The sequence below is a fragment of the Pelodiscus sinensis genome, chromosome 3 (assembly GCF_052426305.1).
Source record: "Pelodiscus sinensis isolate ZL-2025 chromosome 3, ASM5242630v1, whole genome shotgun sequence".
In the NCBI taxonomy this organism is placed as follows: domain Eukaryota; kingdom Metazoa; phylum Chordata; order Testudines; family Trionychidae; genus Pelodiscus; species Pelodiscus sinensis.
In genome coordinates, this window is record NC_143054.1 from 15,103,827 (window position 1) to 15,175,206 (window position 71,380).

The window sequence follows — 71,380 nt, forward strand, 5'->3', positions numbered from 1 at the left end:
ATCTTTTCTACCATTCAAAAAAAGATAATGGACTATTGTTTTTCTACATTTTGTTCCTATGGTTTCCCGAGCAACATCGGGTAACTCCAGCTAGGGTGGTATATTTTACCCTGGAGGACCACTAATCTAAGCTCTTTGCACTCTTCAGAAGAGGGCTGGGTGGCACAGGACATACGTTGCTGGGGGAAAACCCGGGACTGGGGGTGTGCTGGGGTTTCCCTGCGTTTAACACAGTCTGGGGAGGCTCAGAGTACAGGTGGCATAGAGTTACTGGCCCAGGGCTGGGCTATGCAGACAAGCAGACTGTGACCTGCACAGTGGAGTCTGCTTGTGAGCAGCTCAGGGGAGAGTCAGAGTAGGGGGGACAAAGCCCCCCATGAGCCATCACTGCACCCCAGTATGTGATAAGGGGAAGTCTTTACACACCTATTATTTAAAATGTGCTCAAGAGTCCACACCTGGGTTCACCTCCACCAGCTGCACTGGGAAGCTGGTGAGCACTGTGTGAAGTGTGGGAGTGAGGGAGAGAGTCTGTGCTATACGTGGAGGAGACTGAGGGGAGCCCATCACTCAGTTCTGGGGTGGGTTAGTTATTGTGATGGGCATGCCTTCACCTGCTGGCTGAGGCTACTCCTGCTCTCAGGCACCTCTCTCCTCCCCTCCAAAACCCACAGTCCCCCTGACTGCCTATTACTTCCCTTGGCCCCCAAACTCTGTTCCTCCACCCCGAAGCTTTCTGCGCCCCTAGCCCCACACCAGATCCAAAGCCTCTAACTGCTCCCTCAGTCCCCATCCTCTGCCGCCCCAACCAACCTCCCTCCATGCCCCCTTGCTCTAGCTTGCCCAGCCGTGCCCTGTAGCCTCAGCTAGCCCCTCAGCTGGGCCACCATCACCCCCTGTCCAGATGCTTCCTCAGTGCTGCTGGTGCCTGGGCCTCGCTGTCCCTGGCCCAGGCTCTGAAAGGGAATTGGGTCTCTAATCCAGGAGACACTCTGGGGAATGAAGAGACTTTGCCCGCAGCTGGGCTAATGATCATTCCAATGCCAAAGAGAAAATCTAACTTGTTTGTGGTTCAGGTTACCAGATGCCTGGTTTTCAACCGGAATGCTTGGTTGAAAAGGACCCTAGTGGCATTAAAAGTCCGGCTGGCTGCACAGTAGGTTTCCAAGAGCAAAGGCAGGCTCCCTTCTGCCCTGGCTCCATGCAGTTCCCAGAGCAACTGCTAGTTCCCTTCCACCTCTGTGGCAGCCAGGGAGGCTCTGCACGTTGGCTTCACACTGCAGTAACTATTGGCCAGGAATCATGACCAATGGGAGCTGCAAGAGCAGCAATGGTAGCATGCGGAGCCATGTTAGTCTGGAACTAAAAAAAATTAAAAAAACAACAATGGTCCTGCAGCACCGTAGAGACACACATTTGGCATCTGAAGAAGTGGGTTGTGTCCATGGAAGTGCATGATCCTATTTATTTTTGTTAGTCTCTATAAGGTGCCACGGGACTATCAAAGAAATGCATTATCCACCGCTGCCATCTACTGGCCGTTGACAGAAGTGGTAGGAAATGGAGCACTGAAATCTGGCAGCCCATTTGACAGGGCCGCTACAGCAGCTCTTAAAACCTGGGCTCACTGTATGCTATCCTGGAGTTCTGCTAAACCCACAAAAAGGCTGAAAAATGAGACACGCTGGTGGAGGCTTGCCCCATAGGAAGGCTCTGCCCTCTCCCCAGATTACTGGGGGATACTTAGTTAAGCAACTGTATTTTCTGTGTGTTCTTTAAGAGCAATAAGTGGAAGGTCTCTTGCACAGGCTGTACTCTTGCTAGTGAGACTGCAGATAACCATATGCTGCGTTATAACTCAGAAATGTTATGTGCATGTTTCACCTCTGTACAGCTGCTTACGTTGGCCCAAGAGAACATCACGCCGTAATATTAAACAATTGCTCTGGGTGTTTTAAACTTTTCTCTTTCAGACCAAACCCAGGAAAGAGCCAGGCCCCACTTCACACCCAGCCTTGCTTATCAGTTACCTCCCTGAATAATCTCTGTGCTTGGGACCCCCAGTCCTACGACAGGACTCCATGGTGCTGGGTGCTGTACACACATAGAACAAAGACAGCCCTTGCCTCAAAGAGCATCCAGGCTACGACACGAGCATCCCAACTCCTTGAAGACTGACCTAAAGAACTGGTTACTGATGATGAGTAAGACATGTTGGTGATTTGTGTTCTGTGGTGTAACTGCTTGGCCTCAATCCAGGCTGTGTGAGTCACTTAAGACAGTATTGCATTTAATACCTGCCTTGTACTTCTAAATCTCCCCTTGCTCTATAACAGTGTAGATTAGAGACTGCTGTGGCCATGGCGAATTAATAATCTTGTTAGCTGGCTAAGAACTGCGTGTCCTGATTTGGATAGTGCCATTCAAAGTATACACAGAACTGGAAAGAGACCAACATTCAGGTTAGCTGCTAGTGCTCCCCAGACTCAAAATAAAGGTGTTACCCTATTAAATTGCCCTCCAACAGAGGCTGTGCCACTGACCCAATGGACACAGCTAGTTTGTGAACTGGCATCTTGGCAAACTCAAAACATTGACCCGCCCCAACCCTGATGTTCATGGTTATATCAAAAAGAAGCTCCTGGATTAATATATTGATTCCAAACCAGAAGGGACCAGGGTGACTAGCTAGACAGATGTGTCAAAAACAAATAGCCTAGATTTTAACATTGTCAGTGATGGCGAATCCACCATGGCCCTGGATCAGTTATTCCAGGGGTTAGTTACCGGCCCTTACTGCCCATCTGTATTTGTCTTGCTTCAAATTGCACCCATCAGGTAGTAGTGACTGGGCAAAAGGCTCCACCTGTTCATACAGGAGCTCAGACTAGCTCATTAATAGCCCCTCTGAATTTAAACTCTCTACACTCCAGCTCACAAGCATTGTGTAAGAGTCTGCAGCTCGGCTGGAGTCGACAGGTTCCCTTCTGAGGTCACCATCAAACCTGCTCCTGGCAGTGGACAGTAACAGCTTTTATCATAAAAATATTGATTGGGCACTGATCAAGGCCGTCCCGAGCCATTCGTGCGCCCAGGACCCTGGGAGTATGGCACCACCCCCGGGAGTGCGATGCATGCGTGGCCCCGCCCCCAGGCACCCGGTGCATGCGTGGCACTGCCCCGGGCGCACGGAGCATGTGCAGTGCCACCCCTGCCCGGCCCGGCAGCCCCTTACGGTGCCCCCTACAATGGGGCACCCCAAGTGATAGCCCGTCTGGCCCGTACCTTGGGCCGGCTCTGGCACTGATTAGAGCTACAACTCACTTCCTCAGGTGCTGAGGAGAAAAGAAAACAGAAAAGGCAGGGATACAGAGATGGGAGTGTGACATCAGCACTCATTAAATCAGACTGGATGTGGCTCATGTCCAATAGTGGTGAGAAGGTGAGAGTACCTGAACGGGAAATTACCTAGTGTAATGTGAGCACCACTCCATGTGCCTATTTAAACTTTGTTTCAGGATGTCACATTTGCATATGAATTCCAGCTCTGTGCTGCTGAGCACCGTCAGCACCTGCCCTTAATTTTCTAGTTATTGGGAGGTGGCGGGAAGGGGTGTCTTTCCTTTCTGGCTGTGTTTTACAGCCTATGAAATAAAGTTCTATTCTATAACAACACACTTGTCAGTAGCAGCTGGCAGCTTTGAGCAGTGTGGGGCCACTGGCCGCCTTGAGCACTGTGCTGTGCCACCGGCCAGGAGCCACCTATGGTCACTGCCTCCCGGCTAGGGCCTGAGCTTGTACCTCACATCCCTTTCCACATTCCAACCCTCTGCCCCGGGTCAGAACCCCCTCCTTCATCCAAACTCTCTCCTAGACCCTGCACTACCTCCTGCCTCCGTGCCCCAGGCAAGAACCCTCTCCCGCACATAAACTACCCCCATCGAGCTAATAGAAAAGTGTGGCCCAGGAGCACTTACCAACACTCTTGGGGTGGTTCCCTTGCAAAAATTATTGCCCACCCCTGCTCCAAGGCAGTGGAAATACTGGGTAACTGAGACATATGGACCATTCGGACTTGTCCATAACCACCCTCAGGAACACTTGCCCATGACAGGGCCACGCTCAAGCCTCCATCCCCAGCACTGTGTGGGCCAACCCTACCCCCTCCTCCATTTCTAGCATGGCTCTGGCCAGCCTCAACTCCACCCTCCATCCTTGGCACGGCTTGAGCCAGCCCCAACCCCTCCTCCATCCCCGGAATGGCCCAGTCCAACCCCACCCCTAGCCTCCATCCCCAGAACAGCCTGGACCAAAGCCTGGATCCGGATGCTAGGAATGCAGTCCCCCATCCTTACGTGGATCAGGGATTCAGCTCTCCCTAGGGTCTGAGCTCCAAGTGCCTGGCCCAACAGCTATCCCCTAGGAGCCTCTGCTCCCCATTCGCCCAGCTCTGGACTCACTCCCTGTCCCACCCAACCATGGTGGCTGGCCAGGGCTTTGTTCAGGGAACAGACCAGAAGGCTGTGTCCAAGGCCATGGGAGTTGGAACATCCTACTCCACTCAGCCCTATTGCTGCAAGTGAGTACCAGGTGCAAAACTTCTACTTGGTGACTGCCAGGTTGAGCTTGGCGATGGGCTAGGACTGCCAGGGCAGTGGCACCATGGCCTGGATGACGGCGGTGAACTCCCTGGCTGGGCTTTGCCCTGCAACTCATGGCCCAGCCCACACTGGCCTGGGTTCCTGGCTGAGCTGAGGGACAGGGTCCCATGTCAGCCAGGCCCACTGCTTACATTTCACAAGGCATAAGGGAGAGGTCGACAAAGGTGTTCCCTGTCGACTGATCCATTCTTGACTGCCGTGCTGTGCTGACGACCAGCTGAGCCGGCCCAGTGTAGTGGCCATTTTTATTTTAATAAAGCCGGGGATATTTAAATCCCAGCTTCATTGACTCTGTTGGGTAGTCTAATTTACATGCCTCTGCTGACAGAGGCATGTAGTCTAGACATACCCTTGGATGTGTATGGATAAGTCCCACCCTGTTATTTGAGTTATAGTGTGGGGTCATTCTTTAACAGAGATGCTCTTTCTCCCAAGTGTTGGCTGGGCAATGGAGTTAAATTGGTGATTAAACAATCAATCAAACAACAAACAAACAAGACTGAACCAAACTAACTAAAAATGTCTCCACTCCTAGTCACTCAGGTTTCAATCTCCTGTGGTGCCCATGGAGCTCCAGCTAGACACTGGAAAAAAAGGGAAAAAACAACTTTAAAACCCTATTCTGGTCTTCTTCCTATGTCAGAGGAAAGGAGGGGAAATCCACAAAATCTGCCAACCATGGGTAGGGGGTGAAAGCCCAGCTAAAGCAGATAAATCCAAGCCCCGCTCCATCTAGCTGAAGCCACACCTCTTTCCCCAAGATAATACCCTTTCAGCAACCTCCCGCCCAGCCAAGCCGTGACCAACCGTAGCTCCCAACTCCAATCCTTCTTGGCCAGCTGGTGGGCTGGAGCTGCCACACTGCATGCCCAGTCACCTGAGGTGGCTGGGCAGTGTAGGTAGTTTTGGGAATGCAATGCCTTCCTTCGTCCACATTACCCACCACCCATGCTGCCAACAAATCTAAACACACCAAATCACAAGCCCCCACCCCAGCCGAGATCTGACCCTGAAAGGGAGTGTGCCAGAGACTCAGTGATGTGCAGCAGGGGTGTGTCTGGTGCTAGAGATGTATGAAGAAGGTGCCCAGGTACTCGGGTGATGGGCTGCATGAGGAACCCCCTGAGATAGACACAGCACACAAAGGGGCCACCCCTCTTTTTGCGCCCTTTGAAGGGGATATTCAGAAACATGGAAGCACCTTCTACACCCCATCTTTGCCCCTTTAGCTAAAAGGGCAATGCCATTACCTGGAGCAGCCACTGGAGGGGGATGTGGCACCGCTGTACAAGTCTAACCCCAATCCCTGGGCTGATGCAGCTATGGTGGGAGATCAGGGTCCCTGCACAGTGCATCAATGCGCTGAAGGCAGATCTGAGATTCCACTGAACCCTGCTCTCTAAGGATCCCTGTGGGAACAAGCCCCTCCTTAAACCTCAGCCTGCTACTAACCGACCAGTCCCACTACACACAGGGCTGGCCAGCGGCTGCACGGCAGGAAGGGAAATAAAAGGGAGCAGCAAGAAAGGAATTGTAAGGAAAGGAGGCAAGCCAGTATGAAGGCCACTGGGATTGGGACTGGGATGGCCGGGAGCAGCGGGTCAGGACTGAGGGGTGCTGGGAGAGGAGACGAGATTTGGGATAGCTGGGATTCTGGGTCCGGACTGAGGCACTGACAGAGTTGGGAGTGGAGCCCATGGCTGGGATAATGGAGAAGAGGGGGACTGTGAGTCAGGACTGAGGGAGGCATCAGCAAAGCTGTGGGGGAGCCAAGCTGTCTGCATAGTAAAACACCACACGCTGCTCACTCAGCAGCATCAAGAAGTGCAGAATCCATCACTGGCTTTGGTAGTGTGTTCCAATGGGGACTCATCCTCACGGTGAAATATTTGTGTCCTATTTCTAAGCTGAATTTGTCTGGTGTCACCTTCCAGCCGCTGGTCTTGTTCTGCCTTTCGCTGTGCCATTAACCAGCCCTTTAAGACCCAACATGTTCTCTTCAGGAAGGCACTGAGACACGTCAATGAGACACTCAGCTAAACACACGCAGCTCCTTCCCACAGTTCACAAAGCTTTTTTCTGGAGACCTCAAAACATTTGGCTCTTTGCTGCCCCACCTCCAATTTTTCAACATCTTTTTAAAATGTGGCCCCTCAAGCAGGTGCAGTCTCCAGTCACAGTCTCATAGATTCTGTGTCACCTCCCTGCCCTATTTGCCCCTCTGCTTTTGTGCCTAATGATGGCAATAGCCATATTCACCACAGCATCACCCTGCAACCTCCTGGTGAGCAGCATGACCCCAAAATCCTTTGCAGAGTCACTGCTTGCCTGGGTACAGCTCCCCGTTTTGAGGGCTGCAGAAAAACACCTTCTTGTGAGCTCTTGAGCTCGTCGGCTGTGTCTAGACTGGCAAGTTTTTCCGCAAAAGCAAGTGCTTTTGCGGAAAAACTTGCCAGCTGACTACACTGGCCGCTTGAATTTCCGCAAGAACACTGACTTCCTACTGTCTGAAATCAGTGCTTCTTGTGGAAATACTATGCTGCTCCCGTTCGGGCAAAAGTCCAGTGTAGACAGCTCAGATTGGTTTTGCATAAAAAAGCCCCAATTGCGAAAATGGCGATGGGGGCTTTTTTTGTGCAAAACTGCGTCTAGATTGGCATGGATGCTTTTCCGCAAAAAGTGCTTTTGAGGAAAAGTATCCGTGCCAATCTAGTTGCTCTTTTCCGCAAATGCTTTTAACGAAAAACTTTTCCGTTAAAAGCATTTGTGGAAAATCATGCCAGTCTAGACGTAGCCAATGTGTTGAGCTTCTACAAAGGAAGGCTGAGAGGTGACGTTGCTGAAGTTTCTAAGTACCTTCCCAGAGAGGGTATTTAAAGGCCTGTTTAAAGGCACAGGGAAAGGCAAAACAAGACCCAGTGGCTGTCAGGTGAAACCAGACACAGCTGAGAAACAAGGCACACATATTTCACAGTGAGGATGATTCACCAAACTTTCAAAGCATGTGACAGATTTTTCATTTCTTGACATCTTCTAGTGAAGACGAGATGTCTTTCTGGTGTGAGCTTGGATGAAAACTTAGCTATTTTGATATACAGCAGGGCTGGGACATACGGGGTCAAGTTCGATGCTCTAATGGTCCCGTTCAGCCTTAATATCTACTAATTAATGACAAACTCTGGGGATTTATTATCCATGGGCCCCAGACTCAGCTGTCATTAAGTGGGACAATCCAGGGCAACCAACTCAAAGATCCAAAGTGGCAGACTGGGGTCAGGACACTGGCCATGCAGGGGAGCAGTGGGTGTGGCAGTGACATCACAAAGGCCTGTTGCAGGACCTCAGCCTATTGGGGGGAAAGTGGTGTGTCAGTTGTGACCTCACAGAGAGGCCCTGACAACAGCCAGGCAGGACAGAGGCACAGGGCAAGGAAAACCTCAGAGATTCCTGTGGCTCTGCAGTAGCAAGGCTCCTGCTCAAGCTCTCTCCCTGGGGATGGATAAACAATTGGGATTACTCTAGGCAAGCGTGAGTAGGAACCTTGTCGGAGTTTTCTTCTTCCCTACCACCCATTCTGTGTTACCTGCTTAGGAGCCTGTTTGGCGTCTGTTCTGTCTGACCCACCTGGTACCAGCTGAGTCCTAGGCATAGAAATCACTAAGTTAAGGTGATTTGATTTCCTCCCAGGGACTTTATTCCTTAGAATCGCTGCAGACATTGGGGGTTTGTCCTTTTGACTCCTTCCTACCAGCAGCACAGAAGGAAGGGAGGCATGGTCTGTTACTGCCACCCTTCCTTCCGCACCGCTGATAGAGGCAGCCCTACTTTCCACACTGAGGGGCCGGAGAGCAGTGGGTAGTGGCAGGACACCCAGCTCAGAGGTCAATGCCACTGCCAGCAGCGGTGCAGCAGGAAGGGTGGCATGGTATGTGATTGCCACCTTTCCTTCTGTGATGCTGCTGGTGACGATGCTGCCTTCTGAGCTAGGAGGCTGTAGAGCAATGGACTCTGGGGAAGTGCCCAGGTCAGATGGCAGCACAGAAGGAAGGGAGGCATTGTATGGTATTGCCCCCTTCCATCTGCACTGCTGCTGGTGGTGGCACTGCCTTTTGGTCTGGGTAGGAGCAGAGCAGTGGCCTCTGATGAGGCACCCAGCTCAGACGGCAGCACAGCTGCCAGCAGCGGCACAGAAGGCAGGGTGGCATGTTATGGTATTACTGTCCTTCCTTCTGTGCCACGGCTGGTGGCAGTTCTATCTTCTAACGTGGGCTGCTGGAAAGGCAGTGCCGCCACCGCAGCGGAGGAGAAGGATGGGTGGCATGGCATCATATTGTCTCCTTTCCTTCCCTGCCACTGCTTTCTAAGGAGGTGGCTGGGGTGGGGGAAACTGGTCAGACACCCAGCCTGAATGGCAACCCAGCTGCCAGCAGCAAGGCAGGATGAAGGGGGGCATGGTCTGGTATTGCCACTCTTCCTATTGTGCTGCTGGAGGTGGCTCTAACTTTTAATCTGGGCAGCAAGAGAGTACGGGCACCAAGAAAAGAAAGTCTGCACCCACAGCAGCACGGAAGGAGGGTAGAAAAGTCTGCTACTGCCACCCTTCTGTGCTACTGCTGGCAGCAGCCCTGCTTCCCACGCTGAACAACTACAGAGTGGTGGGACAGAGTGGTGAGTACTGGTGGGTACCGGCAGGACACCCAGCTCTGAAGTCAAGGTATCCACAAGCAGCAGCGCAGAAGGGAGGGTGGCATGGTCTGGTATTGCCACCTTTCTTTCTTTGCTGCTGCCAGTGGCGGAGCTGCCTCTCATCTAGGAGGCCACAGAGCAATAGCCTCTGGTGAGGTACCAGAGGCAGTGAGTGAAGCCGAGGAAAACCCTGAATCCAAGTCTAACCCACAGTGGGTACATCTAAACTACATGGCTCCATCGATGGAGCCATGTAGATTAGGCTGATCGGCAAAGGGAAATGAAGCCGCGATTTAAATAATCGCGGCTTCATTTAAATTTAAATGGCTGCCGCGCTGAGCCAACACACAGCTAGCTGATCAGCTGTTTGTTGGCTCAGCGTGCTAGTCTGGATGTTCCCCTGCCGACATGAAAGCCGTTTATCGACCTCCCCGGTAAACTTCATCCTACGAGGCATAACAGGGAGGTCGATAAAGGGCTTTCAGGTCGACACGGGAGCATCCAGACTAGCGCGCTGAGCCGACAAACAGCTAATCAGCTGTTTGTCGGCTCAGCGCGGCAGCCATTTAAATTTAAATGAAGCCGTGATTATTTAAATCGCGGCTTCATTTCCCTTTGCCAATCAGCCTAATCTACATGGCTTCATCGATGGAGCCATGTAGTTTAGACACACCCTGGGAGTGTTACGCTGTCCTTGCTGTTCCTGATGCAGAAGACACAAGTCTGAAACAGCTTCTTAGTAGGGATTTACCATCCTTGTGGTCAAGCTCTAGAGAACAATGCTTTTAGCTCTAGGATACCTGGACTCGGTGCCAGGGATGACAAGCCCTAGAGAGGGTCTCTGGGAAGGCCTGGTCTACATGTTAGCAGGCTCCTATCTTTGCATGGCCTTGGGGGAATCAGACAGTGACAGGATCTGAGCCCTTATGTTCCCCTGTAAGCTGAGGTATTGTGTGGCCACCCAGCTGATTAGCAGAGTACCCACAGGCCTCCATGCATGTGTAACCACCACCAGGTGGATTTGAACCTGGGACATCTGAAGCTGAGTATAGCAGAGGGCTTATTTCAAATTTGGTAAACCTCATTTCACGAGGAATAATGCCAAATTTGAAATAGCTATTTCGAAATAAGTGCTGTGTAGACACTTATATCAAAATAGGGGGCCTCACTGATTAACAATTCACTAACGGGTGGTATGTGATACACACAAACACACACACACACACACTGATTATCAATTCACTAAAGGATGGCATGTGAGATCTCTCCTAAGAGCCAGTGGCCCAATGGTTGTCATAGTCCTTGGGAAAGGTAGGTGCAGATAATATTTAAGAACTTATCTATGTAAAAGTTATGTTCTTAGTGACTTGGGATTAATGCAGGTCACCAGGAGCGTTCCTGTCCAGCAGGAGGTAACAGATCCTTATTTCTCTGCCTTCTGATGGGCAGGGGATGTCTCTCGAAGGATGCTTGCCTGCATGATGCTGATCAAGTAATTGCACAATTTCAAGAGGAAATTTATAAGAAACAACAAGCAGCAGGAAAGAAGCCTGTTTACAAATATAGACAATAGTTTGTTGGGATATATGCCTGACCTGTTGCATGTATATCACTATCACATGCTAGCCTGGCTGTAAAAGGATAGAAGGACTTCAGGGTCACCATTGCCCTAAAAGACATAAAAATGTCTAGTTACATACATCTAGGTTCTAAATGTGTGTTAGGGTTGTGTTTAATATGTAGCCATCTGCTGCCAGTACTTCTCCCGGCTATCACTTGCATCTCTGTGCTTTGTTAAAGAACCTATACCAGCTTGCACTGTACAACATAGCTAAATCCTATGAGTTAAACAGAGCAGTGATCCAAAATGCAATGGGTAAGCTGTGATTTTCTGCTGCTTTGAGAGATGCAAATCAGTGAATCCTGCAAGTGTCCAGGGGACTAAGGGCTGGACCAGGGGTGGGCAATAATTTTTGGTGGGGGGGGGCCACTCCAAGATTTTGGTTAGTGGTCAAGCGCCGCACTTTTCTGTGTAGAGGGTGCGGGGTCAAGATTGGGTGCAGAAGGGTGCATGGAGTAAGAACCATGGTGCAGGAGAGGGTGTGGGGTCTGAGAGGGTGTTTGGGTGGAGGAGGGGGTTGTGACCTGGGTCAGGGGATTGGAATGTAGGGTCAGGGTGGGAGTGTGGGTGCAGGAGAGGATTCTGGCTTGGGGGAAGGGTTTTAGAAGGAGTACAGGTCTGGGAGGGAGTTGTGACCTGGGGCCGGGGGGGTGCAGAGGGTTTGGATGGTGACCTGGGGGAGGGAGTTGGGATGTAGGAGGGGTTGGGGTGCCAGAGGCAGGCACAGGCTGGGAAGAGTTTCCCTAGGTGTCTCCTGGCCAGCAGGCTGCAGTACCCCCGAGCCAGGCTGGGCTCCCTGTCTGCTGCAGCCCCAGCCCAATGGAAAATGCAGCTTCCTCCCTCCATGGGGCTCTCAACTCAACATGGGGGAAGAGGCTTGCATTGCCCCTGTTACTCAGGCCAATCTCTCCGCTCCCATTGGATGGCTGTTTCCAGCCAATAGGAGCTGAGGATTGGGCTGGGGGCGGGAAGCCTCTCCCTCCCTGCACAGCAGAGAGAGATACAAACCTGAGGGTCCTGGCAGGGGGAGCCACGGGCCGGATCCGGCTTGGCCGGCCAGATCTGGCCCACGGGTCATATATCGCCCAGGTCTGGGCTGGACACTCCAGGGAGCTGTATGGCGGGTTGCTGTGTGTCTGTTGTTAAACTGTAGAGAAGAGCAGAGACTGTGTTGCCCTGGAGAGTAAATTGTGTTGTCTGTGGCCAGTAAATTGTGTTGTCTGTGTGAAATTGGGAAGCTGACCCCCTGGGAAGCACCGGGCCAAAGGCAGGTAGCGGTGAAGTTCCTCACAACCCTGGGAACCCCCTAGAAGGAAACTAATAAGGGACATTGACGAACATCTCCCCTGAGCATGTGCCCCTGAAGACAAACAGTGCAAAGGACTATGGAATCCATGCATTGTTCCCTCCCCCTGCCCGCCAACAAGAATCAGGGGAGAGGGTAACACCATCTTTCAAACAAACTCACATACACTTGCACTTGGGTCGGGAGGGAATATTTCGGCCTGAGCCCATTGGGCTCTTCTGACTCTCACTGGTGGAACCACTCAGTGGGCCACCTGCAAGAAGAGTTTTGGAGGAATCCGGTTGTAGTTGTCTAAGCTGCCCTTGCCAACTCTTCCACTCAGAAATAGCAACTGGCCAAGAGATGCCCACAATGGGGCTATGTCTGGACTGCAGGCTTCTTTCGAAAGAGGCTCTTTCGAAAGCATCTTTCGAAAGAGCCTCTTTCGAAAGATCGCGTCTAGACTGCAGGCGGATCTTTCGAAAGAGCAATCCGCTTTTTCGAAAGAGAGCACCCAGCGAGTCTGGATGCTCTCTTTCGAGGAAGCCCTATTTACATTGAAGAACGCCTTCTTTCGAAAGAGGAACTTTTGAAAGAAGGCGTTCTTCCTCGTGAAACGAGGTTTACCGCCATCGAAAGAAAAGCCGCGTTCTTTCGAAATTATTTCGAAAGAACGCGGCTTGAGTCTGGACGCAGGGGAAGTTTTTTCGGGAAAAGGCTACTTTTCCTGAAAAAAACCCTGAGTCTGGACACAGCCTGGGTGTGCAGCTGGCTCAGGAGAGGGGTGTGTGTGTGTGTGTGTGTGTGTGTGTGTGTGTGTGTGTGTCTGTGTGTGTGTGTGTGTGTGTGTGTGTGTGTGTGTGTGTGTGTCGGGGACCGGGGGAGAAGACAACTCAGCTGGTGAGGTTTTTAAGTTGGCCAACCCTGGCTAGACATCTCCCCCACCCCCGAGAGGAGACGTCGTAGCACCCTCTCCTCCTGGTGTTCATTTCCCCCATTTTTGCTGTAGGAGACCAAGGTATATTAAGTGTCAGGGGCTGGGATGACTTCATCATAGTCACAGGCAGCGGTGCTATTTACCTACTTTATAGCTATTCCTTGCCTGGGCTGGGTTCATTGTAGAACTTTGGAGCAGCACAGAAAACAAAGCAGCATTTCTTATTTCGATACAGGGGTGGAGCCAGGCAGCAGGGGAAGAGCATTCTTCAGTGAGCAGTGAGCAGCTACCGGCAGGCAACACACCTCTGCACTAAGCTGACTGCAGTGCAGCACAGGTTTCGACAACAGCCAATGCTGTTGCTGCTGCCGCCACCCCCTCACTCTCAGATCTGACTTTTCTCATCCTTCCTCCCTTTACTGCAATGCCTTAGTAAACAAAGCAGCTGCAAATGTGAGGGGAAGGGAAGAACGAGTGGGAAAGCATCCCGGGATGGGGGAAGAATAAATGCCCTCTTCCTGTGTGTCCTCTGTGTTGGGTTGGCATGATTCTAGGGCAGACGGTCAGCACCCTAGTGCACTGTAGAACCCAACATTATGGGCACCGCTGCAACCCAGGGCCCAGGGAGGTTGGCAGAGCTCATGCCAAAGGTTCCTGCCCAAGTGGATGGAGGCCCAGTTGCATTGCTGGCTGGCAGAGGATACTTCTTCCCCCTGCCAGACCTACCTTGCCTGAACCTGGCTGTCCAGGCTTGGTAGGGGAACAGGAATTGCCCTGCTGTATGTGAGGCAGCCCAACCATGTGAAGGCAAAGGGTAGGCTGCAAAAGCTTGTTCTAGGGAGAATTCATTCACCCTGGTGCTGCCACTGCTGCTATTGGGCCAAAAATTCTAAGACAATGAGATTTCTCACCTGGCTGAAGTTACAGCAGGTGCAGCTCCACAGGGGGCCAGTGACTGTCTCAGACCCTCACCAGGTTTTCCTCTCAGGTTGTCTCCCCATCACACCTAAATCCTGCCCTCATCCTTTACCCCCATTGTCCTGCACCTTGTGTAGAAGTTTACACGAGGGGAAGTTATTTAACAGCCACAGTGCGTAGGGCAATAGATAAATTGGCCACAGACTCTCAGCTGAAACCATGGCAGCAACTCGGCCCACCCCTAGTCTCCACAGTAGTTATTCATTAGGACTTCTTGACAGCAGAAAGGAGAACTAGATAAATTCATGGCGGTTAGGTCTATCAATACTTATCTGCCAGGATGGGTAGGAATGGTGTCTCTAGCCTCTGTTTGTCAGAGTGACAAGAGAGGGATTACTTGATGCTTATCTGTTCTGTTCACTCCCTCTGGGGCATCTGGCATTGGCCACTGTTGGGCTAGCTGGACCTTTTGTCTGACCCAGTGTGGCTGTTCTTATGTTTGACCTTGGAACCTCCTACTTCAAAAACCACAGCCCCCGCTGCTGTTCAGCCTGACATGGCAGAACGAGCTTATCTTTGGTAAAGGCTACAATGGTGGTTCTCTGGAGATTTCAGCCTCCGGGGGGAGACAAGCCCCTTCCCAGGTGGGCTCTGACCCAGGACCTGGAGTATTGGGTTCATATCCAGGTCTTTTAATCCACTTCCACTGCCAGATTTGAAAGAGTTAAGATTTAAGGGCCAGAACTGGCTCATCTCTGACTATGTCGTCCCAACACACACATCGCCAGTTGTCTGGGAGCAGGATGGGCACTTGTTCCAGGACTGAAGTGGCCCTCTTTGTGATAACTCCCTCAACGTTCATACAAAGAGTACAGCACATGAGTGATATGATCGCACCATTAAGTCACAGCTTGAAGTCTGCCTGGTAGATTTTCATCTACTGAGCTGCACATGAAGGTTTTTCAGGGAAGCCAGTTTGAAAAAGAGTTCAAGTCTGCTTGGATCTGAGAGTTACAATGGACTGGTTAGAGCTGCTCCTTATTGAATCTGGAGCAAAGGAAATATTTGCATTTTGACTACTTTGATGCTAGGCTTCTTTGATGGGAGCCAATGACAATCATTTTAAGGCAATAAAGAACTAGCCAAGCCTATTTTTTCTTCAAAGGTCAGCCTTGTAAATGGCATTAAAGGAATTTTCTGGAGATAATGTTTCTGTTAGATGTTTCAAAAGATTGTAATACAGCTCTTTATAAAAGAAGGGAAACATATTTGTTACTCTGATATGCTGAAAATGAATCAAGGATGTTAGCAACAGAAGTTAAATTAGATTATGAAAAAAATAAAAAATAAATGTCCTTGCGTTCAGTAGGAAACCTCTGAGATCAAGGGAGAACACCAGAGCAGAGTTATACCCCATGGAAAATTAGAGATTAGTACTTTCTTCCCTTTGATAAGATTTTTTTTTTGCAGAAACTAAAAATAGGGAAAGAATTTGTGTAGGATTTAAAAAAGCCAAAGCACTAACTAAAGTAAAATTGACATGGAAAAATGGTAAAACAGTGTTTGCTACTAAGCACATTATTGTTGTCTGGCCAGTCTTACTAAGGTATTGGGAAAGTGTCATTAATGTTTTCAAAATATGAATTTAAATTTGTTACTGTGATTCTATTGTATCATATTACTTGTTGCAACAGTAGCTGTGTGACGTGGGTATGGACAACCGCCATATTGTTAGGATCTTTCATTTTGGGTATGCTAAACATTTCCAGAGTTCAAAAACTTTATCCAGATGAATTGGGTCTCTTGAATCCAGAATGTTTGGACAGAAATCTCTATGGAAATATTTTTTGAGAGATTGATGGTGATTTTTATTTTTAGTTAGGCTATAATCCCTGCCAAAACACCTTTTCTTGGCATATGTGAGTCTAGCCAGAAACAAATGCAGGAAGACTTAGATACTGCAGTGCTATAAATACTGTTATGTGACTTCATGGTCTCATAGCTCGTTTAGTACTGCCATGCCCTGCTATTCCACTGTCTTCGGAATAACAACAATGGCAGAAACTCCAGTTTCATGGTTTTATTATTGAAGTAGAGTACAGAGGGAGCGCCTGTCCTCCTGCTGGTACAATCAACTTACTTCTGTCCTAGAGGCAGGAAATAGACACTCTGCAACTTCTCTGGTTATTCATGAAACTTGGAACCATCCCATCTAAAAGGAACCACACTTTTGTAACACAACGCCACACAGCCAGTAACTCTCTCACAATTCCATAGGGAGATAGGTAAATCAGACCCTAATTCACTTAAGCACAAGAGTATCTTACTGATATTTGGCTGAGATTTCAGAAATAACCTAGGGTTAGTCTACACTACAGAGTTTTGTTGGAAAAACAGCCATTTTTCCGACAAAAGTTGAGGAATGTCCAAACAGCAATTGTGTTCTTCTGCAAGAAAACTGAAAGAACAGAGGGGTTTTCCTGGCATTGGTAATCCTCATTCTATGAGGAAGAAGCCTTTTTGCGAAAGAGCTCTTTTGCAAAAAGGTGTGTGTGGACAAGGAAAAGGGAATTCTTTCAGAAGAAGAGGAAAGAGCCCAGGTGCCCTGGTGGCCATTTCATCCATAGCAATCACAGCTTACATGCAAGAAAGTGCCCATTCAGTCTGGACGCTCTCTTTCGAAAAAGCAGATCGCTTTTTCGATGCACTTTTGCATTATGGACGGTCTTTTTCGGAAGAAGTTTTTTCGGAAGATCTCTTGTGATTTCAGGTGCTCAGCTAGACAGACACACCTGAAAGGGATTTGATTTTCAGAAAGTGCTGTGCTTTCATTCTGTAGAAATCAGGTCCCTTAACATATCTCACGTTGCAATGAAAATCATTGGCCATTTTTTTTAACACAAGATGGTGTACTTGGACCTTGTATTCCACAAACCAAACCAAAAGTTTTCCATTGACCTAAATGGAAAGTGCAGGCAGAATGAGGCTCTGACTGGGTGTTGATTTTTTTGGGTGAATGCAGAAGGGAGGATCCTTCCTCTCCTCCCTTGGCTTCATCCAGAGCTGCTCTTTGATAGAAGCGATGAGCCCTGTCCATTTGGCACAAGTGGCCTCTGCCTACTTTCAGTCCTTTTAGCAGCAAGGTGACTAAGTCTTGCTGGGTCTGCCAGCAGCTCACCTGGGAGGCCTTCTCAGCAACCCGTGGAGGTGCAAACTCATGGAATCATAGAACTGGAAGGAACCTCGAGAGGTCATCGAGTCCAGTCCTCTGCCCTAACAGCCGGCCCAAGCACCATCTAGATCATCCCTGACAGGTGTCTGTCTAACCTGCTCTTAAATATCTCCAGTGATGGAGATACCACAACCTCCCTAGGTAATTTATTCCAGTGTTTAACCACCCTGACAGTTAGGAAGTTTTTCCTAATGTCCATCCTAAACTTCAATACTCTTTGCTTCTTAAAGGACCACTCTCTCCATAAGGTAGGCTGTGCCCAGACAACAGGGTCTCTAGCAAGGGCAGAGAATGCATGGGACACTCCATCAAATACCTGTAACCTGCATGAACTTTAAATGACCGAAGCCCAAGTCCTGACGTATAATAGCCCTTTGGGATCTCACAAGAACTGACGATGCTTTAATGCCTCAGTTGAATTTTAGAGGGAACTGTCATGAGCCACCTTGAGCCCATTTAGGTGGATTGAGGCTCTAGAGGTCGATCTTCTAGCATTCAATTTAGCGGGTCTGGTATAGACCCATACATTCAAAGCTGAGGGCAGCCTCTGCCAGCGTCCAGTACTCCTCCTTTTGTGAGGAGTAAGGGAAGCCGATGGTCTCCCTCTGTGTGGACACCGCCAAGGCTTGGCTAAAGATACCTTAAACTGTGTACCGTAAGCTGAGCTTTCTGATCTAATACAGACCAGGCCTTAGAGGGATAAGAGGATGTAACGTGCCCTTTTATTCCAGACACAAGCTACCCATATTGCTGATCTCAGCACAGGGGAGGGAAAAGAAGTTCTGGGGCTGCTAATTTCCATCCTACAGAGGTGGGTGGGGAAAGAGGAGAAGAAGAGAACTCCTCGACCGTGCCAGAAAGCACAGCTGAGCCAGCATACAGGTGAAACAGGTGATAATGAGTACCTGCTTGTCGTTAGTTACTTTTGCATGTGTGAAGCAGGGAATGAATAGAGACTTGGACTCAGCTTGGCCCGGGTATTTCTCCTAGGGCAGCATAACTTTGTGCTGCTCTTTACTCTGGGCTAGTGCTAATGTTGCCCGTTAGCCATTAGTGACTAAGGGAATTTCTGATCCCCTCCCAGCCCATCACCATGGCGACAGGAATTAATTTCACCCCCAGGAGCCTACCAGAGAGCTGTGTCAGGCTTTCTGAAATCTAAACTGCAGTGCTCACATTTCCATTTCTCCGTGTTAGTGACAGCAGCTCCCCCAACATCAATTTGCTTCAGACAGTTTTCAGGCTGCAGGAATCAATACATGAATATTTATGGGGGGGTGACTATTAAATATAGTCTTCTCAGAAGAAATACATAAATAGCAATGGAATTATGGGCGAGTCAGAGGAAACAAAGATGCTGGATACACACTTATAATCCAGATGGAACAAGCTCCTGTGATTATAAGTGAATGCAGAAGCAGCTTTTGAAGGAAATGATCAACCAGAGAGAAGACTTCGCCTTTGGAAATTTCTGATGGGCTGCAACCATTCTGAGGTAGATGGACAGAGATAGTTAGCCAATGGAGAAAAATAAACACTAAACCAGTGGTCAGTACAGTGAGATGCAGAAGAGAAGCATTTGGGAGAACTGAAGAAAAGCCTTAGTAAGATAGAAGAATGACAATAGATTCCTTTCACACTCTGTTTCTGGAAGACAGGATATTGGGCAAGATGGACCTTTGGTCTGACCCAGTATGGCCATTCTCATGTGCTTATGTGCTTCATTCTGGACAAGGCCTACAGGCTTAGGGGATCTTGGAAGTACTTTTTCCATAAGCGCAGTTTAGTTTCTTTAAACTACGTCTCTATCTTTATATTCACATGTGTGTCTTTGATTCTTTTACCAACTTTTGGTGATTGCCAGCAGGGTTGGTAGTGCCACCTAACTATTAACCTTGCCAACATTTCTCATTATAAGGCCCAGTTTTCTGTTGCTTATAGCTTGACAAAATTTAACCATTTGGGTTGAAATTTTCCATGGAAGGTGTTTGCCTCAGACTGAGATTTTCCGGGAGACTTCAGCTAAACAGCTCATTCCATTTCTGAGACTAAGGCTCACAACTCTGCAGGCCTGCCAATGGGATGGGGCAAACTGGGCCGGTGGAAGCCCCAGACCATTTAAACAAGGACTCCATTTCAGGCACGTAGCGGGGCCAGCAGCCGTGCGTTCCGGGACGCAGCAAGCTTTTCATCCTGGTCCCCATACGCTAAGAGAGTGAGGGGAAAGTGCTAGCATTCTATGCATTTCTCTCACACTTGGCTGGTGAAGGGAGCTCAGTGGCCAGGTGTGAGAGGCATGCACGGAATGCAAGTACTTTCCCCTCACTCCCTTAGCATCCGGGGAACGGGATGAAAAGCAAGCCACATCCTGGAGTGCACAGCTGCTGCCCCCGCTACACACCCTAAATGACACCCTTGCCTTTAAATCACTACTGGAGTGCCCTGCTGCATGCTCTGAGCAGCTCCGAGGCACCAGGAGGGGGCACTCTGTGCTCTGGGCAGTGCTGCAACTCTAGCACCTGTACCTTTTGGAGCAGGGACTTGAAATTTACCAGGAGGGTGGCTGTTGTATCAAGGAAGTGTCTTTTTCCCACCCCCATGACATCTGCTGAAATGTGGCCACATTATAAGCCTTGAGGAATCCTAGTTTCACATGTTCTTTAGCAATTTTGTATATTTTTAGCAGTTAAATTCCCTTTGCATGTTTGAGTCCCTTAGCGTGTTTGAGCCTCTCTCTAGAGAAATGGTCTGAGGTAAACAGGATAAAGTTTAATAAGGACAAATGCAAAGTGCTCCACTTCAGAAGGAACAATCAGTTTCACACATACAGAATGGGAAGCGACTGTCTAGCGAGGAGTATCGCAGAAAGAGATCTGGGGGTCATAGTGGACCACAAGCTAAATATGAGTCACCAGAGTGACGCTGTTACAAAAAAAGCCAACATGATTCTGGGATGCATTAACAGGTGTCTTGTGAGCAAGACATGAGAAGTCATTCTTCTGCTCTACTCTGCACTGATTAGGCCTCTATTGGAGTATTAAGTTCTGATCTGGGCACTACATTTCAAGAAAGATGTGGAGAAACTGGAGACAGTCCAGAGAAGAGCAACACAAATGATTAAAGGTCTAGAGAACATGAGCTGTGAGGGAAGACTGAAAGAATTGGGCTTGTTTAGTTTGGAAAGGAGAAGACAGAGGGGGCATGATAGTAGTTTTCAAGTACTTAAAAAGGTGTTACAAGGAGGAGGGAGAAAAATTGTTCTCCTTGTCCTCTGAGGATAGGACAAGAAGCAATGGGCTTAAATTGCAGCAAGGGAGGTTTAGGTTTGGATGTTAGGAAAAAGCTCCCAACTGTCAGGGTGGTTAACGCTGGAATAAATTGCAGAGGGGGGTTGTGGATTTTCTGTCACTGGAGATATTTAAGAGCAGGTTGGATAGGCATCCATCAGGGAGGATCTAGACAGTGCTTGGTCCTACTGTGAGGGCAGGGGACTGGATTCAATGACCTCTCAAGGTCCCGTCTAGTTCTATGATTCTATGGCTCCCAGAGCTGACCTAACTGCATATGAGACATCCCACAGCAACAGAGCAATTGAACATGCTTCAAGCCAGAGCTCCAGTGTTAAAACCGGATTTTCTTTGTAATGGCTACTCTGAAATGGGATGGGCCCCAGCACCAGGACTAAGAACTGGGCCTGGGTTAGCAAAGAGGCTGGGACAAGGAGCTAGGGAAGCAGGAGACTAGGGCACAAAGCCAGGTTGGAGGAAAGACTGAGACTGGATGAGAAGCCCAGGGAGAGAGAGTAGGACGGCAGCCAATGAGGGGGAGAAGAGAATTGGCTGAAGAATCTATGCCCCTCTCTCCTCCCACACACACTCCCTCCAGAGCCTGGAATGGAACCCAAGACTACAGAGTCTCACCGTTCCTCCTCTGTGAGCAAGGAACTGTGAAACCCTCTGGCAAAGTGTGTGTCCAGGCCTGGCCCACTCCTAGCTCAAGTCTATGCATTGGATCTAAAGGTTCTAACCTGACTGATTGCCACATTGTGAAACTGCTGTTTTTTTTCCTGTTTACTTTATTAAAAAATCATGAACAACACACTCACAAATCCTATGCTGAAAGAACACTCTTAAGATTGCAGAGTCAAGCACTCAAAAGGTTTACTGCACGCTCTCAATTCACCCTCCTTGTGTGTATGTATTATGCTCATCTTTAATTCAATGATCACATACTATTGTTTCCATAGGACCCTTGCATCATTCAGTTCATAGGGCAGATGTGTTCTAGGGATGAATCCATATAGTGCAGGCAGGGGCGGATGAGAGTGCCGCGGGGCCCCAGGCAGCAAAATTTCGCGGCCCCCCCCCTTGACACAGCGCATGCGCCATGGCACCAAGGCACATGCGCGGGGCCTCGGGAAGCACAGGGCCCGGGGCAGCCGCCCCGCTTGCCCTGCCCTAAATCCGCCACTGAGTGCAGGAAATTATGCTCTTATCTGTCAGAATTCCCACTTCTAATACAGCACATTTCATTAACATCCCTGCTTCATTTGTTGCAGAAGTTGGCAGATGCACAGTGAATGAGGCAGTGCACTAAAGGAAGAGAAAGGATAGTCTCAGTTAAGCCATTGAATGCTGCCTTGGAGAATTGATTCTATTCATGCTTCTTCCACTGAGTTCCTGGGTGATGCTGGGCAAGTCACTTAAAACATATTTTCAGAGGTACATTCCTTATTGTCTGGGTGCCCCAGCTGGTATTTTGGGTTTTGATTTGTAGAAATGAGAAGCAAAGGGACCTGCACTCTAAACACTGAGGCTGAGTCTACACTGGCATGATTTTGCGCAAATACTTTTAACAGAAAAGTTTTTCCATTAAAAGTATTTGTGCAAGAGGGCATCTATACTGGCATGTGCCTTTGAGCAAAACATTTGCTTTTGCACAAAAGCATCCGTGCCAGTGTAGATGTGCTCTTGCACAAGAAAATTCTGATGGCCATTTTAGCCATCAGGCTTTCTTGCGCAAGAAATTGATGTTACCTGTCTACACTGGCCTTTTGCGCAAGACCGCTTGCGCAAGAGGACTTATCCCTGAGTGGGAGCATCAGAGTATTTGTGCAAGAAGCACTGATTTCATACAGTAGAACATCAGCGTTCTTGTGCAAATACTCGCAGCCAGTGTAGACAGGTGGCAAGATTTTGTGCAAAAGCAGCCACTTCTGCGCAAAATCTTGCCAATGTAGACACAGCCATAAAGTAATATGTTATTCTAATTTCTCGGTGAAATCAGAGTCGTCTCAGATTGGTGGAAACTTTTCAGTTGAATGTTTCTCTGCCTCAATGACTTATCTGTAAAATGGGGAAAATGCCATCCCTTCTCTTCACAGTAGCTTTGAGAAAATAATTCTTTAATGTTACTGAAGCACTCAGACACAATAACATACAGCACTGGAAAGCACATGACGAAAATAATAATTCTGGGATTGAATGATGTGCAAGAAGGAAGGAAGGTGTCATGGAACCACAGTTTGAAAAATGGGGAGTAAACAAAATATGGAATAACTGCTCATTAATCTATACTGACAGTGGCAGGGGGCACATGTGATCATGCAGTTAGGCTGTTTGATGCAGACACACAGGGAACCCCATGTTAAAATTGCACAGGCAACCTGAACTTTGTCATTTTCTAATTTGGGAGGGTGTTTAATTTGCACCTTTACTAATGTTCTTTCACTGTTCATCTGTCAAATAATGCCACTTTTAAGTGACAGGATTAGTGACATGCAGAGAGAGGCAGGATCGGAGGTCTATGGGTGGAACCGAATTTTCTATTCTGGCTGAACCGAGCTGGGCACAGGAGTGCCAGGGAAGTAGCCATGGAAAAATGGTTTCAAGTCACCTATGTACTTCCTTTATTAATTATTGGCTCTGCCGAAGGCCTGCTCCGCTTCTGGGCTTCTGTAACTTAGTTTTGGCAACAATGCCCCACCTTCTTTTTTACAATCAAAAGTAGAGCACAGCAGAGTTCTGGTCCCAACTTTAATATTCCACTTTTGCTGTGGGCTGCAAGGGGGGCCATTGTTGAGTCATTTCACCATTGCCATAGCACTGAGGGAACCTGGGATTTAGTTGGGATTGGTCCTGCCGAGAGCAGCGGGCTGGACTTGATGACCTTCTGAGGTCTCTTCCAGCTCTATGGTTCTATGATTCTATGATTTCCCAGTTTCACCTCCATTATGACTCACTTACTCTACTGGCATGGAATAAAGTGACTGCAACAAATGAGAGACTCAGGTCCAGGAAGTCCTGAGTTCCAATACTGCCCACATAACACATGCATGGAAGCCCTGGGCAATTCTGATAGCTTCTTGTGCTGGCTTCTCTATCTGTACAATTGGACTGCAGTATTTTAAAAATTGCTTTTGCAGGAGGGTCCTGAAAAACAGTATATTATTATATATATTAGAAACGTGCATCTGTCTGTCTGTGAGCAGAACCTCTCACATGAAACAAACTAATTTGTTCAAGAACTCCTCCTAAATGATAAGAGCTGGGACCACCAAATGTGGTATACAGCTTCCTGTTATCATAACGTAAAGCAAGGTCAGGGTTTGATTGTGCCAGGCTAATGGGATGTGCGTGGAATTTTATTGTTTCTCATACAATGGAGAGGGAGGGGCATGGCAGGAGGGAGTTATACTATAGAATGACCACAGGAGGGCACCAAGGGGCCAGAGATGGAGATCGGGACAGCTACAACTCCATTGGGCCAGTAGGGGGCAGGAGGGAGAAAGGGACATTTATCTACTATACATTTCAGAGTTTGACTATTTGTGTGTCTGTTTGTCTGTGTGTCTGTCTGTCCTCCAGTTGAGGGACATAGACACCTCTCCCTGGTTGTGCCCACAGGAGCTGCAGCAGCCATGGAGAGGCGCTTCTCACCTGGCCCCAACCTGCTGGGAAAGAGGTCTGGGGTTGTCCCCTCTCTCCAGGGCAGCCCGCACACTGTTCCCAGCCCCTCAACCCCAGCCCCACCGCAGAAGAATGATTTAAATGAAGAAAAATAACACTTATTTGAATTAAGGATCCGAGCAATGCCAGGTAAATCTTCTTGTTGTAAATGACTGTAAAGCTGTTTGCAGCTGTATAGCACTAGATTGGTACAGAGCAGAATTATGTCAATAAAACCTTGCAAGCTGCAATGTTTGGAGTCAGATCCAGAGCCTGTGCTAGTCATAGGTGACATTTCAGGAACTCAAGTAATAGAGCCAGTAAATCAGTTTAACCAACACTGCAGTGTTATTCACAAAGGGACTGTCCCCCTTGCATTTAGGATAACAAGAAAAGCAGTTCTGTCTGTGCAGCTGAAGGGAGGGGCATGGCCAAATGCCAGCTCTGCTCCTGAGCAGCTGTGTGGAGTAACCCATGCTCAGTAATACCTGGAACCTTGCAAGGAGTATGGTCTCAATTGGTCATATGCATCACTGACGCTCTCATTAGAGTGACATCAAGGATGTCCTAGGCCCAGTAGCTGCATTACCTTAGGCAGAGAAACCTGTGTTCTTGGCAGGGCTGCACAACAGAGATATGAGATGGAGCACAAATAGGAAATTGGGCCATTCTCTTGGTAAAAGGGGACATTAGGCTTGGATTCAATGGAACAGTGATAGATGGCTAGAGCGAGGAGCACAGAGTGCTCTTACATAAGCCACACAAATGTATCAAGAAAAGCACACGAGCTTGCACGCTCCACAGCTAAATCCTTCGTTTCATGTGGGAGGTTTGTCTGCTTTTTCCTGGAGCTACCTCTGAGCACCCCACCATGAAGCTTTCCTGTGTGGTAGTATTCTCCCGGTCTTGTTCTGTGGGGATGCTTTATTAGCTGGCATGCTAAGATTTGTGTTGTACTTCGTTTTTATTTTTAAAATGCTGCTGTCACTCTGGGCGTTGCAGGACACGTTTTGCTTAAATATGCAACTCTGTTCACACCCGCAACTATCTCTCCTTTTGCTTGGCTACCCTCCAGAAAGATTCAGTAATGGAAAAATCATTTCACAGCACTACAAAAGGCGATCTGATGAAGAGCTGTTTATTAGGATTTCACTCTTGCAGGCTTTTTTTTTTAAAAAAAGAATGTCAATGTAATTTATCTTCAATAGATCAGTTCATTATAACTGCTTTTCTCCATGTAAAATTCCTCAGCTTGATTCAAGTTGACAATTGGCTGAGAATGAAGTGGGGGATTCTTTTATTCTTCCCTCTCAAACAAGTTTAATCTTCTTCCAAGGTTAGGTTCAATTGAAAATAGGACAGCATGACATCTCCAATAGATTTGGCTAATGAAGGGGTATACTTGTCAGATGAATGTTGCCAGAAAAAAAGAAATATAGAATTTTAAACCTATGAAAATGCTTAAGAAAGCAGAATTATAGTCCAGGAAAGGACTCCAAGAACCTTGGTGCTTATCTAACAGATAGATTCCCCACCTCTGCTGTTAATAGGGGCAAGTGTTTTGCTAGAATCTAAGAAATACATCAATAAATTGAAACACAGCTCATAGGTAGCGAGTGGGTTTTATTCAAACAGACGGATGTTGGAGATGTTGCTGATTATATAGAGCATCAAAAACTCATAACACTGATGAGGAAGAAGCGTGTATTTATTTATATCCCTTCCCCACCTTAAGAATCCAGTTTCTTTAATCTTCACCTTATGAGGCTAAGGTTCAAATCCAGCTAACGTGATACGAGGTTGGTTGTTTCAGCCTAGGGATGTTTAATATCGGTTAATTGAATAGTCAATTAACCTCATGAATTCTTATTGGTTACTCAACTATTCTATAGTCTCTGGGGGTGGGGCCAGCAGCCAGTGCACTCCAGCCCCACTCCTGAGGAGCCCCCCTGCCCCTTGGTGCTGCTCCCTCTGTATCAGAGGCAGCAGTGTGGGGTGCCAGGTGGGAGCTGGTCCACAAGGGGAGCCAGTTTAAAAACCAACTCCCCTCATGGACCAGCTGCCTGTCGCCCCATGCTGCTGCTGCTGATAAAGAGGCAGCAGTGGGGGGTGGCAGCAGCCAGCCCCTGTCTGGGGGGAGGTCCTGGACCCAGCATGAGCTGGAACTGAACCGGGCTGCCTGCCCCCTGGCTCCTAATACACTTTAAAAGTAGAGATGCAGCCAGAGGTAGGTCCCGGACCCAGTGCAAGCCAGGACTGAGCTGGGCTGCTGGCCAGCCTGCTAAAAAATTTACTGGCAAAGAGTGTGGTGGGGGGAGAGGGAGAGGGGGAGGGGACAGAGGGGGGGAAGAAATGCATGTAGTGTATAGCATTAACCTATAAGATTTTGCTTATCTGTTAATCAGTTAATCGACTACATGTTTACATCCCTATCTCAGCCCCATTTCTGGTGGATGTTCGTCAAGCATCGAAATGTGGCACAAAAGAGCAAGCAGTGCCCGTTCTTGGGAACTGATCCAAAGTCCCTTGAAGCCAGTGTCTTTTCAATGAGCTTTGGGTCTGCAGCTCAGAGAGGGGCATTCCTGTGTTTCTGCTGAATGGCCACAGACATTGGGAAGCTTGCAAAGTGCTTGGCCGGCCCCCCGCGTCAAAAAAAACCAGATCTATTTCCTCTGCACACGTTTGCGTGCTACCTTACTCCTGTGCTACATCTACACTGCCCAGTCTTGCTCAAGAGCATATGCAAATGAGCCACCATTTTTGCGCAAGGGGCTTTTGAGCAAGAAGGGTTTTTTGTGCAAGAAGGAGCAGTGTAGACAAAAGCCCCCTGTGCAAAACGGCGGCTCATTAAGTATGCAAATGAGGCACGGCTATATTCATCACCGCGCCTCATTTGCATATGTTCTTGTGCAAGATTGGGCAGCATAGAAATAGCCCTGAAGTAGTCCCCTTCATTTGCCTCCTAGACTGCGAGCTTTCTGGGGGCAGGGCTTGTCTTTCTTGTACTTTCCTGGACAGTAAATTATGCAATGGGGTGTCTAAGTGCAGTTGTAAAAATAATTGATTTCAATTAGACTGCTTGCAGAGTCAGGCCACAGCATGAGGCAGGGAGGCAGCATCGTTTAGCTGATGCTGTTATCTTGTCCCAGGATCATGGAAATCCCATCCCTGGCTTTAAATAACGATGAGACTGTTCAGTTTTGCTTTGACAAATGAACCATGTCCCAGTGAAAAAGGGTCAGCTTTCTCTGGGTCAGCAGATGTATTCTGTCTGGTCTGGCATGCACGCTGTCTGCATATTACCTGGGAGATCAAAGTCTTGTGAGTCTTACAGGCACTCTAGGTACCTGGGAGTGCATAGGTGTGTATAGGCAAGGGAAACAAGTTAACACAGATTCGTTATTGCCATGAGGTGTTAAGAGAAGAAATGTTTATTCTTATTTTTTGCAGGAGAGCACAGGTTGGACCTCCCTGATTCCGCACCCTCAGAATCCTACTGGTCCCAAATGAGGGAGTTTTCCGGACCAGAGGAGGTCAATACCGGCCCTCCTGCCACTGGCTTGGCAGGGTTCCTGGTCTCAACAGGGCTGCTGGCTCTGTTATCACTGGCCCAGTAGGGCTGCTGGCCGCTGGATCTGTCACAACTGGTCCTGACCCTAGCAGAGTTGCTGGCCTCTCTGCCTTTGGCCTGGCTGGGCTGCTGGCTGCCAGACCTGCCACTGCCACCACAGCAGGGTTCCCAGCCCCACTAGTGGTCCCAGCCATCAGCCCTGGGGCGCTCTTGTCCCGGAACATCCATGGTCCAGCAGGACCAGCGAGTCCTTGTTTAGAGAGGTTCAGCCTGTAGTAGTAATGGTGAAAACACCGTAGTTTCAGAGATTCGGTTCCGTTTTTTAAGATTTGTATTTTAACAAGAGAAAAAGTAAATGAAAAAAAGATGTCTGAAAAATGAGAAAGGCAGGCTGAGCCTGTTTAAAAACATTAAAACTAATGACATAAAAGAGGTAAAAGAATATTTGGAAATGCAGACTTTATACAAATCAGCCTGTCTCAATTGAATGTATCCTAGAGTGTCCGCGAAATTAGCTAAAGAACTTCCGGGGCGTCACAGATATTATTCCACAGAAACTGGAAAGTAGAGGAGATTCAAAGAGGCTACAGGAAAGACAACATAATACCATTTTTCATAAAAGGAAGGAGGAACAGACCTGGTCATTCTAATCCTGCAACCGAACTTCTGTCCTTAGTAGTGAAACTGATTGGTTTACCTAACTTGGCGATTGAAGTTATGCCATTTCTTATGCACATTTGCTATAGAAATTCTTTTCCCACACAAGATTTAACCTGGTTACCAAAATGGGAGGTTAGTAAGGTATAAATAGCAACGTTCTATCCCATTACCATTAATCCCGGCTCTTTGAAAGGTAGCACTGTTTACAAAGTCATTGTTCCTCTGGGAAAAGCCAGAGCATAAAGGTTATTATATTTATTAGCCACTTCAGTGGTTCAAGCCTGAGTTATGAACAAAGTCATAAGTATGAAATTGATGTTGTGATTTGATTTTTAAGGAGAAAGAACTTACTGATAATTTAAGTTCAATAGAAGCAGGACTATGTCTGAGATACGTAATGACCGTGTCCAAAGCAGACTGACTGATATGGCAGCACTGCACCAACCTTGGAGTACATTTTATTCCAGAATTGAAATTTAGTAGGTTTTTTTCATTCAATTGATAACTTCATGCGAAAGAGAGAGAGAGAGAGAATGGGGGGGGCTAAGGAGGGGACCCCTGGACTTGCTGAGAGAGTTATGGGAGGGGGAGACCTCCCTGGATGGAGAGTCAGGGGTGGAGGATGTCCTGGCTTTCTGGGAAAGTCTTGCTGAGCTCTTGGGCCCTGCCAGGGAGACCCTGGGCAGAGCCCAAGGGAAGAGGAAGGCCTGGTACACCCACAGAGAGTGGGCCTGCGCCGGCCCCCTCAAAGTCATCCAGTAGCCAAACAAGGTGGAACCGGCTCTTGCAGGACGCCGCCGTGGCAGGCCCAAGAAAAGGGGAGCGCCAATGTCACAGCCAATGCTTTACGCGGTGGGAGACCCAAACTTCCCCAGGCCACCAGCTGAGTGACCCCGCTCATTTCAGTCTGCCTTAGAGGGATCCACATTCTTCTGACTCCTCCAGTCCCCACGGCCAGGATGTCACCTCACGCACCACCCACAAGGGACACTGTGAACTCTGTGGGCCGGATTCTCCTTTACACAAGGGCCCCTTTACACCACTCTGGTGGCCCGTAATGGCCCTAGGCTAGCATCAGTTACACCAATGTCAGTTTGAAGGTCACCTGTACATTGCTAGAGTTGCGTGAAACGGAGACGTGTGTAAACGGCCCAATATTTATTATTGTTTAGCTGCTATTTATTATGTATGTTGTTCTCATATCCCACAGATTTGCCCATTTGAAAACAGTGATAGAACAGAGTTTCACCAGCTTCAGTGCTGCTACGCTGGTTTCTGTTAGCTGAGGATCTGGCCACACATTTGATTTTTATTTCTTTCCTATGAAAGAAACTCTTATTACACACACTTTCGTAGGACCAGTACAGTATGTTGCTGTCTTCACTGCAAATGGCTTCCTAAGGAGAGCTCTTTTCATCACTTCTGAACAGGGGGAAGGGGATCAGGCACCTGATCCTGCCAGTTCTTCCTGCCTGGCCTACTCTAGCGCTCCTTACTTCTTAATTTGGCTCGATGCAGAATTGAAGCAAATGGTCAGTCTCCCTGGTATCAAGGTACTAAACACAGGAGACTGAAAGGCTGAATGAAAAACAGAATTTCTCTCATTCTGAGCATTCCGATGTTTTAACATTTGTTTTTAATCCCACGGCTGGGTGCTAAGTCAAAATATCAAATTTTTCATGGCACGAAAAGTTAAAAAAAAAACGATTGAGAAATGTTAGCATTAAACCACACCTGCCATAGGTGCCCTTGGTGGCCAGTGGGAGTTGTAGTTCACATGCCTCATTGTCCTCATTCTTTCCTGTGGACTGATCTCCCTTGTCCCTGCATCTCCCACAATGCACCTGCAGTCTTGTGACTCCCATGATGCACCAAATGTAGCAGCCAGAGTGAATACTGCAGCAAGAGCTTTATTGCTCTCTTTCTGCATCAATGAGCATTGGTCTGAAGATGGACTGAGTGAAAATTGATGTAAAAAAGAAGAGGAGGAAGATGATCAGGCTTTTTACCATTCCAGAAAGCCTGTAAGTTTGGATTCAGGCAGAGTATAAGGGCTATGTGCAATTTCTCACCCAAACAAAACAAATTAAATTTGGTATTTAACTACTTATGTGAAAAAAATACTGAAAACAGAAACCACCCTAGCTTATCTTTTATGTAGCTCTGCAAACTTGTGCAACAAGCAAAACCTTGTGCTAATCAATACAATCAATGGTATAGTCAGAAAAGTTAGATCCAAGGGAAAATAAGATTGCGAAAACAAAAAGTAGCCAGAGAAACCAAAACCAAAATGCAGGACTCATAAATGAATAATAAAGTCTAATTGGTAGAAGTTGCAAATTCAGGTTTCTTGTTCTTGAGATAGAGTCACTTTCAAGATGGAATTTTGGATAAGCAAATTTCTAAGGAACAGTGGTGGTGTTAGTTTAAAAATCATTTTGTGAAAAACCTTACATAGAAGATTGTTGCCTGATTTGTCAGTCACCTCCACATATCAATATGGAAAATGTGCTGTTTGTGCTTAACACATGCAAAGAGCTTTCTGCTATTTGGCTGTTTTAATTGGAAATATGAAGATTTACTTTGCCCTTGTTTTCCACCTTGCCTGAAGAGCTTATGCAGCTAAGATGAATCTAAATTGACACTATGAAGATTTCTTTCCAGCTGATATTTTTGCTAAAACATTGACTAATTGTGAAAACAGAAAGAAGGAAAGAAGGAAGGACAATCAGTGAAGCCTGCTTTATAAATTGCCACACTTAATAGCCTCAGTATTGGCCATGGGTGTCCAAACAGGCTGATAGATCCTTGGAACACAGATTTAAAGACCTGTTGGACCAGAATCAGATTTTTTTAAGGTAGGATTTTTCTTGCTAACAGAACTATCCCAGCACTGTCCCATAAAGCGGAGGACACTCCATTCCTGAGGTTAGAAATTAACACAAGTTCCACCTTTCCTTGTGCATTTTGAGAAAGAGAAAATGTGGGCTTAAGCACTATTTGAAGATGGCAAGGAATTTAATTCCAGATTGGAAAATTGCATTGTTTAAATCTAGCTCCAGGATTTTTTCATTTGCAGCCATTGGTACCAAAGATGAGCTAGTTGGTACATGAAAAAATGAATGATCTACATCTATTTGCCTCCTGAATTATTACAAGATGCAAAAATAAACAGACAACATTGTGGATATGAGGATCACGCTCTGTCTTTGAACACTAGATATATCAAGTGATTCCTCAGCTGGGAGGGCAATACCAGTGGTAATCAACTGTCCTACATATCCCACCCAGTGAAAACATGCAGGATTGTGATTATATTAAATGCCTCCATTATTTATACTCATGCAAACCCATTGACTTCAGTGGGTGCAGGCAGAGGTAGAATTTGGCTCTGATTTTTGTGTGTGAGTGTGTGGGGAAGTTATAAAAAAACACACTAAGACAGAATCTGATCACAGTCCAGATACAGCCCAGGGCATAGGCCTGGGAACTAGGGGTAGAGGGATACCTCTGCAATGTCAGGCTCCTGGCCTACTACTTGGGGTCCCAGCTGCCAGCCCCATGAGGACTCTGCTGAAAGCCCCACACAACTGTTTGCCGCCCTGTGCGCCAGGGACTCTGCTGCCAGCCCCATGTGCCGGAGTCCTGGTTTGAGCTCTGGGCTTTGGAGGCCTGTGCTACCAGCTCCAGACTTGGGGCCCCGGGTGTTGGCCCTGAGTGCTGGGGCTTTGCTCCCAGCCTCAACTAGGGGTGGGGATAGACAGGAAAAAGGGGGCTCAGCACCCCCACTTTTAAAAATGGCCCAGGGGAGCTGAGCCCAATGCATTCAATCCCAGTGGCTTGAGCCAAAGAATCCGAAACTCCCCTGAGTTCTAATCCCAGCTCCGCCACTAACTGGATTCTGGGACTTTGAGACCGGACATTTAGGCCTGAGATGTTACGACTGCCCACTAATTTTGGTTGCTGTGATTTTTGAGATGTTCAACTTAACATTTGTCTCTGTGATGGGACCCTCACCCATCAAAAGGGGTGAAAGAACTTCTGTGCTCACAGTCAGCCCCAGCTTACCTCACTAGTGCAGCTTGTCAGGCCTGGGGCCAGCCCCCTGAAAGGCAGGAACCCAACCCAGTTGAGGGGGTCTCTGGAACAAGTAGAGTGAAATTGCTCAGACCCAGACACTCAGCAACTGGGTGCTGCTAGTCCAAGCCCCCAGAGGAAAGAAGGGCCGGTTTGTTTCTTTTGTCAAAATATGCCTTTGGGCTCCAGACAAGCTGACAGATAGGCGTTGAGATTGCCTGCAGACCCTGAAAAAATTGCTTCCCCACCTCGGTGTGAAGGAAGAGGCTTGAGCCCGGGTGGACTGTGGAACTATTTTCCAGCTTTTCGTTGGACTGTTCTATGCCGCCTGAAACATCTGGAGGCTTAAACCCCAGGACTGGAGTATAGGACTGTGCCTTAGCAAGCAAGTACAAGGTGAACGAGGTGCCTACCCCAGAGGCAACTGGAATTGTAGAGGCTTTTAAAACCTTTATAAATTAAACCCTATGGCCGTGTCCAGACTCAGGGGTTCTTTCGAAAAAAGTAGCCTTTTTTCGAAAGAACTTCCCCTGCGTCCAGACTCAAGCCGCGTTCTTTCGAAAGTAAATCGAAAGAACGCGGCTTTTCTTTCGACGGCGGTAAACCTCATTTCACGAGGAAGAACGCCTTTTTCGAGGGAGATCCGTCGAAAGAATGTGAGTCTGGACGGGGGGAGCCCTTTCTTTCGAAAGAATTGGCCTCCAGGAAGAAGCCCTGGTGGACAATCTGAGGCATGGGTTGCACGTCTGTGGTTCCTGGCTGCAGCCATTCCTTAAAGGGACAGGCACCCTCACAGACACTTGTTGCAGACAAGGAGCCAGAGCACATGGCGACCTTGCTGCAGCATGTCCCAGCCCCAAGAGCGTCCTGGTCCTTCCACCGAGCCTTCTGGGGACCCAGCCAAGGGCTCCAAGTGCCGGGCACCATCCTGGTCCGGCGCAGAGATCAAGAGCCTGCTGGAGCTGTGGGGAGAGGAGGAGGCCTTACAGGCCCTCAAAAGCCGGCGGCGAAATGCCGAAATTTATGGCCGCATGGCTGAAGCCCTGGCCCAGAAGGGCCACTACCCCCGCACCCAGGACCAGGTGCGCTCCAAGGTAAAGGAGCTGCGGCAGGGCTACGCCAAAGCCAGGGAGGAGAGCTCCCGGTCTGGGGCAGCCCCCCACTACTGCCCCTACTACTCAGAGCTGGACCAGATCCTGGGTGGCAGTGCAGAAGCACGCACACCACGGAGGTTCGTGCAGTCCGGACTGGCAGACCCCGTGGTGGACGCTCCAGAGCGGGAGCTACAGCACTCTGGAGACGTCCCAGAGGAGGAGGAGGAAGCGAGGAGACGGCGACCCTCACCACCGTGGAGCCAGTCACCCAGACCTCTGAGGCCTCCCAGGCGTCATCTGGCGCAGGAGAGGAAGCAGCAGGTGAGTACAGTGAGTTTGTGTCACACCCGGGGGGGGGGGAGGTAGGTGGGTGCACAGTGGGTGATGCACAAGGGAAACCTGTCATGCTCAGGCTGATGCCCAGGTCACACACACACACACACACAGTGTGACCTTCAGAATGTCTGCTTCCCCTCTCTCAAGGGAGAGGGCATGCCCTTTTGGACAGCTGTTGCACACATGACTGATTGTGATAGAAATGTAGCTGTGTTACTCTGATCTGAGGAAGTGGGTCTGGCCCAGGAAAGCTCATCCCCTAATAAACCATCCTGTTAGTATTGTAAGTGCTACAGAGTCCAGTTTATAGGACTGATTGTGTCTTCTTCTTTTCCTCCACAGCCGGACCAGCCGTGGAAGAGGGCCGCAGCACCCCAGCCCCACCTCCATCTCCATCTCCATCTCGGGGACATGGGAGCCGCAGACACAGGCGTGTCTACGCGGACATCCTCAGACAGCACGTCGAGGCTGTGCAGGAGCAGAACTCCATCCTGCGACAGAGGGCGGAGGCAGAGGAGCGCTGGCATGATCGGCTCATGAACGAGCTGGTCCTGCAGCGCACGCTCCTGTACAGCACCCTGAGGGAGGTCAGCGGCTTGCCTGCTGCTGTGCCTGGTCCTGCTCCTCCAGCACCCCATGACCCCACCCCACCAAACCCCCCTTCCACAACAGCATCCCTTTCCCCCCTTGGACCTCCCTCTCCCCCAGTCCCCCCAGTTCCCCAGCCCCTCTCTCCCCCTGGCTCTCCTCTCCCTCAGGCTTCCACGTCCCAAGAGCACCCCAGCAGCCAGCCAACCGACAGGTGCATCACCCGATCCCGTAGCCAGGGAGCACCCCAAACACGAGGCCCAGGCAGGAAAGGGAAATCTGCCAAGCCCGGTTCAACCTGATCCCCTTCCTCCCTCCAGGTTTCCAGTCCCCTTCCCCCCTCCAGGTTTCAATCACCCCCATCACGCCAGTTATAAAGCACAAACAAAGGGTTAAACGAGCTGTTTCTTTATTGTATATAGTTTGGCAACAAGAAAAATGAAAAAAAAATTTGTTATGTTTGCAACATTTATAATTTTGTACATATTACCTAACAAGTAAAGAGAACATTTTATTTTGAAACACACCCTGGTGTAAGTGATGTGTCCAAACTGGGTCAGGAGATGGGTTGTGGAGGGAAGCTTCTATTGGGCCAGGGCCCAGTCCCCAGGCAGAAGCCCCTCAGTGCACTCAGTCTCAGTGGCCTCCACTGGAGAATTGCTCCCGGAGGGCCTCCCGGATGCCAACTGCAGACCGGTGAGCCTGGCGGATGGCAGCTGTCCGGGGCTGGGCAAAGAGCCTCTCCTGGCCATCAGCAGCTCTCCCCCACCCTGGTAGGAAGGCCTCCCCTTTCCTCTCCACGAGGTTATGGAGGACGCAACACGCGGCCACCACCTCGGGGATGTTGGTCTCCCCCATGTCGAGGCGTGTGAGCAAGCATCGGAATCTGCCCTTTAAACGGCCAAACGCACATTCGACCTGGTTGCGAGCCCGGTTAAGGTGAGCATTAAACTGCTCCTTGCTCGCATCCAGCTGGCCGGTGTAGGGCTTCATCAGCCACGGCATCAGGGGATAGGCGGCATCACCCACTATGCACACCGGCATGTGCACATCCCCAACCGCAAACTGGCGATGGGGGAAAAATGTTGCTGCCTGAAGCCTCCGGTACAGGTACGAGTTCCTGAAGATGCGGGCATCATGTGCCCGCCCTGACCACCCAACACAAATGTCCGAAAACTGTCCACGATGGTTGACCAGGGCCTGGAGGACCATAGAAAAGTAGCCCTTTCTATTGATGAATTGGGCTGCTCGATGGGGCGGTGCACGGATGGCAATGTGTGTCCCATCGAGCGCTCCTCGGCAATTCGGGAAGCCGAGGGCAGCAAAGCCGGCCATGACACTGTCCAGATCCGGTAGACAGATGAGCCTGTTGAGCAGCTCCGAATTGATGGCCCTCACCACCTGCAGAACGAGACAGACAACAAAGTGTTAGAAGGGGTGCCTTATGTCTTAGGAGGAGAACCCACCGCCCACCTTCCCTCTCAAACACCCCGGGAATCCCCTCCTCGGAACCCCCCCCCCACAATTCAGGGTGAGTGGAGGAGCTCCCTCCCACTCCCACTCCACTTGGACCTTCCTGACAGTCTCCCTTCCCCCCACCCCAAACTGTGACTGTCCCCAGACAATGACTTACCTCCATCAAGACGGCCCCGACAGTAGATCTCCCCACGCCAAATTGGTGTCCCACGGAGCGGTAGCTGTCGGGGGTTGCCAGCTTCCAGAGAGCAATGGCGACCCTCTTTTCCAGGGGGATGGCGGGCCGCAGGTGGGTGTCTTGCCGTTCCAGAGCAGGGGCGAGCCAGGTACACAGCTCCTGGAAAGTGGTCTTTCTCATGCGGAAGTTCCGTAGCCAGTCTTGGTCATCCCAGATCTCCATCACGAGCCGGTCCCACCATTCAGAGCTGGTGTCAAACCTCCAAACACGCCTGTCCACGAAAAAGTTCGGAGGCAAGGGCAGTGCGGCTGTCTGACGGAGGAACCCCTCGTCCCTCTGGTCTGGGAGCAGCTCGGGAAGGAGCGTCATGACTGTGTCATGAAGATGCAGCAACAGCTGCAGTATGGTGGTGTGGGGCCATCGCCTGCCCAGGGGCAGCTCTGGCTCCATGCCAAAAATAAGGGTCTGCAAGCAGAAAAACCTCACAAGAAAAAAGCTGCTGGGGTGTCCCAGGAAGCTGAGCACTCCAAACCAGCACTGCAATGCCTTGCTTACTTCCTCGAGGGACAGCAAAGGCAGCTGCAGGAGCAGAGCAACGGGTGTTCAGGAGTGTCCCTTTAACCACGCGTCTCTGCAAAGGGCAGGCAGGCAGCACCCGGAAGGAAATGCTGCCCCCATGCCCTGGCAGAAGCAGTTCCGGGTGGCTTTGAATTTCGAAAGAGCGTCCAGCAGTCTGGACGCTCTTTTTCGAAATAGCGGATCGATCTTTCAATCCGCGCATTGTAGTCTAGACGTGCTCTTTCGAAAGAGCCTCTTTCGAAAGATGCTTTCGAAAGAGGCTCTTTCTAAAGAAGCCTGCAGTCTAGACATAGCCTATGTGTCCCACATTGGGCACCCCAAAATAAGTGAAAATTTAGGCCCTAAACATTCTGTGTTTATTAATTTGTACTTCTGCAAAATGAGGCTTCCGTCCCTATTTTCACTTCGTGCTGTGTGGATTAATGCTAGGCATTATCAAACCCCCATATTTAGACTTAGCTACCTCAAGGATATTGGGAGTTTCAGTTGGTATCTGGAAAGCCCTTGAGGTGCAGAGTTGAAAGGTGCTATACAAATGTACCATTTTTTAAACTGTTTTTATTGCCTTCAAGACAGTGTGTGTGTCGCCTGCTTTTTCCATTCAAGTTCTTCCATGCCAGGCAGAACCATAGAACACGGAGTATTTCTTTTGGAAATACGGTACTATACATGGTATAAACTTCTTCACTAAGAGGCTACCAACATCTGACAGTGATGGTGGGATTTTTCTGACAGGGGGCGGGGGAGGCAAAAGGGTCAGTTGCCCCAGGGCCCAGTGATTCAAAAGGGCAGAAACAGCAGCCAGAATCCTGGGCCCTTTAAATCACTGCTGGAGCATTGCACTGAACACTCAATGTCGCTCTGAGGGCTTGGGGGGCAGGGGGCAGAGAGAAGGTGTCGCACTCTGGGCAGCACAGAGGGCAGTACCCCTGACCCTGCCCTTTCTGCCCAACGTCTCGTCCCTTCTGGGAGTGGGATCCGCCCCTCTCTCTCTTGCCTTACCCCAGGGCCTGCGCAGGCTGTCGGCTTCCCTGCAGACAAGCCTCTAATGGTCACAGCCAGAGATTCCAGTAATAATTCCTGACTTTATTTTTGATTTTAGTAAAAACAGGTAAATAAGGTGGGAATATTTCCCAAACCCTGTTTTTTTCTTTCTTTCTTTCTTTCTTTCTTTCTTTCTTTCTTTCTTTCTTTCTTTCTTTCTTTCTTTCTTTCTTTCTTTCTTTCTTCAAAAAGGGACGTGAGTTAGCAACATTGAAAGAGGGATTAGATATTTCTGAGGCTAGCAATAATATCCACAGTTATAGAATCATAGAATCATAGAATACTAGGACTGGAAGGGACCTCAAGAGGTCATCGAGTCCAGCCCCCCACCCTCAAGGCAGGACCAAGCTCCACCTACACCATCCCTGACAGATGTCTATCTAACCTGTTCTTAAATATCTCCAGAGGAGATATTTTTGTTTTTGTTTGTTTTTGTTTTTTTTGAAGTTATACTAGTGAATGCTTAACAAGCAAACAAAAGCGTAGGGAATGGATAAAAAAACCCTTCATGCTTCAAGGCTTAAACCAATCGCTATATATTAGGAATAAGGAGACTTCCACAGCTAGGCAGATTATTCCACATCTGTTTGCAAAAGATTTTTTTTCATATTCTATGTATGCATCTTTTGATGGCTACAGGAGATAGGATACTGGAACAGATGTATCAAAGGACGGATCATATATGTTAATTCCAGGGCACGTCTATACAGCTGGGCTAAAGTCAAAGTAAGCTAGGCAGCTTCAGCTTTGTTGAGTGCATAGCTGAAGTCAAAATAGCTTAACTCGGCTTTTGGTGCTATCTGCACAGCAGGAAGTTGAAGGAAGAACACTCTTCCTTTTACTTCCCTTATTCCTCGTGAAAGTAGGGTTACCGTGGCTGTGTCTAGACTGCAGGGTTTTTTCGAAAAAAGTAGCCTTTTTTCGAAAAAACTTCACCTGCGTCTAGACTACAGCCGCATGCTTTCAAAATTAAATCGCTTTTCTTTCGACGGCGGTACTCCTCATTTCACGAGGAAGAACGCCTTTTTTCGAAAGTGCTCTTTCGAAGAAAGGCGTTCTTGAATGCAAACAGGGCTTTTTTGAAAGAGAGCATCCAGACTGCCTGGGTGCTCTCTTTCAAAAAAGCGGCTTGCTTTTTCAAAAGTACTGCTTGCAGTCTAGACGCTCTTTTTTGAAAGAGGCTTTTTCGAAAGTATCTTTCTAAAAAGCCTCTTTCGAAAGAGGCTTGCAGTCTAGATGTAGCCCATGAGTCAGAGTAAGCAGTCCTCCAGCTCAACATTATTTCAAAATAAAGGCTCGTAGTGTGGACACACACTGTTATTTCAGAAGAAAATCAGTTACACCAAAATAAGGCTGCTGTGTAGGCGTACCCCAAGGGTTTCTCTTGGTTCCAGGGTGATAAAAGTGATATTTCAGAAACTAGTAAAATACACTTTTCTTATTTATTTTCCTAAATTGAGTATTTATATTAAAATGTTAACAGCTACTGTTCGTATCACAGTCACAGCATTCTAGGGCTTATTGAAATGATGCACTGTAACAGCTAATTCAATAAGGTTTGAATTTGTGCCAACACATAATTAAGGAGGTTTAAATATTCTTATTCAGATAGGCTTTAAAATGCTAAATAGGTATTATAGGCCTTGAATATGCATATTACTGATATGACCAAGTGTAAATAAGAGCCATTATGGTCTACAGTGAAACAACTTCATTGGGGCTGAATGCTGCTCCCAGTTACACTTACATAAGCAGAGATATGCTGAATTTACAGTGGTACAATTTAGAGCAGAATTTGGCCCTTTTTTTCTTAGGAGCTAATTCTGCTTACATATTTATATATTCTGCTCCTGTTTATTGACTTTTATCGTATTTGTTGTTATTACTATTATTATTTATTTGTTTCACTGCTGTGTCTAGGAGCCCTTATCAAGAACTAGGCCCCCACTGTGCACCAGAAGCTCTTTGGGGAGGGAGTGTGTGTACAAGATAAGAGTCAACCATTGGATACAAACAGATGGCGTGGTGGCACAAAGAAACAATGAGACCACATTAGTCAGCGAGGGTATAGCTACACTACAGCATTATTTTGAAATATCTAATTTCAAAATAGGTAGATAAGATAAACACAAAATGCATTTTGAAATAGCGTTTTTCTATTTCGAAATAGCGCATCCACACTGATTGGACGCTGAATTGCATTTAAGGGCAGCTGAAACCACTTCCAGCAGGGCATCAGGTCAGCAGTTACTTTGTGTGGTTGCTGCCTGAGGCTATCTGAGGCCTGTGCTTAAAGGGACCCCCCTGGACAGCCGGTTTGCAGGTTTCCCTGCTTGCTTGCCTACCTCGCTGAGGGACAGCAAAGCATTTTTTTTTCTGCGTGCTCTGGTTGCCCTTACTTGGGACACCACAGCACTCTGCACCATGGAGCTGGAGCTGCCCCTGGGCATTCTGGTGCTTCTTTTGGATGTGTTGCTGCGAGCCTGGCAGCACTTTCTAGAGGCTGCCTCATAGCATCTGCTGCAGCCCGGCACCCAGGCCATCCTCTAGACCCTCCTGGGGTACTTGGAGGAGCAGCTGCAATGCCTGGATGCCAGGGTGCCCCACCGCATCTGGCGTCTGGACACCAGCAGCGACTGGTGGGACCACATTGTCCTGGAGCGCTGGGGAGATCAACAATGGACCCAGGACTTTAGAATGAAGAAGGACACCTTCCTCGAGCTCTGTGGATGGCTTGCCCCTGCTCTGCAGTGATGGGACATGGACATGAGGCCCACCATTCCCCTCCAGAAGTGTGTGGCCATCACCCTCTGGAAGCTCTCCAAGCTGGTTAGCTACTGATCCGTGGGGAACCCGTTTGGCATGGGGAGATCCAGTCCGAGCAGTGCTCATGCAGATATGGCAGTCTCCAGCCACTGTGCCAGGAGTGGAGGTGCAAGGAGGAGATGGACTGCCCTAGGGAAAACGGGGGGAGGTGGTGCAAGTCCCCTCCATGGGAGGGTTTGGTCTGTCCTGCCCGCACTAAGGACTGGCCGCCGTGGCCAGGATTGCGGGGGGGAGGGGGTTGCTCCTGGGGAGTGGGGGAGCAGGGCAGTGGTAGGGAAGGAGCACTCTCAGCCACCCTGGCACCCCAGTAACTCTCAGTTTTGTGTGTCCCTCTGCAGGTGGTCAAGGCCATCAACAGAGTGCTGCTCCTCAGAGTCACTAGCCTCACTGATGTCGACGCAGTGGTTGAGGGGTTTGGCGGCCTGGGCTTCCCCAACTGGGGGAGGAGGGGGCAATCGACGGGACACACATCCCCATCCGTGCCCTGGACCACCAGGCCTCCCTGTACATCAACTGGAAGGGATAGTTATCCATCATCCTGCAGGCTGTGTCTGACCACTGGGGCCACTTCGTGGACATTAACGTGGACTGGTCTGGCAAAGCACACGACACGTGGGTTTACCGCAACTCCTCCATATGTCAGAGGCTGCATGCCGGGACTTTCTTTCCCAAGTGCCACATCAGGGTCAGGGACGTGGACATGCCTGTGTGCCTGGTGAGGGATGCAGCCTACCCCCTACAATCCTGGCTCATGAAGCCCTACATGGGACACCTCAACCCTTCAGGCCTTTAATACCAGGCTTGGAAGAGCCCGCATTGTGATGGAGGGTGCCTTTGACCAGATGAAGGCCCATTTTTAGATGCTTCCTCATCCGCTTGGACCTCTCCAAGTGGAATATTCCGCACGTGGCGGAGGCGTGCTGTGCGGAGGCTTTCCTGCCAGCCTGGATGGCAGAGGTTGAGCATTTGGTTAGCCTGTACATGCAGGCGCGCATGGCTGCCAGCCAGGAGGCCCATCGGGGGGCTGTCCATATCTCGGAGGCCCTGCGGAAGAGCTTCCACCTGGAGGAGGACTAAAGTCTCCCTTGTGTGCCCCACTGAGGGTTTGTGCCTCACCACCCTCACATCCTTTCACTTACCCCTCCCTAACCTCCTTTCCTGATGTATAATAAAGACACGTGTGGATGAAAACAAACTCTCTTTATTGAACAAAACTGGGGTGCGGGGGGAATGAGGGCAGGAGAGGGGAAGTGAGAGGGTGGGAGAGGGGAGGGGTAAATCTGGAAGGGGGAGGCAAGGGGAGGAAGAGGGAGGAGAAGCTCAGGGTTGGGGTCTTGCTGGCCCACTTGTCTCCCAGCACTGTAGGTGCGGGGGCCTTGACATCCCCTGGGGGAGAAGGTAAGGAGGGTCGGGTGGGAGAGAGGGAGCAGGAGTGGGAAGAGGAGTGGTAGCTGGGGATAGGGTTCCCAGGTGTCCGGTATTATACCGGACAGTCCGGTTTTCGGGGCCTCTGTGTGGTAAAATTTTTTAGAAAATACCGGACAGGTGCAATGTCTAGTATTTTCTGGTTTTCCAGCGGGGCACCGGACAGAAGCCTGGGGGGCCGAGGGGAGTGTCTGGGAGGCGCGATCAGCACTGGGAGCCTCTGGTTGCATCTGAGGAGGAGGGAAAGCCCTGTCCTGAGCGCTGGTCAAGCGCGTGGTGGAGCTGCAGCCGGACTCGCTTTGCTGGGGCCGTGCATGGGACAGGCAGCGCCATGGAGTCTGCTCGTGCCTGGGTCAGTCCTGCTCCCCGCCGGCCAATTCGCTCTCCTCCCCTGGCCAGCACCGCTGCCTCTGACCCTCCTGCCCCCGGCCAGCTCTGCTTCCCGCCGGCTGCCCCTCTCCTGGCCCCCCGCCAGCTCTGCTTCCCATTTCCCCCTTCCTTCCACCCCCCCTTCCTCCCAGCCAGCCCCGCTCCCCTCCCAGCTGGTCCCTTCCCCCCCACCCCTGATCAAGTGTGTCCAGTATTTTTTTTTGAGACTACCTGGTGGCAAGGCAGCAGGGGCTGGAGCGGCAGGAGGCACCAGTCTGCGCACCAGGGTCTGCAGGTGGTCACAGATTGCATTGCCCTGGGAAAGCAGCTCTCCTGCTGGAGCTGCAGGTCTTCATGCACCCAGTAGTCCAGGGTGCGGTGCAGGCCCCGCAGTATCGCCAGGTGCTGCTTCTGGTTCTCCTCCTAGTTCCCTGCTGGCCCGGGTGTGGGAGGATGTCCTGGGCGGGGTGGTGCGCCCTGCACGCGCAGCTGCGGAGAAACAAGAGAAGTGATCCATTATCCCTGGGGACACAGTGGGTGAAGCCCAGCCCCCCTCTGCAAGGTGAGGACGGCAGGTCTCCGCACCATCAGAACCAATGTGCTTGCACACAGGCCGTGTTCAGGATGTCCTGTTGTCCCCGGGAGTGGGAACTGGCCTGGGACTGCACCCATGCTCCTGTGCTGTATATAGTGTGTGTGGGGAGGGGAGGGGGAGATGTCCCCTGACTTTGTGTAGAGGGGGCTTGTGGAGGGAGGCCATTGTGCAGTGTCCCACCCCGGGGTCAGGAGCACGTCATGTGCCTTCATACATACACACGTGTGGGTAACAGGCCAAGGCCCCTGTGTGGCAGCCAGCTGGGGGCCACGTGCCCAGGGATGGCACGGCACATGCACAGGTTGCTGTGTGAGCCGTGGCCAGCAAGGCCCATGCGAGCGATCCCTGGGCTCCTGCCCCTCCCGCCCCCGCATACAGGGACAGTGATGGCACTCACATGTTGTTGCCTACCCAGCCGCAGATGACACTGGCCACAGGTCTGCTGGGACGGCTCGGGGGCCCTGGCTGCGCAGCCTGCTCCCTCTGGGCTCCTGCAGCTCCTGGCCCTCCTCCTTTTCCTCCTCCTCCTTTGTGCCCTGGTCAGAGCCCTCTGCCCCAGGGTTGATGACCACCTAGGGGGCACGGACCATCCCGCCCTCCAGGATGTGGTCCAGGTAGTCATCATTGGGGCAGCTTTCTGGGTCTGCCCCTGTTTGGGAGCTGCCGCCTATGGCCCTGGCATAGGCCTGCTGCAGCTTCTCGATTTTTATTCGAACCTGCTCCTGGATGACCTTTGGTGGCCTTTGGATGTGGCCTTTGGTGGCCAGGCTGGCAGCCATCTGCCTGTAGACGGCCACATTCCTCCATCTAGTGCGGAGATCATGGACGTTGGAGGCCTCTCTCCAAACCTCAATTAGGTCCATGATCTCCGCACTGCACCAGGCGGGTGCCCACCTTTTCCAGCCCCTGGCAGGCTCCTTGGAGCTGGCAGACTGGTCCTGGGGAGCGGTGGAGGACTGGCTGCCACTGGGTTGCTGGCTCATGCTACAGCCAGGCTCAGGGGCTGCGGCAGAGTGGCTCTGGGCTGGCAGGCCTGGTGCTAGCCACAGCAGACTGTAGCCAGACTCTGGCCCTTTAAGGGCTCTGGGAGGGGGAGGAGTTTTCCTGTTTGTGCCCAGGGTGGCTAGCAGGGCACCCTGGGAAGGGCTGGAGGCCCCCTATTTCAAAATGAGCATCTACACAGTGCTTATTATGAAATAGCCGTTTTGAAATTGGCGTTATTCCTTGTGGAATAAGATTTACCAATTTCGAAATAAGCCCTCCGCTATTTCGATTTAATTTCGAACTAGCAGTTTGGCTGTGTAGACGCTAGGAAAGTTATTTTGAAATAACTTTGTTATGTAGACATACCCCATGATAAACAGTGGTCTCCACACACCAGCACCCTACCTGTCATCTGTTTGTTTGTAGACGTCATGACAAAGGAGAGGTTGGGTTTGTTTGGTTTTATTTGTTTCAGGAGCAGGGATTGAAGGAGGATTGTTTGTTCGTTTTGTGGAAGTTTATGCAGAACTTCACCAACGCATGAGAGGGAATCATGGGAGAAAGGCATGGTTACAAGAAAGAGTGACCTCTTGCTAGGGAGGAGAGATCATAGAATCATAGGACTGGAAGGGACCTCGAGAGGTCATCGAGTCCAGCCCCCCGCCCTCAAGGCAGGACCAAGCTCCACCTACACCATCCCTGACAGATGTCTATCTAACCTGTTCTTAAATATCTCCAGAGAGGGAGATTCCACCACCTCCCTTGGCAATTTATTCCAATATTTGACCACCCTGACAGTTAGGAATTTTTTCCTAATGTCCAATCTAAACCTCCCTTGCTGCATTTTAAGCCCATTACTCCTTGTCCTGTCCTCAGAAACCAAGAGGAACAAATTTTCTCCTTCCTCCTTGTGACACCCTTTTAGATATTTGAAAACCACTATCATGTCCCCCCTTAATCTTCTTTTTTCCAAACTAAACAAGCCCAGTTCATGAAGCCTGGCTTCATAGGTCATGTTCTCTAGACCTTTAATCATTCTTGTCGCTCTTCTCTGTACCCTTTCCAATTTCTCCACATCTTTCTTGAAATGTGGCGCCCAGAACTGGACACAGTACTCCAGCTGAGGCCTAACTAGTGCAGAGTAGAGCGGCAGAATGACTTCACGAGTTTTGCTTACAACACATCTGTTGATACAATCTAGAATCATATTTGCTTTTTTTGCAGCAGCATCACACTGTTGACTCATATTCAACTTGTGGTCCACTATGACCCCTAAATCCCTTTCCGCCATGCTCCTTCCTAGACAGTCGCTTCCCATCTTGTATGTATGGAACTGATTGTTCCTTCCTAAGTGGAGCACTTTGCATTTCTCTTTATTAAACCTCATCCTGTGTACCTCTGACCATTTCTCTAACTTGCTAAGGTCATTTTGAATTATGTCCCTATCCTCCAAAGAAGTTGCAACCCCACCCAGTTTGGTATCATCTGCAAACTTAATAAGCGTACTCTCTATCCCAATATCTACATCATTGATGAAGATATTGAACAGTACGGGTCCCAAAACAGACCCTTGCGGAACTCCACTTGTTATCCCTTTCCAGCAGAATTTAGCACCGTTAACAACAACTCTCTGACTACGGTTATCCAGCCAATTATGCACCCACCTTATCGTGGCCCTATCTAAGTTATATTTGCCTAGTTTATCAATAAGATGATAGATAGAGTAGGGATAGGCCATGAAGGGTCTTGACAATGCCAAGTACCATATGTTTGAGGCAATAGAAAAGAGCGATCTAGTGGCGTGATTCAAAGAGGAAGTGATAAGTGAGTACAGAATGGTAAAGTCTGATTTTCCACTCATTTATTATCCAAGTGTAGCTACATAGTCTTCCCCGGCATTTTTCCTGATTTACAGTGGTGTCAGCTGATATGAAAGCCCATAAAATGTGATCTGAAAATAAGAATAAGATTTTTATGTACTGACTTTGCATCATAGCAAAGTATGGCAAATGGAAATTTCCTGTTCCCATGGCATCAGGACATTCATCCCTCCTGATCAGTGTGGATCAAATGTGAAGGGAAACATGTAGCATACAGTATCCTGAAATAGGGATATTTTCAATCTGTGACTGTCCCCAGTCTCTCTTACAACATTGTTATCTATGGGTTATGAGGGGAAAGTGCTCTTTGCTGCCATCTATTGATGGAAAAGAGGAAAAGGCCTTACTTGCATAAGTAATACCATGTGGATACTTTCTGGTGCTTCGGGGTTAAAATTCACTTAAATAAGCCTTGCATGCCTCCAAATCATCAAAGGTGAGAAAAAGTTTGGAGAGAGTAATGAAATGCATAGACATGTGACTTGTAGAATGTGGCTCAACCATTTTATTTGACACCACTGGGCCCAAACACAGAAAATAATACATGCACAATTTATGTATTTATTTCATAAAACTTTAATTAGAAAATCAGTCTTCAGTTTATTATAAAATTACACAAGCTGATAAATCTTGGTAAGATATAGAGATAATATTTTTCTATGAACATTAGACCTAATAAAAAAGTTAAAATAATTAATGGCATTCATCAATTATCTTCTTTCCCCACACTCCATTTCCCAATCAAATATCATATGGTCATCAATCTTTATTTAAAAATCATAGATGTTTGTGATAGCTGTTCAAGACTTGAAGGGACAATGCTAATATTTAGATCATTTATTAATAATTTGTAGTGACCTAATATGTTGAAGCACAATAAGCTTATAAACTAAACCTATAAAAGGCCATAAAGTCCATTAACTTTTTATCTCTAAAACTTGAATTGAATCATTCAGTAAAGCTGGCTATTTTACACATTGTAGTTTTATGCCGGAGTGGTGATATCTTGTGCTGGTGTCTTGTGCTATCTATGAAGTGTGTGCATGCCCATGAGCTGGGAGTCTCCAGTTAAATAAAAAAAGGGCACTCCTTTCACATGTAAATTTTGATTAAAAGTGCAAAATTTTATTCTGAATATGTTTAGAGGCTGCATTAAATTAGATTCTCACTGGTCAGCTGTACCATGCTCCAACATGCTAGAACACTTGCAAAAGGCCCAATGTTTATTTACTGTGTGTTTCCAAAGCAGTTGCTTCCATAGGGAAAAAAATCCAAGCAGTACAATCTATGTGGAATGAATAGGCAGTAGCTACATTATCTTATGCTCCTCATTAAAATTATGGCTAGTTTGTAATTGAGAGCTAATTAACCCAACAGAATCGAAAGTCTGATTTGTTTGTTTGCTTTTGTTTTGCATAGTGCGTTCAATACCTGGTATTTTCTTTCCTGTTTTATTAATGGCTAAAGAAAATATTTAAATAAATACACGGTTATTTATACAGTGTCACATTTTATTTCAGGCATTTGGGACTCAATATGATAAAAAGGAAACTGGGAAAATTACTTGGCAAACTGCACAGAATATATTGCTATAGTATGGACGTATATTACACAGCCTAAACTGGTCACTATTAAATCATCACTTCTCAGACAACAGCTGCATAATTGTTGGTGATTTTGCTTGGCCGACCACAATGAATTGTAACTACTACTATACTGATTTTCCTTCTGGATTTTCACAGGAGCCCTGCTGAAAATAAATAACCATTGCTGACTAAAGGAAAGAATCAGTAATACAGTTTGAGCCATGCTTGCTGTATTTTTCATACATTGCAGTGTGCACTTTTCAATATCTTCTCTGAGTTCCTTCTCTGAAAGGTATATGTCATAGTCCATCTGATTTACTTCACCGGGACTCCTGGCCAGCTCACTGAGGTGAATAGAATTACTCCCATTGATGCCATAGGGCTTTCATTCAAGTGGAAGACATGATCTCCAGCATTTCCCTGTTAGTCCCTGCAGGGCCATACGTAGACTTAGGGGGCCCTATGCAGCACTATTAAAATGGTGCCCCTATGCCCAAAGGCAGCCTAGGGGGCACGGATGATTTTTAAATACTGTATGGCTATGTCTAGACTGGCATGATTTTCTGAAAATGCTTTTAACAGAAAAGTTTTCCGTTAAAAGCATTTTCAGAAAAGAGCAGTTTTTGCGGAAAAGCGTCCGTGGCAAATTTAGATACGCTTTTCTGCAAAAAAGCCCCGATCGCCATTTTCGCGATCGGGGCTTTTTTGCGGAAAACAAATCTCTGCTGTCTACACTGGCCCTTTTGCGCAAAAGTTTTTCGGAAAAAGACTTTTGCCCGAATGGGAGCAGCATAGTATTTCCACAAAAACACTGACAATGTTACATGAGATCGTCAGTGCTTTTGCGGAAATTCAAGCGGCCAGTGTAGACAGTTGGCAAGTTTTTCCGGAAAAGCAAGTGCTTTTCCGGAAAAAGTGGCCAGTCTAGACACAGCCTATATGATTTCATAATCTTCAACAACACACTAATGCTTTTAAAGCAAGTTTTAAACTAAAATCCTGTAGACTAAACCAGTACATTCCTAAATGGACAGTATAGAACAATTCATTGGCCTTATTATCATGGGAATGATTCTTTCACGGGTTCAATGCTCTGCTAATAGGCCTGCTGGAAGGCTCTTTCGCTTTGAAGTTAACCAGCTCATCTCCAGAGGAAGATTCACCAGGTTGTGGCACCCACAAAGCAGGGATAGGAAGAGGTGGATGGTTTCTGGGTCGGGGTTTATGTTCAGTTTTTGATTCAGATATTTAGGGTGAGAGCTTCAAAAGCATTCAGCATTGGTCTAACTCGGCTCAAGCTGGCAGTATAGACAGCCTGGCTACGTCTACACTGGCACCCTTTTCCGGAAATGCTTAAAACGGAACAGTTTTCCGTTATAAGTATTTCCGGAAAAAGCACGTCTACATTGGCAGGATGCTTTTCCGGAAAAGCACTTTTTCCGGAAAAGTGTCCGTGGCCAATGTAGACGCGCTTTTCCGGAAAAAAGCCCTGATCGTCATTTTCGCGATCGGGGCTTTTTTGCAGAAAAGACTACTGTGCTGTCTACACTGGCCCTTTTCCGGAGCAGTTTTTCCGGAAAAGGACTTTTGCCCGAACGGGAGCAGCATAGTTTTTCCAGGAAAACAATGACGATTTTACATTGGATCGTCATTGCTTTTCCGGAAAAGCAAGCAGCCAGTGTAGACAGCTGGCAAGTTATTCCGGAAAAGCGGCTGCTTTTCCGGAATAAGTGGCCAGTGTAGACACAGCCCCTCAGTAAATCATTCATTGGCCATAAGAAATGAAGACTCCCATCTAAATTTATCTCTGCAGTGACATTATTCAGGAAACTAGGATTTAAAATGTCTTTGAAGCTTTTGCTGCCTTGCTATACATAATTTTATTTGGCAACCCAATCTCTAAAGATGTTTATCCCCTCTCCAAGGTTCCCTCTAAGTTGTGTGGCAGCACCGCCATGCAGCTGCTTAATGAGCCCCATCTAGCTTAGAGGGAACCTTGCCCCTTTCTATTTGATCCAGAAATAATCGACTGAGTTCCTGACCAGATGAAGACAAGTATGGTTCTCCTGGGCCATATCTTCAATTAGACTTATAGTGGGCCTCTGTTTCTCTAGTCCCACTATTGCCTGATGTTCCTTTTCTCGAGAATAGCCCAGTCCAATTGTTTGGTACAAACATAGCTCCATTCATAGGTTCATTCACCTTCTAGCCATTATTTGCAAGAGAGAAAGCTCTTTTACCTAGCTTAAAGAATTCCTATCATAATTACCACCAAATGGGGAAAAATGAGAGGAAAATACTTGGTTTTTACATCTGTGTAACTCCAGAGTCACTCCACTGACTTCATTGAATTTCAATTGATATACACAACAGAAAATTAGGTGCACCAGTAATATAATGATGGAAGCCCTATTAGTAGCTATATCAATAGTAACTCTTGGCTCACTGAGCTTCTCTGTTTCTCCCCAGGCACCCACCTGTTGTCTCTTGTCTTATGCATAAAATATAAGCTTTTTGAGCCAGGGACCATCTTTTTGTTCTGTGTTGGCACAGCACCTAACCCAATGGGTACTGATCCGTGACTGAGATGATATGCACTGCTGCTGTACAAATAAAAGTGTTTACAGTTGGGTGAAAAAAAAGGAATTTCCATCCCAGGGTAAACTTCATTTTTCAACATTTGTTTTTGTCTCAAATTGGGATCGAGGCCGAAATATCAAAAATGTTCATAGGATGAAATACACTGAAAAAAATGTAGATTTTGGGAATAGTGATTTTTTTTCTTTTTGGAATTTTTGAATGAAACAAAACATTTTGCTATTTCTGAATTACTGTTTCATTTAGGTTTGTTGAAGTGATTCAAAATATTTCATTTTCACTCAGTTTAACATTAAACTATTTTTCAGGGGTGGCGCATTTCTTCTTGGGAGTTGTAATTTGAATCTCAGGTCTTTCTTTTAAAGCAGTGTTTCTTAAATTGTGGAGGCAGTCAGAGGTGTGCCCTGGAGAGAACAGAAAAGATTCTGCTCCTCTGCCCCCTGCAGAACCTGTAGACAGCTCCCACTGCAGCTGCTTCCCCTCCCCCCAGCCCACAGGTCGGCCCCTGTCCCACGAGGCTGCTGCTGCTGTGCAGCCTCCTCCTCCTCCACGTGTGCAGGTGGCAGCTTTTACAGCAGCCGCTGCTGCTGGGAGGGGTAGGGGTGGCCGGTGTTGAGGAGCCGCTCCTGGACCTCGGTGTTTTAAAACTGCTGCCTGTGGGGAACCCGGCTCAGGCTCTGCCACCTCCCCACCTGGGGCACACTCAGACTCTGCTGTCTCCCCTCCTTGGGGCACACTCCCCAGCCTGCTAGGGAAGGGGCAGAGTTTAATCTGGTGGGGATGGTTGGAGTTTCTACTCTCCCCCTCCCCCCCCACCGTATCAGCAGGAAGCCTGGCCTGGTGCTAAAGCTGTGCTGAGTTTCCTGCTGCATGGGCAAGGGGAGGGGGCAAAAGAGGGGAACTTCCTCCCCTGAGGAAGAAGAACATGCTCCCTGGAGGCTTTCCCTGTTGCAGCAGGGTGCCAAGCCAGGTAAGCGTCCCCCCTCATGCCCAGACCCCGCATCCAAACCTGCCTCACTCCCCTCCCCCTGCCAAGACCCCACATTCCCAGCTTGCTCTGACACCCGGCCCCAAGTCCCCTGTTGCACCCTCCCTCCTGGCCAGACACCCTTCCTCAAGACCCTCCTCTACCCTTCCTTCTAGTCCAGTGGGTATTTTTGTTTTGTTTTGCTCAACAGCTTTTCCCTGGAGGCTGCCTGGTTTTATTTTGCTTGAGAAAAAAGTCCTTGGTGTTCCCATAAAAAAAATTTGGTGTTCCTCAATCTTAAAGGCTACGTCTACATTGGCATCCCTTTCCGGAAAAGGGATGCTAATGAGACGAGTCTCAAGTAGGAATAAGAAATCCTTTCAAGTAGGAATAAGAAATCCTCCGGAAAAGGGCTTATTTTCCAGAGAATCGCGTCTAGACTGGCGCTTTTCTCCGGCTTATCCCCAAGCCGGAAAAAAGCGGCAGCCATGGATTTGAAATTCCGACTCATCACATTAGCATCCCTTTTTCCGGAAAGGGATGCCAATGTAGACGTAGCCAACAAGTTTAAGAAACGCTATTTTAAAGTATGGCCCAGGCTCTACCATGATGCTCCAAAACGTATGCAATTCATATGATGTACCATGCTATTGCATCATGGGGAACAACATAAGAATGGCCATACTGGGTGAGACCAAAGGTCCATCTAGCTCAGTACCCTGTCTGCAGACAGTGGCCAATGCCAGGTGTCCCAGAGGGACGGAACACAGCAGGTAATCATCACGTGATCCCTCTCCTGTCATCCATTTCCAGACAAACACAGGCTAGGGACACCATTCCCATCCATCCTGGCTAATAGCCATTGATGGACCTAACCTCCATGAATCTATCTAGCTCTTTTTTCAACACTGTTTAAGTCCTAGTCTTCATAACAACAAACAACAACAAGAACAGAGGCAATCCATCATCTGAACTACAGCTCATATGAGAGATTGTGACACCAGAAGGAAATGCAATTTAATGTTGAAACAAAACACTTCAGGTCACTACAACAAAGTTAAATAACTTTGTTTTCCTGGTGTAGAAGTGAAAAATTTTGGTAAAATCAAGTTTCTTATGGAAAATTTAAATTGGTAGAAACTGCATTTTTCCCTTCAAAAGGCATTGTAACTGAAAATGTCCAGCTCCACGTTGATAAATAAGTATCTAGGAAATAGAATAGCATCTGACCATCATCTATGGCATTAGACAATACTTCAACTAAGCAATTTTCTGACATGTTATTGAGGGACAGCACAGCAATTATTACTAGGTCTGTGTACAGGTGAAACCTTCCTAGTTTAGATTGCTAAGTGCAATTCAAAATAAGACACTATCAGTACTCATCTCATTTAAAAAATAAAAACTATTCAGGCAGAAGGAACCCTTAATATTTAGATAAATAATTATTATATCAACCTCACGCATGCACACCAGTATAGAAGCATTGTCATTGATCAGTTGTAGTTTTGTCTTCAGTATGGCACTGCCAATGGTTATCAGAACAAAACCAATTCTACCTGTACATGAGAACTATACTTCAAAGCTGTGCATAAAAAATATTTATAATTTACTCTTGTTCATGCAAACGTTGTACAGGCAGTCCCTGGGTTACGTACAAGATAGGGACTGTAGGTTTGCTCTTAAGTTGAATCTGTATGTAAGTCGGAACTGGCGTCCAGATTCAGCCGCTGCTGAAACTGATCAGTTTCAACAGCGGCTGAATCTGGACGCCAGTTCTGACTTACATACAGATTCAACTTAAGAACCCCAGGCACCCCCAAGTCAGCTGCTGCTGAAACTGATCAGCGGCTGATTCCAGGAAGCCCGGGGCAGGGGCTTCCTGTAGTCAGCCACTGGTCAGTTTCAGCAGCGGCTGACTTGGGGATGCCTGGGGCAGAGCAGCTGGGGTGCTGCTGGGTTGGTCCAGTAGCGCCGCCGCTCCTCGGCGCTACTGGACCAACCCAGCAGCACCCAAGCTGCTCTGCCCCAGGCGTCCTGATTCAGCCGCTGCTGAAACTGACCAGCAGTGGCTGAATCAGGACGCCTGGGGCAGAGCAGCTGGGTTGCTGCTGGGTTGGTCCAGTAGCGCCCAGAGCAGCGCTATGGGATCAACCAGCAGCGCCCCAGCTGCTGTACCACAGGCGTCCGGAGCAAAGCTGCGGAGCACGGGGGCAGCGGGACAGCCCAGACACGTCGTGGCTGTCTTGCTGCCCTCGGGCTCCGCGGCTTTGCTCTGCTTTGCTCTCCGTCTGCAGACCAGGGGGACGGGGAGCAAAGCCGCGGAACACGCGGGCAGCGGACAGCCCAGACGCGTCTGGGCTGTCCGCTGCCCGCGTGCTCCGCCGCTTTGCTTCCTCTCCCTGGTCTGCTGGAGACCAGGGAGATGGGCCCCGTTCGTAACTGCAGATCCAACGTAAGTCGGATCCACGTAACTCGGGGAATGCCTGTACAAAGTTTTTATGCCTGTATGGAAACATTAGGTAGACTAAAAAAAACCCAAAGATTTTCACAGCTGAAAATTACATTACTGTGATATACTAACAGCAGTGTTCTCTGACTCCTCATATTTTGAGGAGTAACCTTAGTTTGAACCAAGGGGTTTGGTTCAAACTACCGCGTCCAGGAGCTCACTTCCTGGTTTGAATCAGCTGGTGAGCAGAGTAACACTCCAGCAAGATCATGCTAATGAAGCGCGGGATATTTAAATCCCCGCTTCATTAGCAATTTTGGTCGCCTACATTTGCATCCCTAGCTCCAACTAGGGAACAAGTGTAGACGTACCCTAAGGACATGTCTACACTGCAGCGTTATTTCAAAATAACAAGGTTAGTGACTACACAGCAAGCCCGTTATTTTGCAATTATTTAGAAATTACAGGCTTCTTATTCCAGAATAATACATCTTCATTTCACGAGGAATAACGCCTATTTTAAAATAGCTATTTCAGGAGTTATTATTCCGAATAGCTTATTTCGAAATAAGCAGGTAGTGTACACATACCTTAAGATGCCACAGGGCTACTCGTTGTTTAGAAATCCTAAGGATGGCCTTTTTCTTTTTGTCTGGGTATGTCTAAACTACATGGCTTCATCGACGGAGCCATATAGATTAGTGTACTCAAAAAAGGGGAATGAAGTGGCGATTTAAATAATCGCCGCTTCATTTACATCAAAATGGCTGCCATGCTGTGCCGATCAACTGTTTGGCGGCACAGCGGGGTAGTCTGGATGCTCCGTGGTTGACAAGGGAAGCTGTGCCGCCAAACAGCTGATCGGCACAGCGCAGCAGCCATTTTGATGTAAATGAAGCGGCGATTATTTAAATCGCTGCTTTATTTCTCTATGTCTAGAAACCTCATCTACATGGCTCTGTTGACAGAGCCATGTAGTCTAGACATACCCTTGATGTCAGCCATTCAATGCTAGCCTCATTCAGTGCTCTAGCAGATATTTAAAACATAGACAATGGTCTGATAAATGCCTAATCTCCTGTGATTTAATTATAAATAATATAATTTACTAAAAATAGAGTTGTTACTTCCAGTTTAGTTTAGTTTCTTTGTACATTTCTTAGGCTGCTCACAGATTTAAATGACTTCTCTAAATGTGCATGTGGAGTGATTTTTCCTATGATTTCTGTATTCCTAACTTTACTAATCTTGTGTGCTAAGAAATACAACTGTCTGAGTTGCTCTCCAAGAAAATGTACGATTTAATTCCCCTCCTTTTCAATGTACAGTAGCACAGTGATATATACTCTTTGATAGTTTTACAAGGAAATGTTGAGTAAGTCAAGTACAGTATTTCTGAGCTCAGATAATTTCTGTAAAGAAATTTTACTTTTTCCTACTATCCATTTTGGTGAATTAAAACATTGCACACACACACACACACACACACACACACACACACACACACACACACACACACACACACACGATGGGTAGACACCATAAGTAGTTTTTCATAAGAATTTGCTCATTCTAAAAGTCACTTCCTCTGACCTGTGCTTATACCTCATTATGTTTTGCTTTGTGCAAACACTGAAATGATCAACTTTAGCCACTTTTTTGTGCACCTTTTAAACGTGCACATGTTTGCCCTGAAAGCAGCAGTTATAAATGGGGTGGGATTTAGACAAAAAGTTCCCACAGCCGGTGCTTTTTTTGTGACGGTACTGCCCGGTACACAGTACTGGCACCTCCAGATGCAGTACTGGCATCTGCAGTCAGAGCTTACCTGGAAAGAACTGAGCATACTGGCACCTCTGTATGCAAATGTCCAACAGTTGGCTGGGCCGCGTGTCTTAAAGGGGCCACGTCTCTTAAAAGGGCAATGGCAGCCCCACTCTGGCTTTTTTTTTTTTTGCTCAAAATTTTTTCTCCTGGAGTACCGGCACCTTTTTTTTTTTAACAAAAAAAAGCACTGCCCACAGCCCATTGCCAAAGCCCTGATCCAGAAATAATTGAGCAATCCATCCAAGGATTGGACTGGTCTGCACACACACATTAAATAAATGTGTGTCAATGATTGATGGCAGCAGAAAATTACAGATGAGTAGATGAAAGCATTTGACTATCTAGGACAATGCTTGCTACAGCAGAGTGACATGAGTTCTGCTCATCTACTCAGAACACAGACACAATGTTTAGGTGGTTGATGTGGCATATTACACATTTAGAATGATGATTATCAAGTACCCAGTGTGCAGTGTTTGCAACCATTTCACCTGCACAAAAATGATCCATGCACAATTTATTTTCAAGTAAATTTGAATATCAAAGAAAGCATAATTTGCTCCTAGACTGTATGTGAGCAGAAAAGGAGGCAGTTGAGTACATTATTCAGCTCTGCTACACGTGCTTGAAAACATTTACTTCGGTGGCAGAAAATCAAGAAGAAACAATGGAATGGTTGTGACAGGGCTGCTATTCAGTTATATTGCACCTCATTTTTAGCCCCATAGTTTTGTTACTTGGTTGAGAACAAAACAGATCCCATTCACAATTAGTCCCTAATGGATGATGCTCTCTAGTCCAGCACTCTCTGGTCTGGCAACATCTGTGGTCCAGCATGATTCTAGTTAGCCAGATATATACTTATCATGGGCATGGCCAAGTTTCCTGCAGTCCCATAAAGTTTGTTTACAACCACCAGTCAGCACGTGACATTTTCTCATGCATTGGATCTGTCTTTCCAAGCTTGAATAAGGCGAGTTGTCCTGTTAACATCAGAGATTCGGGAATTGGCTCACTGGGATCAACTGATGGCATTTTTGTCTGGTTTCAGACCAAGGGCTGTCTATGCTTGATACACTACATCTGCACTACTGCAGTTGTACCAAAGTAGTGCTCACATATAGACTCTAACTATGCCAACACGAGGGGCTCTCCCATCACTGCAGGTAATCCACCTCCCTTAGGGGCTCTCTAAACAGGGACTTGGGCTGTCTTAACGATGTTGCTCAGAGGTGTAGATTTTTCACAGCCCTGAGCAGTGTAGCTGAATAAATGTAATTTTCTAATGTGGACCAGCTCTGAAATTGCAATTGTGTGTATCACCTGTATAGGAAATATTCTGCCTGGCTCTCATGAAGTGCAGCTTTCACTTTCTAGAATATAAACTTGATCAACACTCTTAGGAATTACACTGCAGACAAGAGGTGTGATTGCTGCACATGTAACATCCATGGAGCCAAAGTCTTATGTAGGCTGGAAGGCACAGCTAGTCCATGTAGCTGTCTATGGTGCTGTAGCTTCACTTATTGTTATGCAAGGTAGATTGCTAAATAGATCAAAGCTAGTTCATGTATGTCTACACATGCTGCATTACATCTCCCAATTTCAGTGTAGACCTACCCTAACAACTCAGATCCAGAGCTCTTAGTGAAAGACACCCCTTCAGCTAACAAAATGCAAGAAGTCATGTCTTGCCGTATGTTGGTACCTGCACTATAGAGACCCTCACCTTTCATTCTTATTCCTACAGATTCCCTAAGAGCAGCCGTCAGCTCATTCTGATTTGTCATAGCTGAAAAACACACTGCTCATCTAGACCTGATTTTACATCCAGTGGCAATGTCATCCTCCCAGTGTAGTCAATGGCAAAATCTCCATTCATATCAGTGATGCAGGATCAGACACCTACATTATCATTTATATTTCAGTAGCACTTAGAAGCCCCACCATGCTAGACACCGTACAAACACAGAGCCAGAGTCCGTCCTTCCACCAAAGAGTTAACCATGTAAATAGTCAAGACAGAGAAAAAGCTGAGGGGAAACAGGAATAGAACAGAGAATTGACTTTCCAAAGCAACATGTAAGTGTCTGAGCTAGGAAGATGAAACCAGCCTGGACAGGGATGATGCTGGTGGACAGAGAGAAGCACTCCAGAGAGTCTGCATTTAAAGTGAAGTATCTCTTGGTTAACAATTCACACCCACAACTGGTCAATTCAGGTCTTAGTTTAGAAGTGATCTTGGAGCCCTTGCTTATAGTATGATCAATAGAAGCATCCACAGTAATGTTTTCTACCATCTCCAGCTGGCTAGGAGATTCCATCCCACTATGGAGGATGATGACTTGGCCTTGGTTATATACATCTTTGTCACTTACCATCTGGGCCATTTGGGCATGAAGCCAACATCACTTAGGAAACACCAGCTGCTATAGAACACTGCAGCACAGCTCCTAAGCAACACATCAGACCTATCCTCCACCCTCTCTGCTGACTTCCCATAGAACACTGAATCAGATTCAAGTTCTTGGTCCTTATCTTCCAAATGCACAATGGCTTGGACTCAGACTATGCAAAGATCACCTCAAGCTCCAGAATGAGGACTAGAATTGATGACTCCCTGTCTTCAGGCTCAATGGAACTTTCCTTCACAAGAGACTAGCTCATCAGTTCAGAAGAAAGAGGATGACCAGGCATCAGTGGGAGACTGGAATGAACTCTAATAGGAATCAGGGACCCTCACAAACCTCATTATCTTCCTTTCCAGGTACAAGACTCACTCCTTCAATTTGCTGTCTCTAATCTAAACACAGAGCAGAATGTGTATTAACCCCCCCCCCCCCAACTCTCCATTGTACACACAAATCTCTTGGGGAGAGGATGAAGGAGAGAATGAACCATATATAACACATCAATCACCTTGGGTAATGCACTGCTTGAAAGTGCACAGATACTATACTGATGAGGATGGTAGAAAAACCTATTGGGCTTGTCTACACTGGCCCCTTTTCCGGAAGGGGCATGTAAATTTCATGAGTCGTCGTAGGGAAATCCGCGGGGGATTTAAATATCCCCTGCGGCATTTAAATAAAAATGTCCACCGCTTTTTTCCGGCTTTTAAAAAAGCCGGAAAAGAGCGTCTACACTGGCCCCGATCCTCCGGAAAAAGCGCCCTTTTCCGGAGGCTCTTATTCCTACTTTGAATAAGAAGCCTCCGGAAAAGGGCGCTTTTTCCGGAGGATCGGGGCCAGTGTAGACGCTCTTTTCCGGCTTTTTTAAAAGCCGGAAAAAAGTGGCGGACATTTTTATTTAAATGCCGCAGGGGATATTTAAATCCCCCGCGGATTTCCCTACGACGACTCATGAAATTTACATGCCCCTTCCGGAAAAGGGGCCAGTGTAGACGAGCCCATATAGTGTAGAATAGGAAGAGAGGCCTCGTTAATCCCAATCCAGTGACCTACTTCTTTTCAGTGGCTGATTGTGCCTAGAATACACCAAGTACATTCGAAGGTACAAGGTAATTTCTGGTATCATCCTTTTTTTCTCTCTTTTTTTTTGCAAAACTTAAGGCAAAAATCACTTTGTTAATTTTTGAATTATTGGAGAATTTAAAAAATACGGCTGCATTGAAAGAGTGTTGTATCCATCGTATCTTCATATTTTAAACAAGGCAACAACAAAAGATTTGGGAAGGACAAACTCCTGCTGCCTTTGAAGTCTATGGATGTTTTGCTACTAACTTCAATGGAAGTAGGGTCGGATCCATATCCCTTTGATTGGCTAATTTTTTAATGTTATATGCAATTGTATAAACATTGCTGAGCATGTTCATGAGGTCTCTGCCAAGATTGTTAGTGGCAGCTAATGAAGCTCCAATTCTTTGATGATATCTCAGAGCACATCCAACAGGGGCTGGCAAACACAGGAGTTAGGGTAGTTTGCTTTAGGCTGATTGTAAATGTTTCACAGAAACTTACACAGAAAAATCCTGCAAGCCTTTTTACACCCTCACATCAAGGAAAAGAAAATAATTCATCCCATGATTTTGGGGATTATTTTTTTTCAGGATTCTAGAATATTGAAAAATATTCCAGCTTTCATTAAAAAGGGTATTTTTTCCATTGCAGAAATACAGCTTTCACTGTGGGGCCAATTCTACCATCCTTACCAATGGGGCTACTCACGGAGAAAGATATTATGTACACCTAATCCTTAGAGATCATGTTACCTTCTCCATCCCATCTCATAGAAAACCATTTTAAGTTAAACAACAAGCGCCTCAAGGGCAGAAACTTTGTCCCACAACCTGAGTGATTTCTGTTGAAGGGTGAATTTCCTAGACTAAGTCAGAGCATGTAAATGCCAACATTACACACTTTCATTAACTTCATTTTTTGGCATTTAATGTATTTTTGAAGGTGAAAGAAATGTCCAGTGCTTATTAGTTTAATACTGCTCAGTTAGAATCCCATTTGTCTCCCACCCAAAATCTAAAACCACTGTGAATGAAGACACAGGCTGAAATCTTCAGATTTAAATTTTAAACATATCCATTATTAGCAGAGGAGTCAACAGACATGCAGGGCCGCTGGGCAAGGTGGGGGGTGGGTGTGGGAAGGCCTGGCTCTGCACTTCTGAAAGGAGTGCGGCCTAGGGCAGAAGGGATGGGGTTAGGGGCTGTCAGCTCTCAGCACTTCCCTGAATACACCACGCCCCCGTCAAGGAAGCCCTCAGAGCTGCCTGGAGCACACCACATGGCTCTCCAGCAGCAGTTTAAAGAGCCCAGGGCTCCAGCCCCATTTTTGAATCACTGGGCCCTGGGAGAACTGCCCTCTTCCCCTTCCCCCATCAGTGGACCTGATTGTTAGTGCTTTAAATTCTAATAAAAAGTTCATTTTATAGAACCAAATTTTTGTCCGCCATGTAAAGTCTTTGCAGCACAATACTATAAAGGAATTTGCCTATTGCTAGGGAATCTGAGAACTAGGGCATCAGAGGATGGAGATGAAGCGTATATAGAGTGTATGATACAGCGTATTTTACTGAACCTGAAATTCTATACCAAATGAACTATATACTATGCTATTCAGTAAAACAATACCTTATTTAATATTTGCATTCTCCCTTTCCGCAAATAGAAAGATGCCTTGCATTAACACACATTCCAGTTCTATTTTTGTCAACAAGTTTCCTGCCTATATTTAATTTTGCATCAATGAATTATTCCCCTACTCTCTTAAAAGAAAACACAATTCACAACTTTCTGAAGGCAGGTATAGTGCTCAGATTTAGGGAGTACAGAGACCTGGAACCTCTGTCACATGACCAATCTGGTGAAGGGGCAAGTTTGAATTCAGGAGGAATGTGCAGAAGGACGGGCTGGAATGTATTGTGCGCTAGCAATGCCCATATGGTCTCTAGGGGTATGTCTAGACTACATGGCTCCGTCGACGGAGCCATGTAGATTTGTTTTTTTGGCAAAGGCAAATGAAGCCGTGATTTAAATGATCGTGGCTTCATTTACATTTACATGGCTGCCGCGCTGAGCCGACAAACAGCTGATCAGCTGTTTGTCCGCTCAGCACACGAGTCTGGATGCTCCCCTGCTGACATCAAAGTCCTTTGTCGGCAGCCCCGGTAAACCTTATCCCATGAGGAATAACGGGGCTGCCAACAAAGGGCTTTGATGTCGGCACAGGAGTGTCCAGACTAGCGCGCTGAGCAGAGAAACAGCTGATCAGCTGTTTGTCGGCTCAGCGCGGCAGCCATGTAAATTTAAATGAAGCCGCGATCATTTAAATCGCGGCTTCATTTGCCTTTGCCTACAACCCTAATCTACATGGCTCCATCAATGGAGCCATGTAGTCTAGACACAGCCTAGGAGATGACAGCCAGCAGGTCTAGTTTAGTTCGCTATATTCAGCCAAACTCTGTACTGATGTAATTTTGAAGTCAATGGGGCTGTGCCAGTTTATAGCACAGAACATTTGGCCCATAGAACAGTACAATATTTTAACTGCTCATGGACAGTTTTTAATATTCTAAGTAATTTCTTTTTTAAAACATGTGGAATTCCAGCTCCCACTCATCAGGAAATGAAATCAATTGATCAAATCATCATAAAAGGCGAGGCGTACACCAAATGACACTTTTTTTCCCCATTTGGACTAAGACAAAAACTATCACCTTTTACAATTACTCCTATTAAAATGTCCACATTAGATATATCCACTGATGCAGTTGATGTTTTTTCATAGTTTGTCTCAAAGGGCTCATATTACCCAGCTCTCAGCATTTTTCTTCAGTAGTTCTCCAACCAAATATACAACGAAGGTTAGTAGCATGATCCTCATTTTATAGCTGGGAAAACTGAGGCCTAGAGAGAGGAAAGGGATTCCCAAGGTCACCCAGAAGGCTGGGTCTCCAGAATTCTAGTCTCATATTTCCTCCTCTCAACCAGCGTGACTGTTATTAATGTTATCCCACAAGACCCATATGAATCTTGTCCTTGCTTTAGCGTGATACAAGTCCAGAAAGCGTGCAGTAAGCTGTACACCCAGTACTGCAGAGCAGTTATTGAAGATACACATTCCTAATAATGGGGACACCACTATAAATCACCTTTAATAAAGCTCCGCCTTGGGGAGACGCAGAGAGCTTAAAGTTAAAAAGCCTGTTATTGAGGTGGCATTCATGCTTCTGTAGTTAAAGTTGTGTCTGCATTTCCATTGCAAACCTCCATTTCCAGAAATTCATAAATCAGCAGTAAAAATGGGCTCAGGACAGAAACTTGGCACCAAAGGTCCTAGTTGGATGCCATTTCTTTTTGGAAATTGCAAAGAAAAAGTCACTGTTTTTTCTCTGAGATCTAAAGATGCATAAAGAACAGAAGTTTGGGGGTTGCCTGACATTTTTCCATGCTTGTTTCAATCAAAACCCATTTCTGTTCGAAGGGAATTTTGTAGCCCATTGGACACTACTGTGAAATTGTTATTTTGGGACACATTCTGCCCTTAGCTGCATGCAAGCACCCTCATTTGCTTTAGTGGGGCTGTGCACAAGATAATTTAGCTCATTATTTTTATTTGAATCACCATAGTACCTAGGTGTCCTAGTCATGGACCACAAACTAGGCACAGTACAAACACAGAACAACAACAAAAAAAGATTATCCAGCAGGGACAGAGGAACTGAAAGCTCAGGATGGGCAGCCATGTTCCCAGTGGGGACTGGGCAGCTAAGAATGCAGGTGGAGTAGTTGTGCTCCCAATGGGTAGCCATGAACATAGGGGACAGCCCTGTGCTTCCAGCAGGGAGCTAGGAACTGTGGGGCAGTAACCAGGCTCCTGGCTTGGAGACTAGTGGTAGACAGGCTCTCAGCAGAGAATGGGGAGCCAGAAGCCTAGGGAGACAGCTCAGTTGGGAGTGGGAAAGTGCTGGGTACAGTCTGACTCACAGAGGGTAACTGTGCACAGAGTTGAAGGCCCAGGCTCTCTACACCTCCCTCTTTGAATTGGTAAAAGTGTTTCTGGTGAGGAGAAGGACAGTGTGGGCATGAACCAGCACAGTAATTACTGCTGTGGCAGTAAGTTCACGTAATGTATGTTGACTTACAGTTTTGGTGTAGATGTGCCTTTAGTGTTTCGAAATCTGTAGAGTTGTGGGAAGTATAAGGGGCATGGCAGGGTGAAGAAATATGGCTTTGAAGGGAAAATTACCTCTCTTTGAGTAAAAACCCCTGGTCCTCCACTGGGGAGGATTGCTATAGGCCTGCCAGTAGGGGGGCTGGCTATAGCATAGGGAGAAGGAAAGAGAGAGAGAGAAAAGATGAATTCCAGCACTGCCCCTCGAGTACAACATTCAGGCAGAACACCCAGTTAGACTGTTGGCCAGAGCAGATGATGGTTACACTGGAACTAAAATGAGGCTGACTCTTTGGTCTAGTGGCAGCATTATGCACTGCTCCTTAGGGAATGGAAAGCTGCATCTTGAGTTTGGTTTTTTGCTTCCTGCTCTATGAAGAGAAAGGGGTTTGTGGGTCACAAACATGGGCACTAGGGGACAGTTAGCCTTTAGGGTAGAGAGGGGAGGCTCTTATAATGCTTCCTAGAATCCTCTCCTGATTAAAGCTTCAGAACTAGCAGCTTCTACAAGAAGCTGTAGTCAGCCCTGTTTTCTGGCAGAAGAGGTGGGATGAATAGAGGCTCTGATATGGAAAAGAGACACCAGCTTGAAGGACATATCTAAAAAAAACCAAAGACCCTCTTGTGAAGGTCTGAATGCTTCCTGCGAGCTGCTAAGTGCTCTGAGCCCCTGATCACTTCAGTGGAACTGCACACACTCAGCATCTTGTATTTCTTTTTCAGCACTCAAAAGAGCTTATAGCTATGGTGCTTAAAATGGGGATTTGTTGCATACAAAAATAGCATATTCTAGTCTGTATGCTCAGTTTGATGTGTATTCCATCCCTTCTTAACACAGGGAGCATTGCTGGCTGTCTTTTCCAAGAGCTGTGTTCATTCCAAGATGGAGCAATACTGACAGCGTCCTTTACAAAGGGAGACTAGGCTACAGAGATCTCACATGGGGTGGAAAACTCTGTCACCCCTTGCTCCGCAGTGTTCTTCTATCTAGGACAATTGTAGGAGCATTTTTAGGTGATGGATGACCTGGGGGAATAGGACATGATTCTTCTCTTCTCCCCCAATGCTTGAGTAGCTCCTCTCTTCGAAATCTTCTTACTTGGGTGAGAGGGGATAGATCCGAATTTGGCCCTTAGAGTGTCCGTATTCTCATTATATGATGGCATTGCAGGACAAAGGTCATATTTCACATGACATGCTTCACACACATTCTAGAATGCTTCACACACATTCTAGAATGCTTCACACACATTCTAGTTCACCCGTGATTGTGAATTTCCTTCCTATTGATATTTTATTGTTTTGTGCCAGATCCTTAATTTTCTTCTCACCCATTTGGTTTTGGATGGATGAAGAATATATTTCCCCATCTCATCATGTTGTTGTGCCTTTTCCTAGCATGACATACCCATCTTTACCCATAGAAGGGCCTGACCTTGGTTGACCTCAGTGCCCACAGGGATCTAGAATCACTCAGGATTCACTTTGATTTGAATGTATATCACCCCAAAACAATTAAGCAATAAGCCCAACAATCTAGTATTGTAACGAATAGTAATTTACTTAACGGAGTAGTTCAGGAATGATAGAGAGTTTATCTCAAATAGATTTGATATTGTACCGCTTTAAAGACAGTGGGTCATATCTTAGTTTAATATGGAGTAATTCCACTAAAGTTGATGGAGTTACTAGGTAGCTAGGTATCTGGTTTTAAGGGACCTGTGCAGTCTCCAGTCAGAAGTACCGACTGGACAGCAGAAGTGTAGCTATCACCATTCTATTATCACCTACCCTCCAGTCCAGCCAGCCCTTTATCTCCTGAGCACTGGCCCAAAGAGCTGGGGGGAGGGGGTAAAGGGGGTGAGAGCAGAGCTGGAGGCACCACAGCCATTAGTCTTGACTGGGCTGGGGAGGGAGACTCTCTTCCTCTGCATGGGCTGCTCTGGGGGCTGGGTCAGACCCACCTTCAGGAACCTACGCTGACCAGAGGAAGCTCCGCCAGCCCCCCACTTCCTGCCCCCATTGTTCCCTGCAAACTCTTTGTCTCTGTTGCTTGACAAAGCAGGAGACACATGGCCCCTTTCAGCCTCCCTCTTTTCTGACTGGTGAGCTGAGCCTTTGGTTGGGGGTGGCTCGCGTAAAGGGCAAAGGTACCAGATCCTTGTGCACTGGGGAAACTCACCTAGTTGGTCCTAGCAGCTCATTGCTTTACTGTGGGCAGGGAATTGCTAAAGGAAGCCCCTGTACTTTCAATCTGAAGCCACCCTATCCAAGTGACATTTCAGGGCAGGACACTGTAGACAATGAAGGGCAGGACCCCCTTCCAGGGAGCTTGGGCTCTGCCTTGGAAAGCAAATGCTGCTACAAATGGCAGGATTCAGTTGCTCTGACGTGTATGCCAACAATGGCATGTCAAGGCCAATTTCCCCTCTCGTGCTGGCTCCACTCACCCAACCTATTGGTTATTGTGTCTTCCTAGTATCTCCACTGCTGGTGGTGAATCTATGTTGGGGCTGTTTGATAGTGTATATGCTGGTATATATTTGAGGCAGAGCATTTTGATCATAGGTGTAATGTCCAGGTTTGAGCAATTGGAAAATTGGCATCCCCTAGCACTTATGTCTGAGCGTGCTATGTAATTTAACTAAGAACAGAATAGATGAATAAATAGATGATCAAATGATATAACTACTGTGTATGCCTTCCTATTTTTTTCTTATGAGAAAAAATTTAAAAGTCAGGGATGAACAAATAAACCAAGATAAACATAAAAGGCTAGTGGGTAATTTCATAAAGAGAAATAGTATGGAATTAAAACATGAGATTAGTAACCCTGAAAATAGTATCTTAAAAAATCTGTGCAGTATTAATAAAATTAGTCATGCAGAATGCCATGCATTCAGACCTATTTTGGCCCTAAAATTGTTACTTTATTAAGTCATAATTTATAAAACACATAATTCTAGACTTTGGAGGTTAATCTCATAGTTCTAACATAAATGATAAAGGAATATGTTAGCTGGATTAGATTACAGAAAAATACAGCAAAATGATGAAGGACAAAGTCTGATTTTTAGCTATACTGGAGAATTTTGCCTTATGTTTAAAGGGTGGAAAGACAAATTTCCAATCTTTTCTTTTTAAAGGGGGGAATAATTAGGGCACTCTTCCTAACTGCAGGGATAAACAGTATCAGTTTTCACATGGAGCGACATAGATTTGAGGCAGGGGGGACACATACAAAAATGTTCCACAAACTTCACAGTTGTGCCTTAGAGGTTCAGATTAGGGGTGAAAAGCTGCCATGTATTGATGAATTTCCCTTTAAAGTCTGGAAACGGTGCCACTTCTTAAAGGTAGAGACTGAAATCGGTAATGCCCTGCAACTAAAAATGGATCCGAAGCGAAAGCTAAATCAAAATATCACACACCACCTGAACTTTAGTAGAGTTTTTGTCTGGACCTCAGCTTGTGTACATAGCCCCAGTATCTTTATATCTTGGGCCAAACCTAACCCCTGGATCTGGTGTTCCTGAACTTCGGATCTGGATCCAGATTTTGCAATTTGGACCCGATTCTTTTTCTACCATATGGCCCATGATTCCTTCAGCCCTGTTGCAAGCAAGAACTGCTATTGCTTTAGTGGGAGTTTTGCCTATTCATAGAATATAGCAGTCGGCCCGATGATTAGCAAAATGGACATGGATACCACAGAAAAATGTAGAAGGGGAAACTTCACTCCCTGGTGAGAGAATCATTTAATGAACTTTCAGAACCAGGAAACAGATGGCTTTTTGTGGGGTAAATGGAATTTCCCTGGCTCCCCCTTAAAATGAATCAGTGCAGGAGGGAAAGAGAGGCATTATGGAATACAGCATGAGCTCCTGGTAGACAGCCTTTTAGAGAAATATGAGAACACACTCTACTACTTATCAGTAATGCTCTTTGCAGATTGGCCCATTGATTTAGAGCAGGGCTACTCAACTTTGGAAGCCCCAGGGGCCACAATGATACTCACAGCACATGCTGAGTGTGGTTGCATATACATGCAAATATATTTACAAATATATGCAAATAGCTTCTTTCACACTGATGGGAATGAATACAAAGCACTTCCTACAATGCCCCAGTGCTCCCAGCACCTCCTCCCTGGAGGCTTGAAATGCCAACATCCTGTACCCATCTGTTCCAACCAGCCCGTCCACTTGCGTCTTTCAATGTTCACCCCACCTGGGAGATGCATCACTATGCTCAAAGGATCCCACCCATAGGTTGCATGTTGAGCCCTGCATAAACTCAAACTGCACCACATGTGGCCCATGGGCAACGTGTTGAGTAGCCTTGATCTAGAGTAAGTCAGCCATGAACAAAATATGTGCAAGTGTATCACAGTTCCAGAGGTAAATAGCTCAGACATCTTTTAAAGGAATCCTAAAGTAGATATAACAAACATTCCCCATTACCACTCCATTTTTATAGTGTCCACCTGGCTGCCATATATTCAGGAAGACATCATTTACTGATGAAACAAGCTGGGTGAGGTAATCTGTTTTGTTGGACCAATTTCTGTTGATGAGAGAGACAGACTTTCATGCTTATACAGAGTTCTTAAGGTTGTCTCTCTCACCAACATAAGTTGGTCCAATAACAGAGATTACCTTACCCACCTTGTTTCTCTAAGATCCTGGGACCAATATAGCTACAACACCACCATATATCTATCACCCATTGATACGAAGCTAGATTGCATTCAAGAGCGTATAAAACAAGCCCTTTTAAAACACTATTTGAGATGAGAGATGTACATGGCATAAGTAGAGACAGAATTTGGCCTTGAAGGTTAACTTAAAAACTGTTTAAGTGTCTTTTCATTCTGTCTCTAGAGCTGCTAAGCTGTATAGTTTACAAAGCAAGGAAGATCCTTTTGTAATACTTTATGGCATAATTCTAGTGTCATGCAGTAAGTGCAGATTTACTGCCTTCTATTAAATTTCAACAGCCATAACAAAGCTTGATGTTGCAGACATCAATCAAACACGCAAATATTTAGTAAAAATAACAATCAGCACTCCCCTAAGGGGCTGATCGGGCTTTTTATAGTGAGAATTTCATCCGGTCTCACTCAAACATTGATTAAAACATTATTTTCTGCAGGTGGTAAAAAGCATATTCTACTGATCGGTTTACTAACAGAAGCAGAGAATCCCATGTCCTGTAGCATATTGCGGGGACCAGCAAATAGGTATCTTTGCACCTTGAACCAAATATAGAAGCCAATACAGTGCATGCTGCAGAACTGATTCAGTCACAGCATGATCACATCACTGTGTCTACAGTATGATATCTGTCATTGTATCTAAAGCTCCTGATTGATTAATATTCAGCATTTTATGTTAACACTGAGAATTTAGGAATCTAGAAATTAGCTCTGCAGTAATTGCAATTACCATTGTAATTACCATTGTGGTAACGGCCTGGGTTACTTTTATAAGATCTGTTAATGGAAGGGGAATTCCAGAATCCACACGTATCAAAGCATATTTATACTAATAACCATCAGTTAAGAGGTCCTTGATAACCACATTGGGAGAATGGACAAATATCATTTTAAAGAAATCAAATTTTGAATTTCCAAATGGACTACAATTATTTCCTCTTTCATATACCCATATATCCAGTACCTGTATCATATGGCAGTATAGATTTACCATCTGAATTAATGATAATGATTTAACTGTGGCATATAGTTAAATACTGTATATTCAAGTTGGAAAGTACTTTGGCTTATATTGATTTAAATCTCTACTTCCCAAGTGCATAGGTTTAGTTTCACCAACCCACTTCAGAAAACAAATATGAAAAATATCATGGCATTTTTACTCTCTCCTATTTTTCATCTTTATCATTGCTGTTTTGAAACTCCTGTTGCTTTTTCCTGGGCAATTTTATCAAATCATTCTAGCCTACACTATTTTCTTCTTGGTAACACTTCCTACTCCACCCTACTCCCCATCTTCTGTCTTACGTGTGGCTGATTGATCAATTCACATTTAGAACTAGAATTTGAAATTCAAGACCACTTAAAGGCCCACAGTGGAGAATGAGAATTCAAAGACAAAAATTTTAGATTATTTTCACTTTTGTTATTTTGTTTAAAAGAGTTCACCTTGATGTGTCATGAAATACCCCTTCTTGGTCTTCTTTTCCTTGTTACACCTGGCCAGCACAAGCAGCTGAGATCTTTGCTCTATTTTCCCTGCATCTCTGTGCAATGCTTTGTAATGTATATCTATCTATATTATTTTTTCTAAGCCTTTCAGACAGCTGTTACATGATCAGGATTCTCCTGAATCTCTATGCATTCAATCTCTTCCCGCGCCTTCCTTTTGGCCCGTTTCTTTTTCTTGTGGTGCTTTTTGGAGGGTGGGAAAAAAGTTAGGAAGACTGGCAAAATAACAAAACAGTGCAGTAGTGTGCAACTGCTGGTGAGCAGCAAGCATTTGAACAGTGTGAAGGTCAAGTTTGAAGGCACAAAGAGAAGGGGGACCAACCCAATAAGAAAAGAAGTAACATTTTGCAAAATGGCTGTCCCGTGCTCTTGAAGGGAGTTTTTTATACACTGAGTTCGGGTGTGCTCAGTTGCTAGTACAAATGTGTAAAGCAGGGGTGCACAGTGATCTATGGCAAAATTCAAAGTGTAGATAAGGCACAGTATAGAAATACAATCCATTTCTACATTCCATAAGGTCATCAAGCCTAGGACCCCCAACTCTATTGAGGTGACACTGAGAATTAACCAGAAGTTTCCCAGAGGATGAATAACCAGGAAAAAGGTCAGTATTAACACAAGCAGGATGCCAAAGCCAGAAATCAGAACAGGCATAGTTACGGACAAACCATAGTGGTCCATGAAAACAAAGGTAGGATTGAATACAATGAATTTGATGCTCTGTATTAGAGATAGTGGCCTTAACTTCTCCAGCAATTCCACCACCTCCCTTTGTGTGTTTTCACTAGTCCTGGCCACCAGATACATGCGGGAAGCAATGATGTTGTTCTCGTCTCCAGCCTTGGAGAAAATGATGTCATTTTTGAAGTGCTGGAATTCAGATTTTTTTAAAAAGGAGCTCTGGAGAATGCTGATAAAATCGCTTTTGTTGGTAGTGCTGAGGTTGCCAATCCTCAGGTACTGATAGTATTGTTCGATCCAGGACACCGTATGGAACCCATGGCTTAGGGTTTTTAAGTCTTCTTGCACGGTGCCATTCCAATAATCAAGAGGTTCATAGATGTAGAATCCTATCACAGGACTGTAGTTGCTGAAATACTTCTGCTGGATGAGGGCATAGGAGACGCTTGGAGACTCGCTGGCTAGAAGGTTGATGATGTTGGCTCCATCACTGATCTGCAAGCACCCCATAAAGGAGAAAGAGGCATAAATGAGATACAGGATCACCACAAATGGCTTGACGTAGATGTTAGTAATCCACTCGTTGTAATGTTCTCGTAGGAAATGCTGGATGAAGTGATTCTGGTAGGGGTCAATCTCGTGATGAGAAGTGTGCTGATGGCCGTCGCTCATCATGGTTTGGAACCACACAGGTTTCCTCTCCAGGTATTCTGCTGAAGGGATTTTACAGCAGAAGATACTGTGGTAACGGTTCTGCTCCAGCTGTCCAGCAAAAACCAAGCAGGAGCCAAAGAAAGAGAAGATATAGAAGTAGTTCAACAGGATGGAGATGCACATGTTCTGGCAGAAAACTTTCACAGCCTCAATGTTGGTGAAAGGGCTGGCACCCATTCCAAAGGCTATGAAGTACAAGGAGGTCGTCATTGTATAGGTGACCATGACATCAGAATAGGTGTCTGCTACCCTGTCCTTGAATGGAAGGTTCTCTCTGGTTCTGCGCCATCCTGAAAGAAGTTCAAACACTCCTTTGGTTCCATGACCTAAAATAATAACAATAACAATTTATAAATGCAGGTTTCCACTATTCATTCTGCAACATTACTGTGAACTTTTGGCCACTCTTTTTTATTAAACAGACTTAAAAAAACCATTAATATCACTTCACAAGCGAAACACATGTACAATTTTCAGATCTGTGTGTTCAAGTTAAAAACTTGGATCCAGGGCCGACTTTAGGAAGTGCGAGGCCCAATTCGAAACATTTTGGCGCCCCCCCAACCCAGGATTTTTTGTTGAGCAAAAAACCCCATACCACACACACACAACAAACCACAACCACACACAAATATCACATCAGAAGTAGATATGATCAAAATGTATATCAATAGAGTTGAACATTTTCAAAAAAAAAATGCCATCCTTTAT

At 46.9% G+C, this 71,380-nt stretch overlaps 2 protein-coding genes and 2 long non-coding RNA genes across 4 annotated transcripts; 3 read left to right on the forward strand and 1 right to left on the reverse strand.

Moving 5' to 3' along the window:
- The first annotated feature begins 8,082 nt into the window (after window positions 1–8,082).
- LOC149524623 (uncharacterized) lies at window positions 8,083–13,715 on the forward strand. Its single transcript, XR_012902474.2, has 2 exons — window positions 8,083–8,189; window positions 13,426–13,715. It is a non-coding gene; the product is annotated as an uncharacterized LOC149524623 (long non-coding RNA).
- A 7,131-nt stretch (window positions 13,716–20,846) lies between these two features.
- LOC112545395 (uncharacterized) lies at window positions 20,847–28,974 on the forward strand. The gene is made up of 3 exons (XR_016349040.1): window positions 20,847–22,061; window positions 24,246–24,437; window positions 27,738–28,974. It is a non-coding gene; the product is annotated as an uncharacterized LOC112545395 (long non-coding RNA).
- A 107-nt stretch (window positions 28,975–29,081) lies between these two features.
- Window positions 29,082–35,782, forward strand: LOC142827752 (uncharacterized). Its single transcript, XM_075923395.2, has 2 exons — window positions 29,082–34,010; window positions 34,368–35,782. Exons 1-2 carry the CDS (start codon window positions 33,441–33,443, stop codon window positions 34,563–34,565), a joined length of 768 nt encoding a protein of 255 aa, XP_075779510.2. The 5' UTR covers window positions 29,082–33,440; the 3' UTR covers window positions 34,566–35,782.
- A 30,293-nt stretch (window positions 35,783–66,075) lies between these two features.
- On the reverse strand, window positions 66,076–70,988 carry LOC102460337 (patched domain-containing protein 4). The gene has a single exon (XM_006120686.5). The coding sequence runs from the start codon at window positions 70,892–70,894 to the stop codon at window positions 69,362–69,364; it is 1,533 nt and encodes a 510-aa protein (XP_006120748.2). The 5' UTR covers window positions 70,895–70,988; the 3' UTR covers window positions 66,076–69,361.
- Window positions 70,989–71,380: the final 392 nt, after the last annotated feature.

Bases quoted from the DNA above. Each gene is read 5' to 3' on its own strand.
- LOC102460337 (XM_006120686.5), bottom strand. From the start codon at position 70,894: ATGGTCACCTATACAATGACGACCTCCTTGTACTTCATAGCCTTTGGA.
- LOC142827752 (XM_075923395.2), top strand. From the start codon at position 33,441: ATGTCCCAGCCCCAAGAGCGTCCTGGTCCTTCCACCGAGCCTTCTGGG. The intron at 34,011-34,367 runs GTGAGTACAGTG...TTTCCTCCACAG, and splicing joins CGCAGGAGAGGAAGCAGCAG to CCGGACCAGCCGTGGAAGAG.